Source organism: Hevea brasiliensis, chromosome 7, assembly GCF_030052815.1.
Source record: "Hevea brasiliensis isolate MT/VB/25A 57/8 chromosome 7, ASM3005281v1, whole genome shotgun sequence".
Taxonomy (NCBI): Eukaryota; Viridiplantae; Streptophyta; class Magnoliopsida; order Malpighiales; family Euphorbiaceae; genus Hevea; species Hevea brasiliensis.
Window position 1 is genome coordinate 75762928 of NC_079499.1, and position 72089 is coordinate 75835016.

Sequence of the window (72089 nt, forward strand, 5' to 3'; positions counted from 1 at the left end):
GTATAAAAGGAAGTCAACTTCCTCCCTCCCTCATTTAGTTGCCCTTCCACACACCTCCTCTCCCTCTCTTTTCTTTCTTCTCTCTTCATTCTTCCACTTACAACCTCTCTCAACTCTTGATTTTCTCCACTTTTTCTCCATGGATTTTCTATCTAATTGGTAGAAAACATCAAATTTATGTTTCATTGAGAGATTAGAAGCTAAGAGAATAAAAGAATTAGAAGAAATTGAAGATTAAAAGTGGCCACTTGAGGTAACTTTCTTTTCATGTTAGATTAGTTGTATAAGCCTTGAATGAAGTTAACTTATGATGAAATTTCATGAGAAATTGAAAGGAAACATGCATGGAACCTAAACTAGGGTTTTGACCAACTTAGGGAAAATTAGGGTTTTGATGTATTTTAGTTAAATTAATGATAAATATAAGTTAAATTGAGGTAGTATGCATGATTAGGAGTAGTAAGATTTCATGGGATTGCATAAATTAAATTATGCAAGATTAGGTTTCATGAGAAAATAGGGTTTTGGTGCTAGAGAGTGAAATTGGTGTGTGTAGTGTTAAATTATGGTCATTTGAGGTTTATTTAGTTTGAATTGACATTGAGTTGATGAATGGAGATAATGAAATGGTAGGATTCGGGAAATTGCAAACTTTGGTGTTTGAAAATTCTAGATTTTGTGCTAGGAAGTGCCATTGATGTGTTAATGCTAAATTATAGTCATTTTGTGTGAATTAAATGTGAATTGAGATTAGTTAGTGGAAGTAATTGAAGAAATGAAAATTTTAACTTAGGGCAGAATTTTGCACACTGAATTCAGTGTGTTTGGAAGCCCATAACTTAAGCTATACAACTCCAATTGGTGTGAAACTAATTGGAAACGAAACCTAAGACATATTAGAACATTTCATATGAAGAACTTGAGGCCAAATTATGGAGTTAACCCAATCAAATTGCTGAGCAAAGTTGAATCACTAGATCTGCAGAATTGCAGATTTACCATAGGAACAGTTTTGCATGGCCATAACTCTCTCTAGAAAACTCCAATTTAGGCGATTCTTGAACCGATGGAAACCTAAGACATAATAGAACATTTTGTATGCAGAACATTAGACCAAATTATGGACTTAATTTGATCAAATTGCTGAACGAAGTTGGATTGATAAATCTGCCAGAATTAAATCTGCAGCATGAATAGTGACGTGAACAGTAATCGTCTTTTGGGCATAACTTGAGCTACATAGCTCCAAATTAGGCGATTCAAAAAGGAAAATAAAGTTAAGACCTAGATGAACAATTTTCATGAAGAACACCTCACCAAATTATGATCGAAACTAGGTAAAAATTGGATTCAAAAATTGGGGCACCAAGTTGTCCAAAACCAAAATTTTCAAAAATTTGCAAAGCTAATTTGGGATGCATGAGACATTCATGTAATGAGTTCTTGGCAGCAATTGAGATGCATATTGAGACATTCTATTTGTGTATTTTTAGTAGAGAAAGAGGTTGGGACGGACAAGGAATAGTGAGCAAAGAGAAAGGAGAGCATTGAAGGTTTGTGCACAACTAACCTTTTTTCTTTGTTTTAGCTTCATAAATTGATTTGAATGAGTTTGATTTGAAATGAGTTTATTTTGAATGAAGTATGTTTTTCTCTTGTATTTGAGGAATTTGTGCGTTGCCACCCTATTTATGGGTTTTATGATGATTTGAATATATTATTGTTTTACAAATGTGATTATTGATTTAGAAACTCTTGAAAATTGTTTTGAAACCACAGTTAGCATGACAGTCCCTTCGGAACTCCCCAGTAGTAACGGCTACTTGGGATTTTATAATTGATATTGATTATGTCTCCCATTAATAACGGTTAGTGGGGTAAGACTACATGGGTACTCATTAGCTAGCTAGCCCTTCCCTCATTAATAACGGTTAGTGAGGTTGATATTACTTTGTCGTGGTGTACAACACGGCACTGATCGTGAAATTTTGTGTAATGGCCTGAACTGTGTGTTGATGTTGGCAACACTAATGCTTTGTGAATTGTGATTTATGAAGTGTGATTTCTCATTTGAAATGTTATTCCAATAAATGGCCTTTATGGACTTAGAACTATTGTGAAGTTTTCATGCTTAAGAAAAATGTGATTTGTTATGCTTTGACAAATTGTGTTTTACCTTAAGTTTTAAAGTTATTAATTGTGCACCACTTAGTGATATACTTAGCGATAGCTTCTTTGTGCTGTCGCAAGTAAGAGAAAGGAGAAGGCTGCCGAGTGAGAGACTTGAAAGCAGCATTTTGGTACTGTTTATGGGTATTTACGTTAGGTATACCCTTGTGATTCCTTTGGATGTATTTTGTACCAATATGTATGGATGTACAGACATTGAGCAGTTTGTATTTAAAAGCATTGCGTTGCTATCACATTTTGAGTTTGTAACTATTTTGTATTTTACTTTGAGACTTATGCAAATGTTACTTTTGCAATATTTAGTCTATCATTATTTCCAATGAATGTTTACAAGGAATTCTAACTATTCTCATGCAATTTTCCACAAAAGAATTGATAAGATAAAAAGCTATGGTTTGTATTAAAATCCTTTGTAGCATAACTAATGGGTTATCGATAGGTGGAGTTCGGTGATTCACTAGGTATGCTACGGGAACATGTCATGCCTTACAAGGGATAAGGTATAACATGTTTTAGTGGTATCAGAGCTTTGATTTTCAAACAAGTTTTGAAATTGCATAATTGAAAAATCTGCTCAATTATCATTATTGATACATATAGTGCATTACATCATAAATATGGACTAATGGAGGGAAATCTCCTTGTGTTGGTTGTTCAGGAAGTAGAATTCCCTGTGTGAAATTGGATTATGATGTGCTAGTGACTAGTCTTTTAGGACAAGAGGTTAGGGTAAACAAATTGTATGAAGATTGTCCTTTAGTGATCCAAGGACATACATTCCTGTTAGACTTAATTGAAATGCCCTTTCGAGATTATGATATCATCTTGGGCATGGATTGGTCAGCCAGGCATCACATCATGATCGACTGTAGACTGAAGATAGTCACTTTTGTTCTTCCCGAGTATGCAGACGTAGTGATACATGGGAAGAGGTAGTTATTGCCATCCAACATCATTTCAACTGCACTTGCTATAAAGATGATTAGAAATAGATGTGAAGCTTATATAGCTCATGTGATAGACACCCAGGTGGGGAGTCCAGATCTTAAAGATATTCCTACAGTATGGGATTTTTCGGATGTCTTTCCAGAAGAATTGCCGGGATTACCTCCAGAAAGAGACGTGCAGTTTGAAATGGAGATTATGCCTGGTGTGGAACCAATCTCCATCACTCTTTATAGGATGGCACCTGCTGAGTTTAAAGAGTTGAAGGTGTAATTGTAGGAATTGTTAGATATGGGTTTCGTCCACCCTAGCGTGTCACCTTGGGGAGCACCAGTATTATTTTTGAAGAAGAAGGATGGTACTCTCTGCCTATGCATAGACAACAGACAGTTGAATAAGGTGACCATAAAGAATAGATATCCTCTGCCACTGATCAATGATTTGTTTGATCACTTGAAGGATGCAACTGTATTCTCCAAAATTGACTTGAGATCAGGCTACTACTAGTTGAGGGTGCAGAAGCAAAGTATTCCTAAAACTACCTTTAGGACTAGGTATGGCAACTATGAGTTCTTAGTAATGCCATTTGGGTTGACTAATGCTCTAGCTGCTTTTATAAGCCTGATGAACACTATCTTCAGGCCATATTTGGACCAGCTTATTGTGATGTTCATTGATGATACTTTGTGTACTCAAAGAATACAGAGGAACACGATAAACACTTAAGGATAGTATTGCAGACTTTGAGGGAGAAGCAGTTGTATGCCAAACTATCGAAATGTGAGTTTTGGCTAAAGGAGATTACATTTTTGGGGCATATTGTATCTGCAGAAGGTATCCAGGTGGATCCTAGCAAAGTAGAAGCCATTCTTAATTGGTAGCCACCTAGAAATGTCACAAAAGTTCGTAGTTTCCTTTATTTAGCCGGGTATTACTGAAGGTTGTCGACACCATATTTTGGTCGATCCCTAGAATCAATAAAAAATCCTTCTTTGAACAGCTAATCACGTTTCCGATCCCTCTTTGATAAACAGTCACATTTCCGATCTCTCCTCACAAAGAATTGAATCAATGCCAGGTCCTCACATTCATTAAAGCCTCGCCGATCTCTACCGACCTTTCAAACCCGTAGTCGAATTTCCGGACCCGTCCAGTATATTCCTGATCTCTGTTGATGAATAAAATGAACTGGCACTAGATCTTTTCCTACCAGTTTTATTGTCGACCTCCTTTCCGAAAGTTTAAGAGCTAAAGTTTTGGTTCGATTCCGATCTTAAGTGTTCGAGTTAAATTTTCAGTCAAGTTACATTGAGCATTTCTTCCCTACCGATCTCATGTTCAAAGTGCTTTCCGATCTCTCATACTTAGATTAATAATCACATTTAGTTTTTGTTTTGCTGTGCTCATACAATCAAATACTCAGACAAATAATGGTTTAAAATTTTCCGATCACAATCATTCATTGAACAAAAGGCATTTCATTTCATGTCATAATTTGTACAAGTTATTGGTGGGGATCACCCCACCTGATCTACATTTGGATCACTCCTCTCTCCCTCTCACCCTCGGCTTCATCCTCACTGTCTTCATCATTGTCCTCGGGAGCCACATCGCCATCCAAGAAAAGTCTTCTTAGGTAACGCTCCGGAGTGCGGCCAAGAGATCCTTGTGAGCCTTCACATAGGCCTCGGCTATTCCGTCACCATCTCCTCATCCCTCTCCTTAAGCTCCTTGTCTTTCTCCTTAAGCTCCTTATCCTTCGCCTCAAGTTCCTCTATAAGTTGAGCGACCTGAGCGGCTTCGTTGGCGTGAAGCACCTGGACTTCCTTAAGAGCACGGTCCCTCTCATCCAAAGCACGATTCTGTTCGGCCAACCGGTCTTCATGGAGCTTTGCCCGTCCCTCGACTTGAGATATATAATCCCGAGCGGATGAGAGTTGGGATCGGAGGGAATCCACCTCCTGATTCTTCTTCCGATCTCCTTACCCAGCGCGAATCCTTTCGGATCATGGTGCGGTTCACTGACACTCCACGTTTAAGCTCATGGTCCGAGTCAATATGTCGTCGAGACCATTCAGGATAGCTGTCCGATCCTCCGGAAAGAAGATGGTAGACCCCAGGACTTTGGCGAAATCAGAGTTCTCCTTGACGGTCCGATTATTCCTCAAGCAGTCGATCAGTACTTGAGCGCCCCGAGAAGAGGTCCTCCCAGAAGCTTGAGTAGGCCCCCCTTCCCTGCTTGGAACAACTGCAAGAGTCGGAGGCTGCTCCTCCGATCTAGGAGGAGATCGGGTAGCTTCAGTGGTCGGCGGACCCGAAGGTTGGGGAGGATCACTTTGTATCTCCCCAGGTTCGTGACCGGGCGTTTGGAGTCGTTCCGAACGCTTTATCTCCTTTATCTTCCGGGAGATCTCTCTCTCCTTCTTCCGTTTCCTTGAACCCTCACCACCCGCCATACCTGCACAAAGAAAAGGTTAGTGAGATCACTAAGGTCGTGAGAATTGAGATATAGAAAATACCGATGCCGAGGTTAGAGAGCGGAAGTTCGCGGTCTTGGCCAGTGAGCAGCTGAACAGTCCAATGGTGCAGCTCGGCAGTCACCGCATCCAAACAAGAATACTTTTTAGTGGCAGCCTCACTCTTCAAATCCATCACTATTAGGCTTTCATCTTGGCTCAGGGTGATGTGATTCGGAAGCAAAGGTCCCTGGTACCACCAGCTGCGGGGGAAGTCCTCAAAATGGCTCGGATCTTTGCTCCTCACAATGAAGAAACGATTCTTCCAATTCTTAAGACTCGAGGCGGATCGGAAAAGAGCCATAACGAGGCTTCGCCTGAAAGAACCAGTGGTCATCGTCCTTTCGGCGAGATAGCCGGTGCAACTCGGCGAACACCTTAGCCGTAGGTCTGATTCCCTTAGCTCGGCATAGGCCTCGGAAGGCTACTAAAATCCGCCATGAGTTAGGGTGGATCTGAACGATGCTCGCCCGGTGAAGTTTTAGGACCTCCTTATAGAAGTCATCCAGGGGGAATCGAAGACCGGCCTTTAACTGTTCCTCATACACCATGACTATGTCGTTCTCTTCAAAGGAGTGATCGACACGAATATCGCCATGGCACTTGATCAGTTCATATGAATCAGGACAAATGTTGTATTCTTGAACAAACGATTGCGGTCGGATTCGAAGAAGCAAGCGGAGCTCGTCTATGGGAAGGTCTCTCTCTTGAAGAAGGGCGCGTACGCCTTAATGGTACGACCCGCCCCTGACCTGGAGCAGGGACCCTAAGGGGTCCAGGTTGCGCGCTTGGCCCGACTGCCTCTTCTTCATCAGACGATGACCAAGAGAACTCAATGGAAGGAGGGCTCGCCGCTCTCTGACCTTCGGCACCGCTCATTTTCAAAAGAAACAAAGAACTTAAACAAAATAATGTAGATCACAGTCCTTACCAGAGTCTAATCGGCGTCGGAGAAACTGGAGAAAATGAGAGAACTTCGAAGCTATGAGCGGGAGACTGAAAATGAAATGAGAGAACAACTGGCTAACCCTCCCGCCCCTATTTATACTAGTCCGAGCATTTAATGCTCGCGAGGTTCTAGGCGGCGCATCGATTGGTGAGACTCGACAGCTGTTCTGACACTTTTCTCAAACATCCGAATGTTCTGAGATCGGTTAATCAGAGATCGGCATAATAAGTTAAATATTTTGAATAAAGGATCAGTTAAGTGTCATTCAGGTAAAGAACCAGATCGGATAAACACAGTAGAGATCGGAAAATAATCAATGCAAAAATAAGATGATAACCGACAAAATAAAGTCTTTATTCTCAAAAGATCGGATTACATCATTTGGGCGATCTCTAGGGATCGGATTACAATAAAGGTCTAGCTACATCATGTGGCCGATCTCTAGAGATCTGATTACATTGAAAAATTACATCATTTCTGTGATCTCTAGAGACCGGTGAAAAATCCTATCTGAAGAGGCTGATCTAAGGATCAGTTTATAACTTATCCCAAGGATACTCCCAGGTGATCTAAGGATCAGTTTATAACTAATCCCAAGGATACTCCCAGGTGATCTAAGGATCAGTTTATAACTGATCCCAAGGATATTGCCGACCGGAAGCTTAATCCGCTGTCGGAACACCCAATGTGGATCAGAATCACTGTCGGAACACTCAATGTGATGAGAAGCTGAATGAACTCAGTTGAGCGACTCGAGATCGGTACAACCGAGGTCCGCAATACAGATTGATCAAATCCAGTTCTCTCACCATCGTCAATTAGGACCATCCAATCACCGGGATCGTAAATTTTCAGTCGAGGAATAGGGAATTCCATCGGAAGAGGATCAAAACCACAGTTGTAGCCGGAACTTTCCCCGGAACAGCTAGAACCAAGAAACAAGGAGAAAGAGAGAAATCGAATGAAGGAAATGCCACTATCAACGAGGTATATATAGGGAAAATGGGCATTTAATGTCGAGCGGAAAGCAGCGGGCGCTTGAAAATCGAGATGTAATTAATGCTTGGACCGAATCGGTGATCAAGGGATAAAAGAGATCGGAGATAGGAGATCGGCATGAGAGATCGGAATAGGAGCTAGGGAGGATCGGAAGACAAAAAGAATAAGACAAATTCCAATAACCGTCGTCGAGAATCGGAGCGAGGTAGTTAAAGCGTGGCGCAGAGATCTCCACCGCACGCCTAAGAATCGCCGCATAATCTTGACAGTGCGGGGTATGTCATGGCGATCCTGTACATCCCAATCTCCACCGTTGATCTCACTTGTAAGGATGAATCCGAACCCTTGGATCAAAAGAGAAGACGACAATACCAGCGTTTTCACTCGACCCTCGGATCATTCGGACAAGAGGATTCAAGACCGTCGGATTAAAAGAGGAAAAGGACAAATATTTTGAGAAGCGATCTCAGCCATTCGTTTTGATTCTCTTTAATTCCTAAACATCCGATCATGTACTTCAAAATCTTGACCCTCCATCTCCCTCAAAATGAATCCTGACCCTTCATGGGGAGCACCCGATTCCTATAAATACCTGCATGAAAAACTGTTCAAGGGAGAAAAAGGACGGACAAAAATATAGACAAGAGGCTGCTATTATCGTGGAGGAACTCTGAAACTTCATTCAGTTTGTTACTCTGCTGCTTTGTAGTGATTAAAAGACTTTTGAAACTAGTTTTCAGGAGTGTTTTCTTGGAAAAGGTTTTGAATACTGGAACTCCATATTTCCAGTTTGTTCATTATCTGACATCAACTCTCAGGCTGATCAATCCGCCATCTTCATCACTATTTACCATCTCATAGTTATTTCAATATATTTGGCTCCTCACAGGTAAGAGCTCATACTGTTGTTTACGTTTATTTTCCACACTTCCTTTGTTCTTTATACATCTGCAACTTCCTTCAAAGATTATTTTGCACTAGAGAACCTCAAAAGGTGTTATTGTAGGAGTTCATGCTACTGTTTTATTAAGTGTCCACGTTTATTTTCCGCATTTTCCTTGTTTTCTTACATCTGCGATTTTCTTCAAGTTTACTTTTTGCACGAACGATCCCCAAAGAATGACACTCCTAAATCATCTCTTTAGTGATCAGTTTATTTTTATTAATCTTCATCATTTCTGAAAGCAAGTTTTCTAACTCCCAGTAGTATGTAAATGTTTGGGTAAACGTAGGCAACTGCGACTTAGAGGTCTCTTTTGAGGGAAGACATGAATAACACGTCAGGAAAATAGCCAAACTATTAGGCTGACATAAATGGCAGATCAGCAAAGAGGCCACAAAGTGAGACAAAACCAAAGTAAACGAAATAGAATAGATCGGTCATTAACAGATATTGGTAAAAATGAATATCTGGAAGGTCGGTAAATCAAGTCTAGTTTTCCCCGTCTAGCCAAAAGGTATCGAGAAGCCTTATCCCTGACATCTTTGAACGCCAGGATCTTTAACTTTAGGTTCTTAGGACATCAAAATTCAGGAGATCAGAAAAGTCTTTTCGTGCTCTGTTAACTTAAAAGAGATCGGAGGAGAGTTCTTATCCGGTCTTAACTCAAAATTTTGCTAACTATTAAATAGGGATCGGAGGAGAGTTCTTATCCGGTCCCAACTCGAGACCTAAATAACTTAAAAGAGATCGGAGGAGAGTTCTTATCCGGTCTCAACTTAAAATTCTAATAACTATAAAAAGGAGATCGGAGGAGGGTTCTTATCCGGTCTCCCCTCAAAACTTCAAATAAATAACTTAAAAGAGACCGGAGGAGGGTTCTTATCCGGTCTCCCCTCAAAATTTTAATGAACAACTTAAAAAGATCGGAGGAGAGTTCTTATCCGATTCTCACACCCGTTCACTAAGGTTGTCTCATTTACTTATGTATCTGAGTGATCCAAATTTAGTGAAAAATCAAACATTCCTCCTACCAAAAGGATTAACATTGCCGCCTAAGCCCTTCTAACTAATTTGTAAAGGACGCAGAATTAAATCTACTTACCCTTATTAAGGGACGAGGTGGGGTGCCTAACACCTTCCCCACCCGTTTACGGACCCCGAACTTAGAATCTCTGTTTTGAAGTGGTTTCATTTTTAATTTAACTTCTCAAATGGTTTTCTTTAGTTTCCCTCAAAACTAAGGTGGCGACTCCTCACTTTTTCCCACTTCGGTGAGTGATCGTCCGGGCGACCGCAAAATCCCATTGCGACAGCTTGGCGACTCCACTGGGGATTATATATAGGGACCCAACCCCATTCTGGAGGTCCAAAAGTAGGCTTAATTTTTGTCCGATCAAATTATATTTAGAGGGGCTCACTCGGCGATGTCTCATATGCTAATTATTATTGCTACTAACTATTTTGTTTTGCCTGTTCTATCTCCTACAGTGCTCTTCATTTCAAAGAAAAAGAAAAAAAGAAAAATGGAAAAATAAAATCCCCCTGAATTGGGAAGAGGTAAAAGTGTCCCTTCACACACTGAACACTTACACAATGTCCTCACCCACTATGGTCCTAACCCGGGCTTTCTTACCCTTTTAGGAAAGTAGGAGGGGGTCATGTAGCGGTACCCGTGGGTTTTACCCCGTTAGTATCCGTGAAGGCTTCGCCAAATTGAAACTCGTTCTATTTACCGTGATACCCGTGGAATTTTCCGACAATATCATGGGGTAGAATGGGGCTCTCATTTCTGATGAGGGGCAATTTGGGAACCTGTGGCTATTAGAAAAATTAGATCCTGAGCTAAACCATCACGATAGTTGAAAGCCGTAGTAAACTACCTTATAAGATAGAACTAATCCAAATAGGTAGCGCTTACCCGGTATCAGGAGTCTCCCTATTATAGGACAAAAAGGGACATGTTTACTCTTACCTTGCTCTCTTTTGATTTCCTTTCGTTCATTTTGTGAGGGTAATCTTGAATTCTACTGAAACACCTACACATTTTCCTACTTTGATAAATGTGTACGTGTCACCCTGTCAACAGTATCATTCAAAATTACCCTAATTTGTCTTACTAACGAATCTTCCCGCAGGCATTACCAAACCGAGGGTCTGTAAAAGGATAGGCATCATTTTTTATCATGGCATCCTCGAGTCAGTCGGCAGAAAAGGCTCAGAATGCTAAACTTTGGTCCGGATCAGTTCATAGTCCGGTACCCTCGCAAAATGATGCTTTCGAGGCGCCTGCTAGCTCGCTACCTTCACTGGATTTGGATAAAATAGAGGTCAAAATGAACAACCTCGAGGGTCTGTCTAGTAGATGGAGGTCGCTTCCCGATCAGGTCAAGGTACAGTTTGAAGAGAAGTACGGAAGGATTGCAACCTTAATGCAAGTCAAGGTCCAAATCCCTGCATTAAAAGCCATGTTGACGGTTTGGAATCCTAAGTACGGAGTATTCTCTTTCAATGACATTGATACGGCCCCCGCTATGGAGGAATATCAGGCATTGCTGGGGATCCCATACTCATTGCAGAATCGGATCTACTTACACCTCGAGCATAGGCAGACCTGGAAACGGTTGGCACACATGTTGGGTTCTCCCCCAGAAGAAGTGAAGTCCAGAAACGATCAAAGGAACACGCATGGATGGTATTGGACGTACCTTGAGAAGCGGTTAGATCATTACCTCCAAGAGAAACAGTGGGATCAAGCTTCCATGGCACTCGCCTTGGGAATCTATGGTCTGATCCTGTTCCCGGGGCCATTGGGGATCATCACTAGCAGTGCAGTGGAGGTATTTTGGACAGTAGAAAGGCAGGGGATCAATCCGATACCGGCAATCCTTGCCGAAACCTTGTTAACCCTAACTTACTGCAGACAACAGGGGAAAGGGTCCATTAAGTGTTGCTCTCAGTTATTATACCTCTGGACTATCAGTCACATGTGTCCTGTGGAGACAAAAGGATTGACTTGGTACCTTGACCAGCCTCCCATTGAGAAGATGACCCGGTTAGTGATCAGCCCGAAGAATGAAAAACAGTGGCGGGAACGGATTCTGAGTTTCAATAGCCATGATTACTGTTGGAGGAAGCTGTGGACATCAAGCCAACCCGTCTTGATTGGTACAGGAGGTATTCAGTCGGTGTCCCTAATTCGAATAACCGGGTATACAAGTTACACTCCAGCACTGGTAATGAGGTAGTTTGGCTCAACACAGTCCATGTTCAACATTAAAGAATACCACCAAGGTCACTTCTACCATGAGCTCAAGGAAGAAGAAGGGTTGAAAATGGCTCGCAAGTCCTGGGAAAACATCACTCTAATGAAGAGATCACCCAAAGGCCCGAGTGCCTCGGATGATTACCTTAAATGGAGAGCTGATAGGGACCAAGAACGCTCTACCATAGAATTCAAGGACGACAACCCTCGCCAAGACGCCCTATTAGAGGAAGCTAATAATCGCCTGGTTGACTCGCTACAAAAGGCAAATACCGAAAACTCACAGCTGCAAGAACGAATGACACAATTGGAGGACCAACAGCAGAAACTTAAGAGAAGGGTAAGAAAGCTCAAGGAAGAGGCAAGGGCCGAAAGGATAGGGTTCGAAGAGCAAGAGGTACAGTGGGAAAAAGAAAGAAACTCTCTCCAAGCTGAGGTCAAAGAAATGAAAGGGCAGAATAGTAAGCTTCAGGAAAGGATGAAGTACCAAGAGGTACTCGTTGAAGAGTATAAACAGGAAAACAAGAAGAAGAAGCTTGAATTAAAAGAACAGGCACTCCTCATCAACGACATCTTGAAAGAGTGTGCTAAAGAAAGGAAAGAGAAAGAGAAACAAGCTGCCCTCTATCAAGGACTGAAAGAAAATGTGGACCAGTTGGAGAAGATGATAGCACGAGGAAAAAGGAACTATTACGAATCCGAGTATGCTCAAAGTGTTCGACCGCCAAGCAAGAAGAAAGGTTATATGAGTATCTCAGAAAATGTCATCTTATTATAAAGAATCTTCCAGAGCCTAGGCCAATGTAAAAGATACGATGTACAAATTACTCAGTTAATGAAGTGATTTTTGGACCATTGTTTAGCAAAATTTGTGAATGAATAGTATGACTCCCGTAGGAACTTCCTCGCTAGGGTTATGTGAAAAATTGAAATGCGCTATATGGACAGGTATCATAAATGCGCATTCAATCCCGTCATTCACGGTCAGACTATCGAACGATGTCATGATAAAGTTGAGGCGATTATCCTTTTGCAGACTCCAACCTGGCTCTCAAACGCCACTGTATCCTTCGTCCGGACCAGGACTTTTAGTTTTTTTGCAAAACTCAAATTCATTTAAATTTTTTTTTTATCCTCACAGGAAATCAATATTGATTCAAACAAGGCAAGTCTGACCAAGCACACGATCCAACCCAAGCGAGTGTACTTAACAAGATCTCGAACGAGGAAAATAATGGAAAATCAGGAGCAAGTACAGAACCTACAAGGACAGGTCTCCGAGTTGAAGGATCGACTTTACAAATTATGAGACTAATGAAGGAAATGTCTCAGAGCAAACCTGCTTCAGAACCTATCCAACCATTACCTCCTCCGCCTCCTACAAAAAATGATCCTCTTCAAGCTTCAACCTCTTTTACCTTTCAGTCTCCCATTCCGGACCCGACAATCACTGTCAATCCGGTTACCATAAATAATGACCCACCTTTTTCCTATTACCCGGCCGTCTCAAATGCCGAGCCCCACCATTCAATCCCGATCCTCCGATTTACTCCACCCTCACTCTGGTTGGAGGAATGTATCATGCGGTGGAAGGAGAACATAGGGCGAGAGAAAACGAGAAACTATACGCCTAGAAGAAAGATTGAGAGCAATAGAAGGGTTGAACATGTATGGCTCAGTCGATGTGTCGTCACTGAGATTGGTGCCAGATGTGGTGGTACCACCCAAATTCAAGATTCCTGATTTCGACAAATACAGCGGAAACTCAGATCCTCAGATCCACGGCAACCTACATTGCCAAAATGTTCGCTTTAACAGAAGACGATAGACTTCTCATTCACTTCTTTCACGAGAGCCTCTCCGAGCAGCCTACGAGATGGTGCATACAATTGACAGAGCAAGTTGCACTCTGGAAGGAGTTAGCTGATACCTTTCTTAAGCAGTACAAATTCAATTGTGATGCAGCACCCACAAGGAGGGACCTCCAGAACCTGGTACAGAAAGACCGGGAAGGTTTTAAGCAGTATGCCCAACGATGGAGGGAGAAGGCTGCAGAAGTATATCCTCCGGTGACTGACAATGAACTCTGCTCCCTATTCATTGAAACATTGAAGGCTCCCTACTTCAACCTGATGATTGGCAATACCTCCAATAGCTTCTCAGATATCATCCAAGCCGGTGAGAGAATTGAAGCTAATCTAAGAATAGGAAGACTACAGGAGTTGGCTGAAAACCCTGTGAAGAAGCCCGCCAATTTTGGCAAGAAGAAGGAAGGTGATGTACACTCTGTCACCCGTCCAAATAATTACCCCCAATTTCCCCAAAATAACTACCGGCCATATTCCCCCTCTCATGGCCAAACCATCGCCAACATTCCACCCCCTTTCCCTAATTATTCACAACCACGCCCACAATACGCCCCACCTACAAATTTTCAACCAAGACCACCCCCTCTTCCAGCTCAACCAAGACCACCACAAAATAATCCAAGACCTCCAAGGAATCCTGATCCACCCCTTCCCCTCCCTCTCAGTGAAATATACCGATACCTTGTCGGTATAAACCAAATCGCATCACCCCTTTAGACCCAATCCAGCCGCCATATCCCAGGTGGTATGATGCCACAGCCCGTTGTGAGTACCATGGAGGGGCACAAGGGCATTCAACCGACAACTGCGGGGCACTCAGAGGGAGAGTGCACGCTCTAATCCGGAACGGGTGGTTGAAAATCGAGGGAAATGGTTCCCTCCCCAATGTTACCTCAAACCCACTGCCTAACCACAATGCGGGCAGTGGTGTAAATATGATAGAGTCTAAAGGAGAGGGATCAACACCAGAAGTGGATGAGCTGGTTCCATACTTTGAGGAGATTTTTGCTATAGCAATGAGGGAAGGTTACCTTTCCTCCGTAGCGGGAGCCGAGGAGGATACGGGTGTCCTTATCACGGAGGCGGTGACCACGAGCTGCGAGATTGTGAGGGGTTCAGGCAAGAGGTCCGGAACTTATTGTCTTTTAAGGTTCTGAGATGTCAGAAGAGGTCAAAGACGGAAGGGGAAGTGAACACCACAAGATACAGCCAGAATACCTCTACCTCCAAACCCAGAATCACCTTCTCACCCCCGGTAGCCTCACCGCCGGTAACGGTTATCCGAACTCCACCTCAGCTCCCCATCACCAACACTCATGCTGTCCCTTGGAACTACAATTTCCAAGTTTTTACTCAGGGAGCGTCAAGCAGCACATCCGCTCCTAGCCTGGCCTCGCCTCCGGCACCACCAAAACCTTGTTTTGCTCCTCACGAGCATTTCAGGATGACTTATGATGGACCTACCAGCAACATCACTCCCCAAACCAGTTCTCGGCCCGTTATTGCAACAAGATCCTCTCCACCTGAACAAGAAGTCGAGTTTATAACTCGAAGTGGAAGGTGTTACGGGAACGAAGAAAGAGAGAAGAGGAAAGGGAAAGTAAAAATGGGAGAGTCGTCAAAAAACACGGAAGAGGAGGTTGAGAAAGCAGGGGAAGCAGAGCCTGTTGAGCATAGAGAAGAGGAGGAGCTACTGCTCCAAATAATGAAACAGAGCGAGTATGACGTAGTGGAGCAGTTGAGGAAAACCCACCGAATATCATCAAGTATCATTAATCCTAAGCTCTAAGTCCACCGACAAGCCTTACAAAGAATCTCGGATCAAGCCTTTGTGAACCCCGACATTACTCCGGCGCTTTGAGAAAATAGTAGGACAAATCTGCATCCAGCTCTAGCCTTTTCTGAAGAAGAGGTAGATCCCGCAGGCTTAGGGCACAATAAAGCTCTGCATATAACGGTGAAATGTAAAGGCTGTATAGTGGCCAAGGTCCTCATCGATAACGGATCAGCCCTCAATGTACTGCCTAGCGCTACCTTGGCTAGATTGCCAGTTGACCAATCAGACATACGTCAAAGTGCTATGGTGGTGAGAGCTTTTGACGGAACAAGGAGAGAGGTGCTGGGGGACATTGACTTGCCAATCCAGGTCGGTGCATGTACTTTCAATATCACGTTTCAAGTGATGAACATTGAGCCGGCTTACACTATGTTGTTGGGGAGGCCGTGGATCCATTCTGAACGTTGTTCCTTCGACTTTGCACCAGAAGATCAAATACATTAAGGACGGCAAAATCATCACGGTGAGGGGCGAAGAGGCCATACTGGTCACCAAGCCGCAATCACTCCCTTATGTGGAAGCAGCCGAGGAGTCATTGGAAAGTTCTTTCCAGGCCCTTGAATTGCAAGATACTGGGAAGGAGGGGGCCATGGCTATGGTGGCCAAAGTAATGTCAAGAAGCGGGTATGACGAGGGTACAGGCCTAGGCGCCACATTACAAGGGATTGTCGAGCCTATACCGCCATTCGTAAGATAGGCCATTGTGGTTTGGGATATGAGGAGGATGCCTCGTGGATGGGCGATTCGATGAGAAAATGCTTCGATCGTAGATTTGACCATATGATGGGAATGGTGAAAGTTGTCCCGAGAATCACGGAAATCTTCACTAAACCGATCATTCAACATCCGGCAAGTACAGAAGAATCACCTGATGATCCATCCATAGATGTCATCCAACTGGATTCCTTGTATGAGGCCCTAGTTTCGCCAATGGCTGAGGAGCAGGAGCTTGACAACTGGACAACGGAGGATATCCCTGTACTCAATCTCGAGTAAAGTACCTCTGGTTATCTACACTTGATCACTTTGTCCATGGTGACAAGTGTAATACTGTAAATGGACCTTTTCTTATGGCATTAATATTAATGAATTAATAGCGCATTTTTAATCCAATACTCTTTTTCTTTCCTTTTTAATTCCATCCTTATAACATGTTCTATTCTTTATTCCTTCAGGACAATTCATCAATTAACACCTAATAATCCAATAGACTCAGGAATCCCTCTGGTTAATTTTGAAATCCCCATAACTGCCATTACTTCAAGTGATTCTGAGGAAGACCTTACAGAGGAAAGCAATGAAAAAGATGAACCCTCCCTCGTGCCTTGTGAAAATGAAACGCGCACAATAAACTTAGGCACGGAAGAAGTAAAAAGGGAACTTAAGGTAGTGGAGAGTGAGGAATTGGGAGATATGATCGGTGCAGCAAGGAATTTCTCGACGTGTTCTCTTGGAGCTATGATGACATGGTCGGTTTGGACCCTCAGATAGTAACGCACAAAATTCCCTTGATCCCGGGGACAATCCCGGTAAAACGAAAGCTAAGGAGAATGAATCCCGACACACTGCTTAAGGTTCGGGACGAAGTCAAGAAACAGTATGACGCCGGGTTCTTAGAAGTGGTCAAATATCCCCAATGGGTGGCTAACGTCGTCCCGGTTATGAAGTAAGACGTGAGAGTCTGGGTGTGCGTTGACTACCGGGATCTTAATAAAGCTAGTTTGAAAGACGATTTCCCTCTCCCCCACATTGATGTGCTAGTTGACAATGCCGCGGGTTTGGGCAGATGTTCGTGTATTGATGGGGCATCAGGGTACAATCAGATCCCAATGGACGAGGAAGACAAGGATAAATCGCTTTATCACCCAATGGGGGTATTCGCTATCGGGTCATGCCTTTCGGTTGAAAATGCCGGGGCTACTTACCAGCGCGCAATGGTCACATTATTCCACGATATGATGCATAAAGAAGTGGAGGTATATGTGGATGATATGATCATCAAATCCCGGGGAGAAGAGAGCCACGTTCAGGTGATAAGGAGGGTGTTTGAAAGACTCAGGAAATACCAGTTGAAGCTGAACCCTGCTAAGTGCATATTCGGAGCTAGATCGGGAAAACTGTTGGGATTCATAGTAAGCGAGAAGGGAATAGAAGTGGACCTGCACAAAGTTCGAGCTATTCAATAAATGCCGTCCCCAAAACAGAAAGGGAGGTGCGATTTTTCGGGAAAGTGAACTACATTTCGAGGTTTATTTCTAATCTCACCGCCAAAGCCGAGCCTATTTTGATTACTCGGAAGAACAACCCTACCCAATGGGATTCGGATTGTCAAAAGGCTTTCAAACAATCAAGCAAGATTTGTCAAATCCACCAAGATTGGTCCCTTTGTGGCAGGCCTTTGATCCTGTACCTGGCAGTCCAACAGAATTCTATGGGGTGTGTTTTGGGACAGCATGATGATACCGGCCGAAAAGAGAGGGCCATTTATTACCTGAGCAAGAAGTTCAATGATTGTGAGTCGAGGTATTCTTTCTTAGAAAAGACTTGTCGCGTTAGCTTGGACAAAGAAATCGCCTCAAGCACTATATGTTGAATCACAAGACATGGCTTATCTCCGTGATGGATCCTATCGAATCGTATTTGAAAGCCCATTCGTGCGGAAGGATAGCCAAGTGGCAGGTTATACTCTCCCAATACGACATAGTCTACATGACCCAAAGCGGTGAAAGGTAGCGTGATTCTCGACCTCCTAGCGTAAAAACCCTATCCAGGATTATGAAGCTCAATTTGAGTTCACGATGAACATATTAATGAGGTAGATCGCAAAGAAGACGAGCTAACCGATGTATGGGAAATGTATTTTGATGGAGCAACAATTTATCGAAATGGAATCGAGTCAGATTAGTATCCTGACGGAAAACATTTCCCGATAGCTGCTAAATTGGGGTTTGACTGTACCAACAATGTCGCAGAGTATGAAGCTTGTGTAATGGGTCTACATGCCGCTATAGAGATGAAAATCAGAAAGTTGGAGGTGTACGGAGACTCGGCTCTGATAATCTATCAAGTCAAGGAGAATGGCAAACTAAGGATCCCAAGTTGATCCCATATCGTAAGTACTTACGGAGTTGATCAAGAAATTCAAGAAATCTCTTTCACTCACCCGAGTAGAGACAAGAATCAATTTCTTGATGCCTTAGCTACTCTAGTTATGGCTCAAATCGAAGAAGGCGTGACGTTTCGCACGTTGAAGATTAAGGTAAGGGACGAGCCACCTATTGCTTCATGATTGAAGAAGAGCCCACGGAAAGCCTTGGTATCATGACATCTGGTCTCATCAGAGAACTGCAGAATTCCCTTCAGGGGCAAGCAAAAATGAAAAGAAGATGATTCGGAGGTTAGCATTAGGGTACTTTCCCAGTGGAGAAACCCTATACAAAAGAAGCTCCAACGGCGAATTACTGAGATGCGTAGATGCAAAAGAAGCAAAGAGAATCCTCTTTGAAACTCATGAGGGAAATTGTGCCACTCACGCCAATGGTCACATGATGACGAAGCAAATCATGTGACGTGGGTATTTTTGGACCACAATGGAAAAGGATTGCATCGAGTATTTCCGGAAGTGCCACAAGTGTCAGATTTACGCAGATCCGATAAATGTGCCACCTCACAAGTCGCTTCAATCTCGTCTCACCGTGGCCTTTTGCAATGTGGGGCATAGATGTGATTGGTCCCATCAATCCCAAGGCATCCAATGGGCACAGATTCATCCTTGTAGCCATCGACTATTTCTCCAAGTGGGTCGAGGCGACATCCTATGCTCACATCACGCAGAACACGTTTCTCAAATTCTTCAAAAACAATATCATCTGCCGGCATGGTCTACCAATGAAATTGTCACCGATAATTCCAAGAACTTGAATGGTCAGAAGATTCAGGAATTATGTGACCAATACAAAATCAGACACCTAAATTCCTCCCCATACCGTCCCCAGATGATTGGAGCGTTGGAAGATTCAAACAAATACCTCAAGAGAATAATCCGTAAAAAGACGGTCACATATATTTATTGTCATGATAAGCTTACCTACGCTCTTCACGCATACCGACTTAGTAAGAACCTCGACCGGTAACTCCATACTCACCGTCTACGGATGGAAGTCAGATTGCCTATTGAGGTTGAAATCCGTCCCTAAGGATTACAAGGAATCGTGGATCGATGAGTCGAGAATGGATCCATCAAGGTTGGATCGATTGAATTTCCGGATGAGAAAAGGTTAACAAGACATGTCACGGACAATTATACCAGAGAAGAATGGCTGGGCATTTGATAAAAATGTACGCACACGTGAATTCCAACCCGGGACCTAAATCAAGAAAGTGTCTTTGAACCAAAACGACCCGGGCAAGTGGTCACCAACCTATGAGGGACCCTATGTGGTTAAAAAGACATTTTCCGGAGGAGCCTTGATCTTGACCCACATAGACGGTGAAGAATTCCCGAGACCAGTCAATGCCGACACTGTCAAGAGATACTATGCATAAAAAGGGGAAAGGGTGAAAACCCGAAAGGGCATCCAAAAAAAAAAAAAAAAAAAAAAAAAAAAAAAAAAAAACCATCGCGGGGTGAAAACCCCAAAGGGCGGCCCCACAACCCAAATGGAAAAGAGGGCCTGAAACCCCGGGTAGAAAAGAGATCGTTACGGCATGAGGCTTCAGAGGACTCGAAATAATGGCAGTTAAAAGACTTCAAAATCTAACCAGAAGGAATATGTGAGATCTAACCGTATGCCCTTTTCCTTTGAAAGTTTATCTTCGCTTTTCTAAGACCATAACAAAGTTATACTTCATTCCTTCTGCTCTTATTTTTCTGCCTACTCACTTTTTACTATCCTTTCTCTTTGTTTAAGTGTGCTATTAATTAGTTAAAATTTTTGCCATAAGATTTGAATTTGAAAATTGATAACCTCACGTACTTTATTATGAGATTTGCAGGAAGGGGCATTCAAAAAAAAAAAAAAAAAAAAAAAAACCTTCTCGGGGTGAAAACCCGAAAGGGCGTCCCAAGAACCGAAATGGAAAAGAGGGCATGAAACCACGGGTAGAGAAGAGATCGTTACGGCATGAGGCTTCAGAGGACTCGAAATAATGGCAGTTAAAAGACTTCAAAAACTAACCATAAGGAATATGTGAGATCTAACCTTATGCCCTTTTCCTTTGAAAGTTTATCTTCGCTTTTCTAAGACCATAACAAAGTTATACTTCATTCCTTCTGCTCTTATTTTTCTGCCTACTCACTTTTTACTATCCTTTCTCTTTGTTTAAGTGTGCTATTAATTAGTTAAAATTTTTGCCATAAGATTTGAATTTGAAAATTGATAACCTCACGTACTTTATTATGAGATTTGCAGGAAGGGGCATTCAAAAAAAAAAAAAAAAAAAAAAAAAAAAAAAAAAACCTTCTCGGGGTGAAAACCCGAAAGGGCGTCCCAAGAACCGAAATGGAAAAGAGGGCATGAAACCACGGGTAGAGAAGAGATCGTTACGGCATGAGGCTTCAGAGGACTCGAAATAATGGCAGTTAAAAGACTTCAAAAACTAACCATAAGGAATATGTGAGATCTAACCTTATGCCCTTTTCCTTTGAAAGTTTATCTTCGCTTTTCTAAGACCATAACAAAGTTATACTTCATTCCTTCTGCTCTTATTTTTCTGCCTACTCACTTTTTACTATCCTTTCTCTTTGTTTAAGTGTGCTATTAATTAGTTAAAATTTTTGCCATAAGATTTGAATTTGAAAATTGATAACCTCACGTACTTTATTATGAGATTTGCAGGAAGGGGCATTCAAAAAAAAAAAAAAAAAAAAAAAAAAAAAAAAAAAAACATTATCGGGGTGAAAACCCGAAAGGGCGTCCCAAGAACCGAAATGGAAAAGAGGGCATGAAACCACGGGTAGAGAAGAGATCGTTACGGCATGAGGCTTCAGAGGACTCGAAATAATGGCAGTTAAAAGACTTCAAAAACTAACCATAAGGAATATGTGAGATCTAACCTTATGCCCTTTTCCTTTGAAAGTTTATCTTCGCTTTTCTAAGACCATAACAAAGTTATACTTCATTCCTTCTGCTCTTATTTTTCTGCCTACTCACTTTTTACTATCCTTTCTCTTTGTTTAAGTGTGCTATTAATTAGTTAAAATTTTTGCCATAAGATTTGAATTTGAAAATTGATAACCTCACGTACTTTATTATGAGATTTGCAGGAAGGGGCATTCAAAAAAAAAAAAAAAAAAAAAAACCATATCGGGGTGAAAACCCGCAAGGGCGGCCCAATAACCGAAATGGAAAAGCGGGCATGAAACCCCGGGTATATAAGAGATCGTTACGGCATGTGGCGTCAGAGGACGCGAAAAAATGGCAGTTAAAAGACTTCAAAAACTAACCATAAGGAATATGTGAGATCTAACCTTATGCCCTTTTCCTTTGAAAGTTTATCTTCGCTTTTCTAAGACCATAATAAAGTTATACTTTATTCCTTCTGCTCTTATTTTTCTGCCTACTCACTTTTTACTATCCTTTCTCTTTGTTTAAGTGTGCTATTAATTAGTTAAAATTTTTGCCATAAGATTTGAATTTGAAAATTGATAACCTCACGTACTTTATTATGAGATTTGCAGGAAGGGGCATTCAAAAAAAAAAAAAAAAAAAAAAAAAAAAAAAAAAAAAATTCTAGAGGTGAAAACCCGAAAGGGCGCTTCTGGTCGAACGGACGAAGAGAAAGTGAAAACCTGCAAGGGCGCTCTCCGTAGAGTAAGAAGAAAGTCGGAAATGAAAAAGGGGCATCCGAAAGAATGAGATCATAGGTCAGGTCTTGCAACTCCTCCTCCATTAATCATCCGCCTTCGTTATCTTGTTAAGTACACTTCTTCAGGGAAAGAACTTCATGTGTCAGGGTTAGACTCGCCTTGTAAGTTGATTTTAATTTCCTGCAATTCCACCATCAACCTCTGGATCCTTGATCCAAGTTGATTTTAATTTCCTGCAATTTAAATTTCTGCTATCAACCTCTGGTTCCTTGATCCAAGTTGATTTTAATTGTCGCAATTTAAATTTACGCTATCAACCTCTGGATCCTTGATCCAAGTTGATTTTAATTTCTGCAATTCCACCATCAACCTCGGATCCTTGATCCAAGTTGATTTTAATTTCTGCAATTTAAATTTACGTGATCAACCTGCGGATCCTTGATCCAAGTTGATTTTAATTTCCTGCAAGTCCACCATCAACCTCTGGATCCTTGATCCAAGTTGATTTTAATTTCCTGCAATTTAAATTTCTGTGATCAACCTCTGGATCCTTGATCCAAGTTGATTTTAATTTCCTGCAATTCCACCATCAACCTCTGGATCCTTGATCCAAGTTGATTTTAATTTCCTGCAATTTAAATTTCTGCTATCAACCTCTGGTTCCTTGATCCAAGTTGATTTTAATTTCCTGCAATTTAAATTTCTGTGATCAACCTCTGGATCCTTGATCCAAGTTGATTTTAATTTCATGCAATTCCACCATCAACCTCTGGATCCTTGATCCAAGTTGATTTTAATTTCCTGCAATTCCACCATCAACCTCTGGATCCTTGATCCAAGTTGATTTTAATTGCCTGCAATTTAAATTTCTGCTATCAACCTCTGGTTCCTTGATCCAAGTTGATTTTAATTTCCTGCAATTTAAATTTCTGCTATCAACCTCTGGTTCCTTGATCTAAGTTGATTTTAATTTCATGCAATTTAAATTTCTTTTATCAACCTCTGGTTCCTTGATCTAAGTTGAATTAAATGTCATGCAATTTACATACCTGATATCAACCTCATGTTTATAGATCCAAGTTGATTTTAATTCTCTAGGTCATTAATTTAGGTGTGCTTTAGTTCCCTAATTTCAAATACCTAATCGTCCAAAATATGAGTCGGAATCTTTACATAATTCCTATACGGAAATTTTTCCTTTAATAGAAATTACGTAAAGAGGGGCAGCTGTCGACACCATATTTTGGTCGATCCCTAGAATCAATAAAAATCCTTCTTTGAACAGCTAATCACGTTTCCGATCCCTCTTTGATAAACGGTCACATTTCCGATCTCTCCTCACAAAGAATTGAATCAATGCCAGGTCCTCACATTCATTAAAGCCTCGCCGGTCTCTACCGACCTTTCAAACCCGTTGTCGAATTTCCGGACCCGTCCAGTATATTCCTGATCTCTGTTGATGAATAAAATGAACTGGCACTAGATCTTTTCCTACCAGTTTTATTGTCGACCTCCTTTCCGAAAGTTTAAGAGCTAAAGTTTTGGTTCGATTCCGATCTTAAGTGTTCGAGTTAAATTTTCAGTCAAGTTCTGTTCAGCATTTCTTCCCTACCGATCTCATGTTCAAAGTGCTTTCCGATCTCTCATACTTAGATTAATAATCACATTTAGTTTTTGTTTTGCTGTGCTCATACAATCAAATACTCAGACAAATAATGGTTTAAAATTTTCCGATCACAATCATTCATTGAACAAAAGGCATTTCATTTCATGTCATAATTTGTACAAGTTATTCGGCTGGGGGATCACCCCCAGCCTGATCTACATTTGGATCACTCCCTCTCTCCCTCTCACCCTCGGCTTCATCCTCACTGTCTTCATCATTGTCCTCAGGAGCCACATCGACCATCCAAGAAAAGTCTTCTTAGGGTAACGCCTCGGAGTGCGGACAAGAGATCCTTGTGAGCCTTCACATAGGACTAGGCTATTCACGTCACCATCTCCTCATCCCTCTCCTTAAGCTCCTTGTCTTTCTCCTTAAGCTCCTTATCCTTCGCCTCAAGTTCCTCTATAAGTTGAGCGACCTGAGCGGCTTCGTTGGCGTGAAGCACCTGGACTTCCTTAAGAGCACGGTCCCTCTCATCCAAAGCACGATTCTGTTCGGCCAACCGGTCTTCATGGAGCTTTGCCCGTCCCTCGACTTGAGATATATAATCCCGAGCGGATGAGAGTTGGGATCGGAGGGAATCCACCTCCTGATTCTTCTTCCCGATCTCCTTACCCAGGCGCTGAATCCTTTCCGGATCATGGTGCGGTTCACTGACACTCCACGCTTAAGCTCATGGTCCGAGTCAATATGTCGTCGAGACCATTCAGGATAGCTGTCCGATCCTCGGAAAGAAGATGGTAGACCCGGGACTTTGGCGAAATCGAGTTCTCCTTGACAGCCGATTATTCCTCAAGCAATGATCAAGATTTGAGCGCCCGAGAAGAGGTCCTCCTGAAGCTTGAGTAGGCCCCTTCCTCGCTTGGAACAAGCTGCAAGAGGCGGAGGCTGCTCCTCCGATCTAGGAGGAGATCGGGTAGCTTCAGTGGTCGTGGACCAAGGTTGGGGAGGATCACTTTGTATCTCCACAGTTTCGTGACCGGGCGTATGGAGTCGTTCCGAACGCTTTATCTCCATGATATACCGGGAGATCTCTCTCTCCAACTTCCGTAACCTGGAACCCTCACCACGCGCCATACCTGCACAAAGAAAAGGTTAGGGAGATCAGTAAGGTCGTGAGCATGGAGATCTAGAAATTACCGATGCCGAGGTTAGAGCGCGGACGGTCACGGTCGTGGCGGTGAGCACCGAACACCCAATGGTGCAAATTTCTAGCCACCGCATCCAAACAAGAATACTTTTTAGTGGCAGCCTCACTCTTCAAATCCATCACTATTAGGCTTTCATCTTAGCTCAGGGTGATGTGATTCGGAAGCAAAGGTCCCTGGTACCACCAGCTGCGGGGGAAGTCCTCAAAATGGCTCGGATCTTTGCTCCTCACAATGAAGAAACGATTCTTCCAATTCTTAAGAGACGAGGGCAGATCGGAAAAGAGCCCGCAACGAGGCTTCGCCTGAAAGAACCAGTGGTCATCGTCCTTTCGGCGAGATAGATAGCGTGCAACTCGGCGAACACCTTAGCCGTAGGTCTGATTCCCTTAGCTCGGCATAGGCCTCGGAAGGCTACTAAAATCCGCCATGAGTTAGGGTGGATCTGAACGATGCTCGCCCGGTGAAGTTTTAGGACCTCCTTATAGAAGTCATCCAGGGGGAATCGAAGACCGGCCTTTAACTGTTCCTCATACACCATGACTATGTCGTTCTCTTCAAAGGAGTGATCGACACGAATATCGCCATGGCACTTGATCAGTTCATATGAATCAGGACAAATGTTGTATTCTTGAACAAACGATTGCAGATCGGATTCCCGAAGAACCGACGGAAGCTCGTCTATGGGAAGGGTCTCTCTCCTTGAAGAAGGGCGCGTACGCCTTAATGGTACGACCCGCCGACTGAGCGAGGACCCTAAGGGGTCCAGGTTGCGCGCTTGGCCCGACTGCCTCTTCTTCATCAGACGATGACCAAGAGAACTCAATGGAAGGAGGGCTCGCCGCTCTCTGACCTTCGGCACCGCTCATTTTCAAAAGAAACAAAGATCTTAAACAAAAAAGAAGATCAAAGTCCTTACCAGAGTCTAATCGGCGTCGGAGAAACTGGAGAAAATGAGAGAACTTCGAAGCTATGAGCAGGAGACTGAAAATGAAATGAGAGAACAACTGGCTAACCCTCCCGCCCCTATTTATACTAGTCCGAGCATTTAATGCTCGCGAGGTTCTAGGCGGCGCATCGATTGGTGAGACTCGACAGCTGTTCTGACACTTCTCTCAAATATCCGAATGTTCAGAGATCGGTTAATTGGAGATCGGCATAATAAGTTAAATATTTTGAATAAAGGATCAGTTAAGTGTCATTCAGGTAAAGAACCAGATCGGATAAACACAGTAGAGATCGGAAAATAATCAATGCAAAAATAAGATGATAACCGACAAAATAAAGTCTTTATTCTCAAAAGATCGGATTACATCATTTGGGCGATCTCTAGGGATCGGATTACAATAAAGGTCTAGCTACATCATGTGGCCGATCTCTAGAGATCTGATTACATTGGAAAATTACATCATTTGGACGATCTCTAGAGACCGGTGAAAAATCCTATCTGAAGAGGCTGATCTAAGGATCAGTTTATAACTTATCCCAAGGATACTCCCAGGTGATCTAAGGATTAGTTTATAACTAATCCCAAGGATACTCCCAGGTGATCTAAGGATCAGTTTATAACTGATCCCAAGGATATTGCCGACCGGAAGCTTAATCCGCTGTCGGAACACCCAATGTGGATCAGAATCGCTGTCGGAACACTCAATGTGATGAGAAGCCGAATGAACTCAGTTGAGCGACTCGAGATCGGTACAACCGAGGTCCGCAATACAGATTGATCAAATCCAGTTCTCTCACCATCGTCAATTAGGACCATCCAATCACCGGGATCGTAAATTTTCAGTCGAGGAATAGGGAATTCCATCGGAAGAGGATCAAAACCACAGTTGTGGCGGAACTTTCCTAATGGCTAGAACCAAGAAACAAGGAGATAGAGTGAAATATCGAATGAAGGAAATTCCACTATCAACAGGTGTATATATAGGGGAAAATGGGCATTTAATGTCGAAGGAAAACGGCGCACGCTCAAAATGGAGTTGTAATTAATGCTTGGAACGAATCGGCATCGATCAAGGGATAAAAGAGATCGGGAGATAGGAGATCTTCATGAGAGATCGGAATATGAGCTAGGGAGGGATCGGAAGACAAAAAGAATAAGACAAATTCCAATAACCGTCGCCGAATCGTGAGCCGAGGTAGTTAAAGCGTGGCACGAGATCTCCACCGCACGCCTAAGAATCACCCGCACGCCGACAGTGCCGTGTGGTATGTCATGACATCCTGTACATCCCAATCTCCACCGTTGATCTCACTTGTAAGGATGAATCCGAACCCTTGGATCAAAAGAGAAGACGACAATACCAGCGTTTTCACTCACCCTCGATCATTCCGAACAAGAGGATTCAAGACCGTCGGATTAAAAGAGGAAAAGGACAAATATTTTGAGAAGCGATCTCACCATTCGCTTTGATTCTCTTTAATTCCTAAACATCCGATCATGTACTTCAAAATCTTGACCTCCATCTCCTCAAAATGAATCTCGACCCTTCATGGGGAGCACCCGATTCCTATAAATACTGCATGAAAAAGCTGTTCAAGGGAGAAAAAGGACAAAAATATAGACAAGAGGTCGCTATTATCGTGGAGGAACTCAAACTTCATTCATTTGTTACTCACTTGCTTTGTAGTGATTAAAAGACTTTTGAAACTAGTTTTCGTGGAGTGTTTTCTTGAAAAGGTTTTGAATCTTTGGAACTCCATATTTCCAGTTTGTTCATTATCGACATCAACTCTCAGTGATCAATCCGCCATCTTCATCACTATTTACCATCTCATAGTTATTTCAATATATTTGGCTCCTCACGGTGTAAGAGCTCATCGTTGTTTACGTTTATTTTCCACACTTCCTTTGTTCTTTATACATCCGCAACTTCCTTCAAAGATTATTTTGCACTAGAGAACCTCAAAAGGTGTTATTGTAGGAGTTCATGCTCTTTGTTTTATTAAGTGTCCACGTTTATTTTCCGCATTTTCCTTGTTTTCTTACATCCGCGATTTTCTTCAAGTTTACTTTTTGCTAACGATCCCCAAAGAATGACACTCCTAAATCATCTCTTTAGTGATCGCTTATTTTTATTAATCTTCATCATTTCGAAAGCAAGTTTTCTAACTCCCATGAGTATGTAAATGTTTGGGTAAACGTAGGCAATCGCGACTTAGAGGTCTCTTTTGAGGAAGACATGAATAACACGTCAGAAAATAGCCAAACTATTAGTGACATAAATGGCAGATCAAAGAAGAGGCCACAAAGTGAGACAAAACCAAAGTAAACGAAATAGAATAGATCGGTCATTAATGATATTGGTCAAAATGAATATCCGGAAGGTCGGTAAATCAAGTCTAGTTTTCCCGTCTAGCCAAAAGGTATCGAGAAGCCTTATCACGACATCTTTGAACGCCGGGATCTTTAACTTTAGGTTCTTAGGACATCAAAATTCGTGAGATCGAAAAGTCTTTTCGTGCTCCTGTTAACTTAAAAGAGATCGGAGGAGAGTTCTTATCCGGTCTTAACTCAAAATTTTGCTAACTATTAAATAGGGATCGGAGGAGAGTTCTTATCCGGTCCCAACTCGAGACCTAAATAACTTAAAAGAGATCGGAGGAGAGTTCTTATCCTCCTCAACTTAAAATTCTCAAAACTATAAAAAGGAGATCGGAGGAGGGTTCTTATCCGGTCTCCCCTCAAAACTTCAAATAAATAACTTAAAAGAGACCGGAGGAGGGTTCTTATCCGGTCTCCCCTCAAAATTTTAATGAACAACTTAAAAAAGATCGGAGGAGAGTTCTTATCCGATTCTCACACCCGTTCACTAAGGTTGTCTCATTTACTTATGTATCTGAGTGATCCAAATTTAGTGAAAAATCAAACATTCCTCCTACCAAAAGGATTAACATTGCCGCCTAAGCCCTTCTAACTAATTTGTAAAGGACGCAGAATTAAATCTACTTACCCTTATTAAGGGACGAGGTGGGGTGCCTAACACCTTCCCCACCCGTTTACGGACCCCGAACTTAGAATCTCTGTTTTGAAGTGGTTTCATTTTTAATTTAACTTCTCAAATGGTTTTCTTTAGTTTCCCTCAAAACTAAGGTGGCGACTCCTCACTTTTTCCCACTTCGGTGAGTGATCGTCCGGGCGACCGCAAAATCCCATTGCGACAAAGGTTTTTGAAGGGATTCTCCATGCTAGCATCTATACTGACTAAGCTACTTAGGAAGGATGTAAAGTTTCAGTGGACTGATCGATGCCAGGAAAGTTTTGATGAGTGAAAGAGGCGTTTAACTGAAGCTCTAGTCTTAACCTTGCCCACTTTGGGTAAGGAGTATACCATATACAGTGATGCTTCTCATAACAGATTAGGCTGTGTGTTGATGCAAGATGGAAACGTCATTGCCTATGCTTCACGCCAGCTTAAACCGCATGAGAGGAATTATCCTACACATGACTTGGAGCTAGCAGCCATTCTCTTTACCTTGAAGATCTGGAGACATTACTTGTATGGAAAGAGATGTTATATATACACAGATCATAAAAGTTTGAAGTATTTGGGCACACAAAAGGAGCTAAATTTGAGGTAGAGGAGATCGTTAGAGCTGATAAAAGATTATGATTGTTTGATAGACTATCAGCCTGGAAAAGATAATGTTGTAGTTGATGCTTTAAGTCGCAAGACTATGGCTAGTTTGAGAGTTTCTCCATTGTCCATGATGCATGAGTTAAGGTCATTGCATGCTAATGTGGAGATTAATGAAGATGGGCAGATGGTAGCTACTTGGCAAGTGAAGCCAATGCTAGCAGAACAAATTAAAGTAGTTGCACAGAAGGATGATAAGTATGTAAAGTTGATGGAAGATGCTCAGGATGGCAAGAAACCAGAATTATCAGTAAATGATGAGGGCTTGTTGTTATATAAGGGCAGAATGTACATTCCTGAGAAAGTTGAATTGAGGCAGACCATTTTAAAAGAAGCACATGATTCACCTTTTGCAATGCAACCCGGTGGAACCAAAATGTATAGAAGTGTGAAAGAGCACTATTGGTGGAGAGGAATGAAGAAAGACATTGCAAAATATGTTGCCAAATGCCTAACTTGTCAGCAAGTAAATGAAGGAACGGAAGCGTGAAAAACACAAGATTATACCATTGAATTCAAAAATTTTCACCTAGGGTCACATGCACCATGCAAGATTTATTTTTATCTATTTGATTTCAATGATAAACAACATATTAAAACTCTTTTAATATGTTTTTGGATCTGTATTTGCCATTTAAGATTTTAAAATTAATCAGATTAATTTTAGAACCCTAGATTAAATCAAGAACGATTACACTAACCTCTTGATGTGCTGCAGCGTGTCTGCGCCTTTGAGATTCGTCTTCAGGACACCAGATGTTGTCCCTCTAGCTTGTGCACACCAAGAACACCTATGGCAGCCCTTGAACAGCTTCTAAAGCCTTTTCTATTAATTAGAAATTCAAGTTCTGCCTTTTAAGAGATTAGAGATGCAAACAGGACACTAGAAACAATTTCTAGTGTTCTTAATTCAAGAGATTGATGGCTAATCTCTTTGAATTGATGAGAGATGAAGAGAAATAGCTGGAGAGGCTCAAAGTGGCGTGACATATGAGAGGAGAGGCTGCTGGTTGTGTTTTCTTTTCATAACCCCACTTAAATAGCTAGGTTAACACATTAAACCCTAGCCACATGTCACCTTTTGATTAGCTCTAGGTTTAAGTGACCCAATCACATTGTGCCAAGTGTCAAACCTATATTTAATCTTGATTTTAATCATCTTACATGATTAAAATTATTTGGCAAGCTTATGTGTTATGCCATGTGTCACCATCTCATGGTGCCACGTGTCACACTGTGAAATGACCAAAATGCCCCTGTGTCTTAATTTTGAGTTCTTAACCCAAAATAATTATTTTCTTCTTCTAATTAATTTATATCAAATATAAATTAATTAATTAATCTCTATTAATTAATTTTCATCAATTAAATTCATATTTAAACACTTTAAATATAAATTTAATTTATACTACATCCAATAATCTAGATTTGGTTTCAAGTCATGCTAGGACTTTGCAATTTAATTGCAAACCAAATCTATTTAATTAATCAATTAAACTCTTTAATTAATTAATTAAATCATATTTAAATAGGTGATAACTTGTGTATGTGTGTGACTTACTAGGCTCATCACTAATTGGCAATGAGAAATGATATCAACTCTTAATATCATCGAACTCTTTCTTACCATAAATGATTTCTATAAATCATTTTATGAACCTCATAGACCATGGTTAACACCTAGCATAGCATGCCATGGCCACCCAATTAGTAATAAGGTTTACCTTAAATGAACCTATAATCATATGTTACCATGCACTAGAATCTCTCTCATACAAAATCCCAACTCAAGCCGAGTCATGGTTTATGTCAAACTCCATTTGCTATGAATATTATGTTCTCTTTTAATTCCAGTTCTTGATTAAAAGATTTTTCTCATCGTAAACTCTTTTCTCAATAAATCTATCTGTCTCGGCCAGAACTTGAAACATCAAGAACAATTAAATGAACATAGGATTTTAACTCTATTTACTTAGAGGAACAGATTCCATCTTGATCAACACCTACCTCCATATAAAACTAGCAGGAGCCAACACATGCCCATATACCCATACATAGTACAAGTATGAAAGCAGTATCAAACTCAAACTACCTATATACAAGATAACAGTGCTATCTCAGGTCTAAAGATTATATGCACTGATATGATTTATGACAAAACATTGACAAGAGTAAACTCCATGTGCTTGTCATAAGCGTCACAGGTTCGGCCTACTTATCATTTATAAGTGCCTATCATATTTGTTATATGGCATGAGACTCACCATTCCATCTTATTTATATCTCATATAAATAACTTGGGAACAAACATAAATACAATCTTTCTGGATAAGTCATGTCCTTATTATGAAGTATCCTCGATTGTGAACCTATTTATGATACTTTGTGCTAGAAATATTGTCACTCATATTCTTAACAACTTAAGAATAATATTTCTAACAAAATATCAATGGACCTTTTCTATTACACATAAATATATTATGTAAACGGAAAAGTGGAAATGCCTTTTATTAATAAAATATCTACAAGATACATACTAAATGATATGCTCTAGGGCATACTACTAACAATCTCCCACTAGCACTAGAGCCATTCATTACAATACCTTAGACCCATCTTCTCAAGATGTCAGTCTAACTGAGCTTGTGACAAAGGCTTAGTGAATGGATCAACTGGTTTTTCACCGATGTTATTTTTTCTACATGGCTATATCGCCTTTGCCCAACTATATGTCCGATAATGTGGTAGTGCCTTTCTATGTGTTTGGATTTTGGGTGAGACCTTAGTTCCTTAGCCTGTATGACTGCTCCATTGTTGTCACAGTGTAGTGGAACTGCTAACTCAATGGAAGGAACTACTGTAAGTTCTATTATGAACTTCTTTATCCAAACAGCTTCCTTTGCAAAGATCTCGATGCAAAGAATATACTCACCTCTGCAGTGGAATCTGCAATGCTCGCTTGGAACTCTTCCAACCGATCGCACCTCCATTACAAATGAACACATATCCAGAGGTAGACTTTCTATCATCGATATCTGATTGGAAATCAGAATCAGTATAACCATCCAATTGCAAGTCTCCACCTCCATAAATCAAGAATAAATCCTTAGTTCTTCTCAAGTACTTAAGGATATTCTTGACAGCTATCCAGTGTTCCAAACCCGATTGGATTGATACCGCTAGTCAAACTAACAAAGATATGCGATATCTAGCCTAGTACACAACATTGCATACATTAAACTTCCAATAGCCGAAGCATATGGAATCCTGGCCATCTTATCTCTTTCTTCAGGTGTCTTTGGAGACATCTCTTTAGAAAGGTGGATACCATGTCTCACTGGTAACAATTCTCTCTTGGAATCAAGCATGTTAAACCTCTTTAACACCTTTTTCCAAGTATAGACTTTGGGATAAACCAATTATTCTTTTCGCTCTATCTCTATAGATGCGAATCCCAAGAATATAGGTTGCCTTCCCTAAGTCTTTCATGGAGAATGTATTTGACAACCATACCTTTATAGTCGTCAACATACCTGTATCATTACCCATCAACAGTATGTCATCCACATATAAGACAAGGAAAGTGATAGCACTGTCACTAACCTTCTTATATACACATGGCTCATCCTCATTTTTGATAAAACCAAAAAATTTAATGGCTTCATCAAAACGGATGTTCCAACTCCTCGAAGCTTGTTTCAACCCATAAATGGATCGCTTTAGCTTGCATACTTTGGAACCATCTTGGGATTCAAATCCCCTAGGTTGTTCCATGAAAATGTTTTCTTCAATGTATCCATTGAGAAAAGCTGTTTTGACATCCATCTGCCAAATCTCATAATCATAGTATGCAGCTATTGCTAGTAAAATCCTAATTGATTTAAGCATGGCAACAGGCGAGAAAGTCTCCTCATAGTCGATTCCTTGCCTTTGGTGAAACCCTTTCGCTACTAGCCTTGCCTTATAGGTCTCTACCTTTCCATCAGAACCAATTTTCTTCTTGAAAACCCATTTGTTCCCTATAGGTACAATACCTTCATTTGGGTCAACAAGATCCCAAACTTGATTCTTATACATGGAATCAATCTCGGATTTCATAGCATTAATCCATTTTGAAGAGTCTATATCTGATATAGCTTCTTCATAGGTAAGTGGATCATCTCCATGATCTACTTCTTCATGAGTAGACAACTCTTGTTCTTCTTCATGAAGGAAACCATATCTCACCGTGGGTGAGATACCTCGGTTGTTCTACGAGGAACATGTAGATGTTTCATCAATGGGTATAGGTTGACTAGATGGATCTATATCCATCCGATGCTGGTTGGTCGAATTCTCCAATTCTAACTCTATTTGCCTTCCTTTGCCTCCTTCTTGGACAAATTGTTGTTCAAGAAATGTGGCATCTCTACTTATCACAACTTTTGTGAAGTAGGCAAATAAAATAATATCCAAAACTATCTTTTGGATCCAACAAATCGACCTTTTCTCGATCCGGTCTCCAATTTATCGTTGTTCACTTTTTCATATAAGTCGGACAACCCCAAATCTTAACATGCTTAAGACTTGGTTTTCTTCCATGCCATATCTCATAAGGTGTGGAAGAAACCGATTTTGATGGAATCCTATTCAATATATATAAAGTCGATTCTAATGCAAATCCTCAAAAGGAGATTGGCATATCAAGATAGCTCATCATACTACGTACCATATCCACTAGGGTACGATTTTTCCTTTCAGATACACCATTCAGTTGTATGCCTCGGAGGAGTCACCGAGAAACAATGCCATGCTCTCTCAAGTATTCATCAAATTCAAGACTCAAATATTCACCTCCACGATCCGATCAAGAGCTTTAATATTTTTTCCTGTTTGATTTTCTACTTCAGATTTAAATTCTTTGAACTTTTCAAAGGATTCATGTTTGTATTTCATCAAATACAAATACCCAAACCTTGATTTATCATCAGTAAAGGTAATAAAATAATGAAAGCCCCCTCTAACCATTTCTTTAAACGGACCACATACATCACTATGTATTAGTTCCAAAATATTTTCATCTCTTAGCCCTTATCCAACAAAGGGTGATCTAGTCATTTTGCCTTGAAGGCAAGATTCACAAGTTGGAGTAGGCTCAGAGCCCAATGAGGATAGAATCCCCATTTTCTCCAATTTTGCAATCCTATCTTCTGCAACATGACATAATCTTAAGTGCCAAATACATTTTGAACTTGAGTTGGTTTTCACCATGGCATTGCATTCATTTAGATTGCTATACTTTGGCCAGTGGAAACACTTTCTTACTGGCAATGGAAACACTTTCCTATTGGCAGTGGAAATACTTTCCTTTGCCTTTGTCAGCGTTGGTCTTCCTTTTCTGTTTAGCTATTTTATTGGAAGGACCAGGAATCTGAGGTTTCTTTTTCTTATTGCCCTTCTTCTTGTTGGACTTTCCAGCAGAAGAAGATGCAACCAAAGCTACCTCTTTCCCTTTATTGCCTGGCATATTCTTTTGGGCAATAACCAGCATGTTGAGTAATTCAGCTAAGGTGCATTCCTGTTTAGTCATATGGAAATTTGTCACAAAATTCCCAAAAGACTCAGGAAGGGATCAAGGATCAAATCTTTGTAGTTGGAAATCCATGTTGAAGTCAAGATGTTCCAACCGCTCAATCACCAATCATCTTGTGGACATGATCCCCAACATTCTGTCCCTCAGACATCCTCATACGGAATAACTGTTTAGATATCTCATACCTAGCATTCCTGCTGTGCTCACCATACAACTCTTGTAGGTGAAGGAGGATCTCACTCGCACTCTGCATGTTCTCATGTTGCTTCTGTAACTCATTACTCATAGAAGCAAGCATGTAACACTTAGCTCTCATATCATGCTCCTTCCACTTGTCCAAAGTTTCATGTTCCTCTTGTGTGGCCTCTGGAGGTAAGGGACCAGGAACATTTGAATCTAGAACATATCCTATATGTTCAAGGTTCAGGACAAGTTACAAATTTCTTAGCCAATCGCATGATTAGGTCCTCACAACTGTTGTGATCAAGTATGCTTGCAAGGATATTGGATGGTGGTGGTTGTTTTGTGCTCATTTTTATCGTAAAATTAATTGCAAAAAATAACCAGATTAATTAGTAAATGTATCATGTAATTAACCAAAATGATTATGGTCTTTTAATCAAATTGGTTCTCCCACTAACTTAGCGAATCCTACACTTCCAAAGTAGAAAACGGAAATCCTAGTTGGATGGATTTCTAGTGGGTGATTGAATTCTTATAATTCTATTGATCATCCTCAGGTACATCCATTATTGGAATTACAATAAACTATAAGTGAGCAACTCCTTGCCCATCACATCTCATGTGAGGTTCAATCCTTTACTAGCCCCTAATGCTCAAAATCTCAGTACATCCAATATTGACTTATCTTGCATTAGTTAAGTTGATCCCATTGAGCCAGTAATTATGCAAATAATTTTAATGTCCTCAGGTACATCCAATATTGGCCACCAAACCATTTACATATTTACAACATCTCATGCTTAACAATTATTCTTAAGAAAATCTCTTAAATTAATTGCATCTCATGCAACTATTTAAAATTTCTTAAAATAATTGCCCCAATGGAGGGCTTATGTTATAATTACTTTAATTATAGCATTTCCAACTTAATCATTTGTTTGGAAGATTTTATAGCCATCCTAATTACTATTAAGGTCTCACTTTGCACATTATCCATTTAGCATGCATATATCATATAATTGCATACATTCCCATACATCTCATGCATTCATGGATAAGCAAGAAATATGGTATGATCATGGACTATCTAAGGGATTCAATTCACAGCCACCAAGAATTGAATCAGGGCATTCCTAGGTGCATTTCATTCATTCATTTTACAAGAGTTGCTGAAGGAGTACATAATCAACACTTGATATTGAATTCCTCCCACTGGTCCCACCAATGCTCTTGACCTCCTTGAACTTCTTGCAATCCAATATTACATAGTAATCCTTGGCATACCAAGGCGAATTTACAAGAACTTAAATAAATGAAATTACAACCCAAAAATATTACAAACTTAATAATACATGCCCAAAATAAATTAAAATAAATTAATTAATTTACAATCCCAAAGAAACATAAAAGAAATAAATCCAATCACATTGGTCTTTTATAGTCCATGATCATCCATCATGCATATCAATATTTAACAATTAAATAAAACATACATTCTTAAATTAAATTGAATATCTCATATTCAACTTAAAATTCCAGATTTGAATATGATTCAAATAAATTTAAAAATTCAGATTTGAATCTCATTCAAACAAATTTAAAAATTCAGATTTGAATCACATTCAAACAACTTCAAAATTCAGATTTGAATAACAATAAAACATATTTTTAAAAATAAGATTTGAATCACATTCAAATATTTTTTAAAAAATCAGATCTGAATTTTATTGAATCAATTTTAAAAAATCAGATTTAAATATGATTCAAACAACTTTAAAAATTCAGATTTGAATCTCATTCAAACAACTTTTAAAAATTCAGATTTGAATCACATTCAAACATTTTTTAAAATTCTGATTTGAATCATAATTTAATTGTGTGATTAAAACAACTAATTAAACACTTTAATTAGTCAAAGAATAGGCCTTAGATCATACAACAATTGCAGAATTAAAAGCCAAACCTTGAATCACCCATGGAACCATTGTTGCCGCCACCAATGGTGGCTTCTCCATGTGTGACGCCACATCTCATGATCCAACCAGCAATGAATCTCTTGATCTCATGATCAAACACACAATTAAATTATATAATCAACAATCTAAATGGCAAATATAGTGGCTCTGATACCAATTGAAGGAACGGAAGCGTGAAAAACACAAGATTATACCATTGAATTCAAAAATTTTCACCTAGGGTCACATGCACCATGCAAGATTTATTTTTATCTATTTGATTTCAATGATAAACAACATATTAAAACTCTTTTAATATGTTTTTGGATCTGTATTTGCTATTTAAGATTTTAAAATTAATCAGATTAATTTTAGAACCCTAGATTAAATCAAGAACGATTACACTAACCTCTTGATGTGCTGCAGTGTCTCGCGCTTTGAGATTCGTCTTCAGGACACAAGATGTTGTCCCTCTAGCTTGTCCACACCAAGAACACCTATGGCAGCCCTTGAACAGCTTCTAAAGCCTTTTCTATTAATTAGAAATTCAAGTTCTGCCTTTTAAGAGATTAGAGATGCAAACAGGACACTAGAAACAATTTCTAGTGTTCTTAATTCAAGAGATTGATGGCTAATCTCTTTGAATTGATGAGAGATGAAGAGAAATAGCTGGAGAGGCTCAAAGTGGCGTGACATATGAGAGGAGAGGCTGCTGGTTGTGTTTTCTTTTCATAACCCCACTTAAATAGCTAGGTTAACACATTAAACCCTAGCCACATGTCACCTTTGATTAGCTCTAGGTTTAAGTGACCCAATCACATTGTGCCAAGTGTCAAACCTATATTTAATCTTGATTTTAATCATCTTACATGATTAAAATTATTTGGCAAGCTTATGTGTTATTCCATGTGTCACCATCTCATGGTGCCACGTGTCACAATCGTGAAATGACCAAAATGCCCTCGTGTCTTAATTTTGAGTTCTTAACCCAAAATAATTATTTTCTTCTTCTAATTAATTTATATCAAATATAAATTAATTAATTAATCTCTATTAATTAATTTTCATCAATTAAATTCATATTTAAACACTTTAAATATAAATTTAATTTATACTACACATCCAATAATCTAGATTTGGTTTCAAGTCATGCTAGGACTTTGCAATTTAATTGCAAACCAAATCTATTTAATTAATCAATTAAACTCTTTAATTAATTAATTAAATCATATTTAAATAGGTGATAACTTGTGTATGTGTGTGACTTACTAGGCTCATCACTAATTGGCAATGAGAAATGATATCAACTCTTAATATCATCGTAACTCTTTCTTACCATAACTGATTTCTCTAAATCATTTTATGAACCTCATAGACCATGGTTAACACCTAGCATAGCATGCCATGGCCACCCAATTAGTAATAAGGTTTACCTTAAATGAACCTATAATCATATGTTACCATGCACTAGAATCTCTCTCACATAAAATCCCAACTCAAGCCGAGTCATGGTTTATGTCAAACTCCATTTGCTATGAATATTATGTTCTTTTAATTCCAGTTCTTGATTAAAAGATTTTTCTCATCGTAAACTCTTTTACGAATAAATCTATCTGTCTCCGCCAGAACTTGAAACATCAAGAACAATTAAATGAACATAGGATTTTAACTCTATTTACTTAGAGGAACAGATTCCATCTTGATCAACACCTACCTCCATATATAACTAGTGGAGCCAACACATGCCCATATACCCATACATAGTACAAGTATGAAAGCAGATCAAACTCAAACTACCTATATACAAGATAACTGTGCTATCTCAGTCTAAAGATTATATGCACTCGATATGATTTATGACAAAACATTGACAAGAGTAAACTCCATGTGCTTGTCATAAGCGTCACTGTTCGGCCTACTTATCATTTATAAGTGCCTATCATGTTTGTTATATGGCATGAGACTCACCATTCCATCTTATTTATATCTCATATAAATAACTTGGGAACAAACATAAATACAATCTTTCCGGATAAGTCATGTCCTTATTATGAAGTATCCTCGATTGTGAACCTATTTATGATACTTTGTGCTAGAAATATTGTCACTCATATTCTTAACAACTTAAGAATAATATTTCTAACAAAATATCAATGGACCTTTTCTATTACACATAAATATATTATGTAAACGGAAAAGTGGAAATGCCTAAGTAATAAAATATCTACAAGATACATACTAAATGATATGCTCTAGGCATACTACTAACAATCTCCCACTAGCACTAGAGCCATTCATTACAATACCTTAGACCCATCTTCTCAAGATGTCACTAATCGAGCTTGTGACAAAGGCTTAGTGAATGGATCAACCGGTTTTTCACTGATGTTATTTTTTCTCGCATGGCTATATCGCCTTGCCCAACTATATCTCTCGATAATGTGGTAGTGCCTTTCTATGTGTTTGGATTTTGGGTGAGACCTTAGTTCCTTAGCTCAGTATGATCGCTCTCCATTGTTGTCACAGCAGTGGAACCGCTAACTCAATGGAAGGAACTACGTAAGTTCTATTATGAACTTCTTTATCCAAACAGCCTTCCTTTGCAAAGATCTCGATGCAAAGAATATACTCACCCTGCAGTGGAATCTGCAATGTGCTCGCTTGGAACTCTTCCAACCGATCGCACCTCCATTACAAATGAACACATATCCAGAGGTAGACTTTCTATCATCGATATCCGATTGGAAATCGTAATCAGATAACCATCCAATTGCAAGTCTCCACCTCCATAAATCAAGAATAAATCCTTAGTTCTTCTCAAGTACTTAAGGATATTCTTGATACTATCCATGTTCCAAACTGGATTGGATTGATACCGCTAGTCAAACTAATAAAGATATGCGATATCCGCCTAGTACACAACATTGCATACATTAAACTTCCAATAGCCAAGCATATGGAATCCTGCCATCTTATCTCTTTCTTGGTGTCTTTGGAGACATCTCTTTAGAAAGGTGGATACCATGTCTCACTGTAACAATTCTCTCTTGGAATCAAGCATGTTAAACCTCTTTAACACCTTTTTCCAAGTATAGACTTTGGGATAAACCAATTATTCTTTCGCTCTATCTCTATAGATGCGAATCCCAATAATATAGGTTGCCTTCCCTAAGTCTTTCAAGGAGAATGAATTTGACAATCATACCTTTACAGTTGTCAACATACTCGTGTCATTACCCATCAACAAAATGTCATCCACATATAAGATAAGGAAAGTGACAGCACTATCACTAATCTTCTTATATATACATGATTCATCCTCATTTTTGATAAAACCAAATGACTTAATGGCTTTATCAAAACGGATGTTCCAACTCCTCAAGCTTGTTTCAACCCATAAATGGATCGCTTTAGCTTGCATACTTTGGAACCATCTTGGGATTCAAATCCTAGGTTGTTCCATGAAAATGTTTTCTTCAATGTATCCATTGAGAAAAGCTTTGACATCCATCCGCCAAATCTCATAATCATAGTATGCAGCTATTGCTAGTAAAATCCTAATTGATTTAAGCATGGCAACAAAGTAGAAAGTCTCCTCATAGTCGATTCCTTGCCTTTGGTGAAACCCTTTCGCTACTAGCCTTGCCTTATAGGTCTCTACCTTTCCATCGTAACCAATTTTCTTCTTGAAAACCCATTTGTTCCCTATAGGTACAATACCTTCAGTGGGTCAACAAGATCCCAAACTTGATTCTTATACATGGAATCAATCTGATTTCATAGCATCAATCCATTTTGAAGAGTCTATATCCGATATAGCTTCTTCATAGGTAAGTGGATCATCTCCATGATCTACTTCTTCATGAGTAGACAACTCTTGTTCTTCTTCATGAAGAAAACCATATCTCACCGTGGGTGAGATACCTCGTTGTTCTACGAGGAACACCAGTAGATGTTTCATCAATGGGTATAGGTTGACTAGATGGATCTATATCCATCCGACCGTTGGTTGGTCAGAATTCTCCAATTCTAACTCTATTTGCCTTCCTTTGCCTCCTTCTTGACAAATTGTTGTTCAAGAAATGTGGCATCTCTACTTATCACAACTTTTGTGAAGTAGGCAAAAAAAATAATATCCAAAACTATCTTTTGGATATCCAACAAATCGACCTTTTCTCGATCCGTCTCCAATTTATCGTTGTTCACTTTTTCATATAAGTCGACAACCCCAAATCTTAACATGCTTAAGACTTGGTTTTCTTCCATGCCATATCTCATAAGGTGTGGAAGAAACCGATTTTGATGGAATCCTATTCGAATATATAAAGTCGATTCTAATGCAAATCCTCAAAAGGAGATTGGCATATCAAGATAGCTCATCATACTACGCACCATATCCAATAGGGTACGATTTTTCCTTTCAGATACACCATTCGGTTGTATGCGTTCGGAGGAGTCACCGAGAAACAATGCCATGCTCTCTCAAGTATTCATCAAATTCAAGACTCAAATATTCACCTCCACGATCCGATCAAGAGCTTTAATATTTTTTCTGTTTGATTTTCTACTTCAGATTTAAATTCTTTGAACTTTTCAAAGGATTCATGTTTGTATTTCATCAAATACAAATACCCAAACCTTGATTTATCATCAGTAAAGGTAATAAAATAATGAAAGCCCCCTCTAACCATTTCTTTAAACGGACCACATACATCACTATGTATTAGTTCCAAAATATTTTCAGCTCTTAGCCCTTATCCAACAAAGGGTGATCTAGTCATTTTGCCTTGAAGGCAAGATTCACAAGTTGGAGTAGGCTCAGAGCCCAATGAGGATAGAATCCCCATTTTCTCCAATTTTGCAATCCTATCTTCTGCAACATGACATAATCTTAAGTGCCAAATACATTTTGAACTTGAGTTGGTTTTCACCATGGCATTGCATTCATTTAGATTGCTATACTTTGGCCAGTGGAAACACTTTCTTACTGGCAATGGAAACACTTTCCTATTGGCAGTGGAAATACTTTCCTTTGCCTTGGTCAGCGTTGGTCTTCCTTTTCTGTTTAGCTATTTTATTGGAAGGACCAGGAATCTGAGGTTTCTTTTTCTTATTGCCCTTCTTCTTGTTGGACTTTCCAGCAGAAGAAGATGCAACCAAAGCTACCTCTTTCCCTTTATTGCCTGGCATATTCTTTTGGGCAATAACCAGCATGTTGAGTAATTCAGCTAAGGTGCATTCTTGTTTAGTCATATGGAAATTTGTCACAAAATTCCTAAAAGACTCAGGAAGGGACTGAAGGATCAAATCTGTTTGTAGTTGGAAATCCATGTTGAAGTCAAGATGTTCCAACTGCTCAATCAGCCGAATCATCTTGTGGACATGATCCCCAACATTCTGTCCCTCAGACATCCTCATACGGAATAACTGTTTAGATATCTCATACCTAGCATTCCTGCTGTGCTCACCATACAACTCTTGTAGGTGAAGGAGGATCTCACTCGCACTCTGCATGTTCTCATGTTGCTTCTGTAACTCATTACTCATAGAAGCAAGCATGTAACACTTAGCTCTCATATCATGCTCCTTCCACTTGTCCAAAGTTTCATGTTCCTCTTGTGTGGCCTCTGGAGGTAAGGGACCAGGAACATTTGAATCTAGAACATATCCTATATGTTCAAGGTTCAGACAAGTTACAAATTTCTTAGCCAATCGCATGATTAGGTCCTGTCAACTGTTGTGATCAAGTATGCTTGCAAGGATATTGGATGGTGGTGGTTGTTTTGTGCTCATTTTTATCAGAAAATTAATCGCAGAAAATAACGATTAATTAGTAAATGTATCATGTAATTAACCAAAATGATTATGGTCTTTTAATCAAATTGGTTCTCCCACTAACTTAGCGAATCCTACACTTCCAAAGTAGAAAACGGAAATCCTAGTTGGATGGATTTCTAGTGGGTGATTGAATTCTTATAATTCTATTGATCATCCTCAGGTACATCCATTATTGGAATTACAATAAACTATAAGTGAGCAACTCCTTGCCCATCACATCTCATGTGAGGTTCAATCCTTTTAATAGACACTAATGCTCAAAATCTCAGGTACATCCAATATTTACTTATCTTGAATTATTTAAGTTGATCCCATTGATGCAATAATTATGCAAATAATTTTAATGTCCTCAGGTACATCCAATATTGGCCACCAAACCATTTACATATTTACAACATCTCATGCTTAACAATTATTCTTAAGAAAATCTCTTAAATTAATTGCATCTCATGCAACTATTTAAAATTTCTTAAAATAATTGCCCCAATGGAGGGCTTATGTTATAATTACTTTAATTATAGCATTTCCAACTTAATCATTTGTTTGGAAGATTTTATAGCCATCCTAATTACTATTAAGGTCTCACTTTGCACATTATCCATTTAGCATGCATATATCATATAATTGCATACATTCCCATACATCTCATGCATTCATGGATAAGCAGTAAATATGGTATGATCATGGACTTTCTAAGGGATTCAATTCTGAGCCACCAAGAATTGAATCAGGGCATTCCTAGGTGCATTTCATTCATTCATTTTACAAGAGTTGCTGAAGGAGTACATAATCAACACTTGATATTGAATTCCTCCCCCTGGTCCCACCAATGCTCTTGACCTCCTTGAACTTCTTGCAATCCAATATTACATAGTAATCCTTGGCATACCAAGGCGAATTTACAAGAACTTAAATAAATGAAATTACAACCCAAAAATATTACAAACTTAATAATACATGCCCAAAATAAATTAAAATAAATTAATTAATTTACAATCCCAAAGAAACATAAAAGAAATAAATCCAATCACATTGGTCTTTTATAGTCCATGATCATCCATCATGCATATCAATATTTAACAATTAAATAAAACATACATTCTTAAATTAAATTGAATATCTCATATTCAACTTAAAATTCCAGATTTGAATATGATTCAAATAAATTTAAAAATTCAGATTTGAATCTCATTCAAACAAATTTAAAAATTCAGATTTGAATCACATTCAAACAACTTCAAAAATTCAGATTTGAATCACATTCAAACATTTTTAAAAATCAGATTTGAATCACATTCAAATATTTTTAAAAATCAGATCTGAATTTTATTGAATCAATTTTAAAAAATCAGATTTAAATATGATTCAAACAACTTTAAAAATTCAGATTTGAATCTCATTCAAACAACTTTTAAAAATTCAGATTTGAATCACATTCAAACATTTTTTAAAATTCTGATTTGAATCATAATTTAATTGTGTGATTAAAACAACTAATTAAACACTTTAATTAGTCAAAGAATAGGCCTTAGATCATACAACAATTGCAGAATTAAAAGCCAAACCTTGAATCACCCATGGAACCATTGTTGCCGCCACCAATGGTGGCTTCTCCATGTGTGACGCCACATCTCATGATCCAACCAGCAATGAATCTCTTGATCTCATGATCAAACACACAATTAAATTATATAATCAACAATCTAAATGGCAAATATAGTGGCTCTGATACCAATTGAAGGAACGGAAGCGTGAAAAACACAAGATTATACCATTGAATTCAAAAATTTTCACCTAGGGTCACATGCACCATGCAAGATTTATTTTTATCTATTTGATTTCAATGATAAACAACATATTAAAACTCTTTTAATATGTTTTGGATCTGTATTTGCCATTTAAGATTTTAAAATTAATCAGATTAATTTTAGAACCCTAGATTAAATCAAGAACGATTACACTAACCTCTTGATGTGCCGCAGATATGCGCCTTTGAGATTCGTCTTCAGGACACCAGATGTTGTCCCTCTAGCTTGTCCACACCAAGAACACCTATGGCAGCCCTTGAACAGCTTCTAAAGCCTTTTCTATTAATTAGAAATTCAAGTTCTGCCTTTTAAGAGATTAGAGATGCAAACAGGACACTAGAAACAATTTCTAGTGTTCTTAATTCAAGAGATTGATGGCTAATCTCTTTGAATTGATGAGAGATGAAGAGAAATAGCTGGAGAGGCTCAAAGTGGCGTGACATATGAGAGGAGAGGCTGCTGGTTGTGTTTTCTTTTCATAACCCCACTTAAATAGCTAGGTTAACACATTAAACCCTAGCCACATGTCACCTTTTGATTAGCTCTAGGTTTAAGTGACCCAATCACATTGTGCCAAGTGTCAAACCTATATTTAATCTTGATTTTAATCATCTTACATGATTAAAATTATTTGGCAAGCTTATGTGTTATGCCATGTGTCACCATCTCATGGTGCCACGTGTCACACTGTGAAATGACCAAAATGCCTCTGTGTCTTAATTTTGAGTTCTTAACCCAAAATAATTATTTTCTTCTTCTAATTAATTTATATCAAATATAAATTAATTAATTAATCTCTATTAATTAATTTCTCATCAATTAAATTCATATTTAAACACTTTAAATATAAATTTAATTTATACTACACATCCAATAATCTAGATTTGGTTTCAAGTCATGCTAGGGACTTTGCAATTTAATTGCAAACCAAATCTATTTAATTAATCAATTAAACTCTTTAATTAATTAATTAAATCATATTTAAATAGGTGATAACTTGTGTATGTGTGTGACTTACTAGGCTCATCACTAATTGGCAATGAGAAATGATATCAACTCTTAATATCATCAGAACTCTTTCTTACCATAAATGATTTCTCTAAATCATTTTATGAACCTCATAGACCATGGTTAACACCTAGCATAGCATGCCATGGCCACCCAATTAGTAATAAGGTTTACCTTAAATGAACCTATAATCATATGTTACCATGCACTAGAATCTCTCTGTTACAAAATCCCAACTCAAGCTGGAGTCATGGTTTATGTCAAACTCCATTTGCTATGAATATTATGTTCTCTTTTAATTCCAGTTCTTGATTAAAAGATTTTTCTCATCAGAAACTCTTTTCTGAATAAATCTATCTGTCTGGCCAGGAACTAGAAACATCAATAACAATTAAATGAAAATAGCATTTTAAATCTATTTAAATAGATGAACATATAAAAACATTATCAACAAATACATCAATATATAACTAGAATGATCCAACACATGCAAATATACCCATACATAGTACAAGTATGAAAGCAGTATCAAACTCAAACTACCTATATACAAGATAACTGTGCTATCTCAGGTCTAACGATTATATGCACTGATATGATTTATGACAAAACATTGACAAGACTAAACTCCATGTGCTTGTCATAAGCGTCACTGGTTCGGCCTACTTATCATTTATAAGTGCCTATCATGTTTGTTATATGGCATGAGACTCACCATTCCATCTTATTTATATCTCATATAAATAACTTGGGAACAAACATAAATACAATCTTTCTGGATAAGTCATGTCCTTATTATGAAGTATCCTCGATTGTGAACCTATTTATGATACTTTGTGCTAGAAATATTGTCACTCATATTCTTAACAACTTAAGAATAATATTTCTAACAAAATATCAATGGACCTTTTCTATTACACATAAATATATTATGTAAACGGAAAAGTGGAAATGCCTTTTATTAATAAAATATCTACAAGATACATACTAAATGATATGCTCTAGGGCATACTACTAACAGTAAAGGCAGAACACTAAGTGCCTGCAGGATTGCTACAGCAATTACCAATTCCCGAGGGGAAATGGGAAAGAATCACTATGGATTTCATGACAAGACTTCCATGTACACAAAAGAATCATGATGCAGTTTGGGTTATTGTTGATAGATTGACCAAGTCTGCACACTTTTTTCTAGTGAGAATGGATTACAGCCTGGAAAGATTGGCCAAACTATACATTGATGATATTGTGAGGTTACATGGAGTGCCAGTGTCTATTGTGTTGGAAAGAGACCCAAGGTTCACTTCTAGATTCTGAGGTAGTCTCCAAAAAGCCCTAGGAACTAGATTGAACTTCAGTACAGCATTCCATCCACAGACAGACAGCCAATCTGAAAGGATCATTCAGATTTTGGAGGATATGCTTCGGGCTTGTGTGATTGAGTTTGAAGGGAGTTGGGACACACACTTGCCTTTAATTGAATTTGCCAACAACAACAGTTATCAGTCAAGCATCGGAATGCCATCATACGAAACACTTTATGGCCGAAAGTGTAGAACTCCCTTGTGTTGGGATGAAGTGGGCGAGAGGAAGTTGATTGGCCCAGAATTAGTGCAGCAGATGGAAGAAAAGGTTAAGCTTATTAGAGACAGACTCAAAGTTGCAACGAATAGACGGAAGTCCTACATTGACCTAAAGAGAAGAGATATTCAATACAATGTGGGTGACAAGGTGTTCTTGGCAGTTTCCCCATGGAAGAGGATCATGAGGTTTGGTAGAAAGGGGAAACTAAGTCCTTGCTTCATTGGGCCGTATGAGGTTCTGGAAAGAGTGGGTCCATTGACATATAGACTTGCATTGCCTCCAGAGTTGGAAAAGATTCACAATGTCTTCCATGTCTCCATAGTGAGGAGGTACAGATCAGACCCCTCTCACATTTTGCCAGTAGAGGAGATTGAGGTGAATCCAGACCTGACATATGATGAAGAGCCCATAAAGATCTTGGCACACGAGGTGAAGCAGCTGAGGAACAAGCAAATACCTCTAGTGAAAGTGCTGTGGAACCATCATTCAAGCCAGGAGGCTACATGGGAGCGTGAGGAGGACATGAGGAGACAGCACCCACAGCTATTCAGAGAATGAAACCAGGTAAATTTCAAGGATGAAATTTATTTTTTAAGTAGGGGAGAATTGCAATACCCCGAACCTCCGAGTTATAAATAGCACTATTTTTGATCCGTGACTAGTACTACTTAAAGACACCTTGAGGACTAAAAATAAATAAAAAATTAATTGAGATAGACACAATAAAAATTCAAGTGACCCAAAAATATAAGGATTCACCAGGTGTATTGAAAAAGAGGGATTATGAACCGATGAGGGGCATTTTGGTCAATTCACCTCAAGAGTTGACTTTTGACCAAAATGTTAATTAATTTAAGTGAAATTAATGAATTGAATTATGGAAGAATTTTTTAAGGAAAAGAATTCAAGTATAAAGTGAAAAGAAAATAAAAGAAACAAAAATCTAGAATTTTAAGTACATTTTGATCCAATTAAAATTTTAGGACCAATGGGCTTTGGACAACTCAATTAAAATTAATTAAATAAATCAAAAATTGGGATAAGTATAAAAGGAAGTCATCTTCCTCCCTCCCTCATTTAGTTGCCCTCCCACACACCTCCTCTCCCTCTCTTTTCTTTCTTCTCTCTTCATTCTTCCACTTACAACCTCTCTCAACCCTTGATTTTCTCCACTTTTTCTCCATGGGTTTTGCTATCTAATTGATAGAAAACATCAAATTTATGTTTCATTGAGAGATTAGAAGCTAAGAGAACAAAAGAATTAGAAGAAATTAAAGATTAGAAGTGGTCACTTGAGGTAAGTTTCTTTTCATATTAGATTAGTTGTATAAGCCTTGAATGAAGTTAACTTATGATGAAATTTCATGAGAAATTGAAAGGAAACATGCATGAACCTAAACTAAGGTTTTGGCCAACTTAGGGAAAATTAGGGTTTTCATGTATTTTAGTTAAATTAATGATAAATATAAGTTAAATTGAGTTAGTATGCATGATTGGGAGTAGTAAGATTTAATGGGATTGCATAAATTAAATTATGGAAGATTAAGGTTCATGGGAAGTTTGGGTTTTGGTGCTAGAGAGTGAAATTGGTGTGTGTAGTGTTAAATTATGGTCATTTGAGGTTTATTTAGTTGGAATTGACATTGGGTTGATGAATGGAGATAATGAAATGGTAGGATTAGGGAAATTGCAAACTTTGGTGTTTGAAAATTGTAAGTTTTGTGCTAGGAAGTGCCATTGATGTGTTAATGCTAAATTATAGCCATTTTGGGTGAATTAAATGTGAATTGAGATTAGTTAGTGGAAGTAATTGAAGAAATGAAAATTTTAACTTAGGGCAGAATTTTGCACACTGAATTCAGTGTGTTTGGAAGCCCATAACATAAGCTACACAACTCCAATTGGTGTGAAACCAATTGGAAACAAAACCTAAGACATATTAGAACATTTCATATGAAGAACTTGAGGCCAAATTATGGACTTAACCCAATCAAATTGCTGAGCAAAGTTGAATCACTGAATCCGCAGAATTGCAGATTTAACATATGAACAGTTTTGCATGGCCATAACTCTCTCTAAAAAACTCCAATTTAGGCGATTCTTGAACTGATGGAAACCTAAGACATAGTAGAACATTTCGTATGCAGAACATTAGACCAAATTATGGACTTAACTTGATCAAATTGTTGAACGAAGTTGGATCGATAAATCTGCTAGAACTAAATCTGCAGCATGAACAGTGACGTGAACAGTAATCATCTTTTAGGCATAACTTGAGCTACACAGCTCTGAATTTGGCAATTCAAGAAGGAAAATAAAGTTAAGACCTAGATGAACAATTTCCATGATGAACACCTCACCAAATTATGATCGAAACTAGGTAAAAATTAGATTCAAAAATTGGGGCACCAAGTTGTCCAAAACCAAAATTTTCAAAAATTTGCAAAGCTAATTTGGGATGTATTAGACATTCATGTAATGAGTTCTTGGCAGCAATTGAGATGCCTCTTGAAACATTCTATTTGTGTATTTTCAGCAGAGAAAGAGGTTGGGACAGACAAGGAATACTGAGTAAAGAGAAAGGAGAGCATTGAAGGTTTGTGCACAACTAACCTTTTTTCTTTGTTTTAGCTTCGTAAATTGATTTGAATGAGTTTGATTTCAAATGAGTTTATTTTGAACGAAGTATGTTTTTCTCTTGTATTTGAGGAATTTGTGTGTTTTCCGCATTTATGTGTTTTATGATGATTTGAATATATTATTGTTTTACAAATGTGATTATTGATTTAGAAACTCTTAAAAGTTGTTTTGAAACCACAGTTAGCATGACAGTCCCTTCGGAACTCTCTAGTAGTAACAGCTACTTGGGGTTTTGTAATTGATATTGATTATGTCTCCCATTAATAACGATTAGTGGGGTAAGACTACATGAGTACTCATTAGCTAGCTAGCCCTTCCCTCATTAATAATGGTTAGTGAGGTTGAGATTGCTTTATCATGGAGTACAACACGGCACTGATCGTGAAATTTTGTGTCATGGCCTGAACTGTGTGTTAATGTTGGCAAGACTAATGCTTTATGAATTGTGATTTATGAAGTGTGATTTCTCATTTGAAATGTTATTCCAATAAATGGCATTTATGGACTTAGAACTATTGTGAAGTTTTCATGCTTAAGAAAAATGTGATTTATTATGCTTTGACAAATTGTGTTTTACCTTAAGTTTTAAAGTTATTAGTTGTGCACCACTAAGTGATATACTCAGCGATATCTTCTTTATGCTGTCGCAGGTAAGGGAAAGGAGAAGGCTGCCGAGTGAGAGACTTGAAAGCAGCATTTTGGTATTGTTTGTGGGTATTTACGTTAGGTATACCATTGTAATTCCTTTGGATGTATTTTGTACCAATATGTATGGATGTACAGACATTGAGCAGTTTGTAATGAAAAGCATTGTATTGCTATCACATTTTGAGTTTGTAACTACTTTGTATTTTACTTTGAGACTTAAGAAAATGTAACTTTTGCAATATTTAGTCTTTCATTATTTCCAATGAATGTTTACATGGAATTTTAACTATTCTCATGTAGTTTTCCGTAAAAGAATTGATAAGATAAAAAGCTATGGTTTGTATTAAAATCCTTTGTAGCATAACTAATGGGTTATCGGTAGGTGGAGTTCGGTGATTCATTAGGTATGCTACGGGAACATGTCGTGCCTTACAAGGGATAAGGTGTGACACTGGACCTTAGTGGTCTCTACCCTGATGATCCGCCTCTATCATATTCTTGAGCTAGAGGCTCCTCAAATTCTTTTCTCTTCCCCAAATTACTACTCGAGCTCTGACCCATAGGTTTCTCCCTTTTCTCTATTTCACACTGCCCTTATGGGGTTGGGTTTTTACTTGGGCTTGGGCTGACAGATTATCAGCCATTTATTGAAAGAAAATGGCCATTTGTTGGGCCATTTGTGCAGTAATTTGTATAGGTGGGACTGGTAAAGTCGAGCTTCCGACTCTTTGAGGGGCTGGGGCATCCCCTTGTACATCAGCCTCTATTAATTGATCGAATGAATGGCCCTCTTCTCCCATAGTCAATTAGAGGATATTACAGCTCCTGAATAAATAACACAGGGAGATTTTCTCATGTTAGTGCATATTTATAATGTAATGTACTGTACGTATCAAACAATGACATTGAGCAGTTGTACTATGAAGAAAGAATATTCAAATTACAGGTCAAAATAAAATTTAAAAACTTGCTCTGATACCACTAAAACATGTCACACCCTACCCCTCCGTAAGGCATAACATGATCCCGTAGTATACCTAATGAATTATCAACTTCGTCTATTGATAACTCATTAAATACACTACAAGGGATTTTAAAACTTTTCTTACTTCTTTTTATAGTGGTGTGCACTATTGGCAGGTGTTAAAAAATTTTTTTAACTGAAGTGAAACCAACTAACACATTTGAAGTATTAACAATTTCTGTAAAAATTTTGGCAGGGTGCCATATGTATTTTGAATAAAACAATTCTTCAAAAACCTCTAAAAAGCACTTCAAATATATAATTCCTCAATCCCAAACTCCAACAATTTGTTTAACACAATAAATCTCCCTACATTATTAACTCAGTTCAACAATCAATTTTCCAGTGTTCACAAAAGATGAGATAAAAGAAATATGTCACAATATTTTTACAAGCCAAAATAAATTACAATTTTAGTTTACAACTGCTAAAGACCAAGTACAATATATACATACGGTGCACATACATTACAACAAAAACTACACAATATGGTATACTCGATATACCCGGCGAAATCTCAAAATGTGGTATGTAACACCCCTATTTGCATAGTCTGGTATATCTTACTGTTTTGGTGACTGGTGCTGGTCTAGACAACTGAGGGGATTAGAACCACACTTAAGACAACTAGATAAGTTCTGAACACAAATAATTAGTAATTGTCAATTAGTTAAGTATAAATAAGAAAAACAGAACATAAGAAGTTAAACGAGCTGAGAGTCACAGCGATGGGTGACCTACTTGGGAAGGACTGCGAAGTCGATTTAAACTCAAATTTTGAACAGTAAAATCTGATGTCGCGGTCCTCAGGACTATTGTGAACACAGTGGAAAAGAGAAAATCACGAAAAAGAATTGTTAAGCTGGTCAAATAATTAGGTCAGGGATCCAGAAGAAATATTGAATTATTTGCAAACCAGGTCGAAATGGCAAGGGGCAATTTGGTCAATTGACCCCTAGAGCTGACTCCTGACCTAACTGTCAAATAAAATTTGGGAAAATAAAATTTTTAGGATTAAGAATTTAATTAAAAAACTAATAGAAAAAGAAAAGAAAAGAAAAGAAAATGAACTTATGACATCATGCGTGTGACATTATGCATGACATTAATTAATTTTTAATTTATTTAATTTTTTTTCTTTTTTGACCAAGTCAATTATGTGGAATAAAAACAAAAAATTAAAAAGATTTTTTTTCACTTCTTCTTCTTCTCCTTGCCGTGGCACTCCTTCCCTCTCCCTTTCTCTCACAAACCTCCATGGGAGCTTAATTTTAAGCTTCTTAAACCCCAAAATTTCCCATAAATTCCCCAAGATTCTTGAGTAAAACTTGCTATTACCACTTGACAAGAAGATTAAAGAAGAAAGAAGAGGAAAAATTTAGAAAAGTAAGAGGTTAGGAAGCTTCATTCAAGGTTAGTAGTTAAACTTGGAATTTATAGTTTAATTATTGTATTTATAGCTTAATGAACTTAGAAATATGTTTAAAATGAAATGAAAATAAGTATTGGAGGCCTAGGTAGGGATTTTTGCCAGCTAGGGTTTGCCATGGTGATGCATGAATTTGATGGAATTAAAAGTGTATAGAAGCTTAATTGTGTTGAGGAATGATGTTGGTAGGCTTTGATTTAGTGAAATGTAACAACTAGGTAGTTAGGGTTTTGGCACCTAGGGTTTGGAAGCCATAAAATTTGAGAAATGGTCAAATGGTATGTTTGACCTTGTTTGAGATGGAAAATGGTCATTTGTGACCAATTGATGTATGTTGGAAGTGTTAGAATTAGGTTTAGATTCGGATTAGATGTGGGCAGTATGCAGGCAACATGACCAAGGTCCCTTTCAGGGACCAAAACTGAAAATTTACAAGCCCAATTAGTGTGAGGCCAATTGGGAATGAAACTAGATACAAAATGACACATTTTTCATTCAGGAATCATGCCTAAAAAGTGACTAAAACCTAGTGAACAAATTGACCAAATCCGAATTAGGCAATCTGACCTATACAAAAATGACCAAATGAACAGTGTGTCCGTTCATTTAGCCATAACTTTGGCTAGGCAGGTCTAAATTACCTGAAATTTTACCAGTGGAAAGCTGAGATATATACCTAAAACTTTCATGAAGAACACAAACCCAAATTATGCCCTTAACCAAGTCATTTGGCCACCCAAATTTGGTGATCTAAAACTACCAGAACCAGTTTTATGCCTAGAAATCTGGGTTAAGTCCAATCCGGCAGCCATGATTTAAATGACTATAACTTGAGCTACAAAACTCCAAATAGAGTGATTCAAAAAGGAGAATAAATTTAAGACAATAAGGAACAATTTCTATGAAGAAAACTTAGCCAAATTCTAACAGCAACATGACCAATGGAACAGTGCAACCTAAGACAGCAAAACTAAAAATTTGCAATTTTGCTTAAAAGACCTAAGTTTTGAGAAAACAACCAAAACCAACAAAAGTGGCGACCAAAATGTGGTATGTGAGTATAGTTGGAGTTCCCATACCTTTTAAGCATAAGAAAGTCAATATTTTGACTTGAATAGTATCATGAATACTAACCTCAACATGAAAATTTTTAAGAATATAAGTTTAAGCATATTGGAGCTAGAATTGAACATATTAGAATTAGTTATGGGAATTATTATGAAGTAAAGACAATGAGACACTATAAATTTTGTGTTTCAGCTGAAAAAGACTCGGAAGGTCTGAGAGACTGAGTCAAGACCTAGAGGCAACTCACGTTATGTTTGTGTATAATACACCTTACTTAAGCCTTTTGTCATTGAAAAATTGATTTAGTATGATTTATGAAAATTTGATGTTAATCATGAATTGTGTTGCCACTTTGTGAATGAAACTATGACTTTGGAAATTTATCGGATTTCGTATAAATTATTTGAATAAAATGTTTAAAATAGATTTTTTATTCACACTTAGCATGACAGTGCCTTATTAATCCTCCTCCATTAATAGGGTGAGATCGATTATTTTTCCTCCCTCTCTGGTTTACCAGTTGAGGTTGTAGATCGGATGAGTACTCATTAGCTAGCTAGCCACCTCCCTCATTAATTTCGATTAGTGCGGTTGTAGATTGCTTCGTCGTGGTATACAACACGGCATTGAACAGAAATTTTGTGTCACGGTTTAAGTTATGTATGAATTGGCAACACTATGTTTATTAAATTATTTGACTAAAATTATGCTATAATGAGTTTTGATGATTTGTGTAATATTTAAATTGTGATTTATCAATGAATGTTTTATGTATAGTATTTCAAATTTTTATTGTGCACCACTGAGTATTTTTATACGCTATGATAGCTTATTTTGCTGTTGCAGATAGGAGCAAGGAAAAAGCAGCAGAGTGAGCTGAAGAACTGGAAAAGCCTTCGCTGATTTTGTACGGGTATTATTTTATACCCAGATTAATTTAGTTTGATGTAAATAAATATTATTCATATATATTGTGACACCCCATACCCGACTACAGTGTAGCCGAGCAAGTTATGCCACTCAGTGTGCCGGAGTACTCTATTTTATCTTAATTCATTTTTATCATGGTTTTGAATACAATTTGTGAAATATAATTCATTTAAGCCATTTATCGAAATTATTATTTATTTGAGGTTCCGAAAATTTTAAAGAAAATCCGGCAGAGTACCGGCTAAAAATGGAGAAAACAGTTCTTCGGAACCTGTGAAAAACACTTCCAATATTCACATTCAATCATTTCTAAACTCCAATATCAAAATCTCATCAATATTTCTCAATTTCAGTTCTCAACATTTGTCAACCATTCATTTCTCAATCATTCATCCATCTCATATGATACCATGCATATATGATAGATAAACATTCACTTTTCCATTTACAACCACACTTTTCATTATTTACATGAATATCAAAATATATTACATAAGTTCAAATACATATGAGAAAATAAAATCAATTACAAAATACCAAAATGACATCTAGCGTCCTACCAATGCACTGCTGACAGTGAGGTGACACAGACACTATGCGAGCGTGAAGCGCCTTACCGAATCGTGGTCTCTGGCGCTCTGTCAATCTTGATACCTCTGCGTTGCAAAAGCGACGCCCTAAGCATAAAGCTTAGTGGTGCAAATAATAAAATAGAAAGAAATAATATGCAATATAAAAATCATAATTTCTTAGCCATTGTGTTCATAAGAACTGAATAATTACCAACTTAGTGTTTAGTCGAGGGCTAATTACGTTTTATGATATTAACTTCTTCATGAATTTTTAAGTTTCTTTGTATTCTATCGTAATCATTCCTGATATTTAGTTTTCGTATTTTCTTTAACAATCAGTTCAATTACAGTTATACTTTTCCATGCCCAAGTAACCTATACAAATTGACCGGACTGGATAAACGGGTAAACTAGCACTGGGTACCAGGTACCTCGGGCCGTCACACCATCGGTCACAATGTGTCTCCCGGTATGCAAACAGAATGGCTAATAAGCCATATAAGCAATAAGGCATAAAGCCTAGTAAAACATCATAATCTGTATAGCCATAGGCTATCACATCATAGAATGGCAATGAAGCCATACATCATACGCAGTACTGCTATCAGAACCCTATTGGCATGCCAACCTATCCAAACCAATCACATTAGGCCTACTAGGGCATTTGAAACTTTTAAATTCTTCAATTTGTGAATTCCAAATTTTTGGTGTCACTATTCATCATTGGTCAACAAAAATGTTGACTTTTAGAATAAAAATATGCACATTGACTTTGGCACTCCCAACATACCACATTTTGTGTTTAAAACTTGTTAGTTTTGGTCACTTTCTCAAAGCTTAGGTCATTTTGGCAAAATTGCCAATTTTTGGTTTTGGTGTCACTATTCACCTCATTGGTCAACAAAAATGTTGACTTTTGAATAGAAAATATGTACATTGACTTTGGCACTCCCAATTTACCACATTTGGCATTCAAAACTTGTTGGCATTAAGTGTTAATACCATTTCTAAGTATTAAACCAAAGGAGCAGATTTTTCAGTTTTTGTGAGTCAACTTCACTGTTCCATTGGACACTGTTGCTGTGGGAATTTGAAGAAATACAAAACATGAAAGTTGTTCCTTATTTTGTCTAGTTGAATTTCATTTTTTGAATCACTCCATTTGGAGTTTTGTAGCTCTAGATATGGTCCAAAGACCCAAGCTGTCCGGATGTGCATTCTGCAGAAAATTACCATATCTACAGTGCATGAACAGTAACTGGAACAACTTGTTTGGATGGGTTCTGGCCATAATTTGGGGTAGGTGCCTTCATGAAAGTTGTTTGTCTATGTCTTAACTTGTTGCTGTAAAAATTTCAGGCTAATTGACCAAATCTACAGTGAGTTATGGCCAAATGAACAGTTACTATTCATTTGGTCAATTCTGCAGAATTCAGTGCAGGGTATCCGGATTGGGGCCAAGTTTTGGTCCTCTTGCTTTGGTCTTTTGGGCATGGTTTCTTCAGCAAAAATGTGCCATTATAAGCCTAGTTTCATGTCCAATTGGCCAAACTTCAATTGGACTAACACATCCCAAGTTATGGCAGTGCAAAGGGACTGAATTTTCAGTCCCTATGCTGCTGTCCATAGGCAGTTTTCACCTTCACTTTACCATCCAATTTTTCAGTTCTAATTAGGGTCAACCAACCTAAAATGGTCACTAATTGACCCGTAAAAAGTTCTCTAATCATTTCCTAAGCTAAGTCACAATTTCACCTTTCCAAACCCTAATGTCCAAACCAATTACTCATAAACCTTGATTAACATGCTTAGTTCAATCTCCATGCATATTTATACCTTAACCATGATTTCCAACCACTCTAAGTTTATTAAACAATCAAACTCAATCTCCCATAGGGCTGATGAAAATTGAAGGTACCCTTAACACATGTGATTTACTTAAATTTCTTAAAATCTCTTAGCTCAAAATGATGTTTTAACTAAAATTAAAAGAGTGAGAACAAAAGTGTAGCACTAACCTCAACTTGAAGAATCTCCAAGCTTGCCAACTTTAATTTCTCTTCTCCCTTTTGCTCCCAAACACCTTAGCAAGCTTCTAGAATAAATTTTTGTGTTGAGAACTTGAGGAAATATGGTGGGAGTTTAGGGCTTCATGAGCTTGCCAAGCTCATCAATGGAGGGAGGAAAGGAGAGGGTTACGTTTTCATGAAGGAGAAGAAGGGCTGCCCACGTTTTTTCTTTTCCTTTGGTCTTTATTTATCCCTTTTATTACTTAATTAATTGGTTGTTTTATTATGATTGGAGAAGGCTTTTTAATTAGGTCATCCTATGTCATAAATCCAATTAATTTCTATTTTCTTTTCTTCTTTTCCTTTCTTCTTTCTTTAACTCATTTCTAATTAAATTTTTACCAATATTTATTTATATTTTATGTCATATGATTTATTTACTTAACTGGACAAGTCGGCCAAAAATCGTCTCTGAAGGCGAAATGACCAAAATGCCCTCCGTTTGGCTTAACGGGTCAAAATTGGCTGTACCGATTGAAAATTTTTTCTAGGTATTTTCTTGGCATTCTAATGCCATGGGAACCTTAGTAACCCTTCTCTGGAGTCCCAAAAATTATTTTACAATTTTTCCCCAGGGTCTAGGGCTCCTCGTTGCCAGAACTGCAACTTCCCTCCGGTTACCCATCGCTTGGGCACCGGCTCGTTTCACTTGGTTGTATTTTATTTCTAAAATTTTTACTAAGTGTTTCTTATTAATATTTGAGTTAATTATGGTTCCTGACTTTAGTTTAAATATTTTTCCGGACGTTCTAGCTGTCCGGACCGACACCGGTCACCGGAACAGTAGAATGTACGGAGTTGCTACGGGGAGGGTGTTACATATATTAATGTAAAGTTGAACAGTTGTATTTATAAATTGTAATAATATTATTTTTGGATTTTATATTTATAAATTAAACTTGTGAATGTAAATTAGCCATATTGAATGGAATGTTGATGGAATTATTTTGAAGTGGTTTGATTTAAAGCGAAAAAATTTATTGGAAGTGTTTTTCTTAGGTATTTGAAGAACTGTTTTCTCAAAATACAAATGGCACTCTGCCGAAATTTTTATAAAATTTACAGAAAAATAAAATGGGACAAAAATTTTAAGTAGTTTTAAAATTTCGAATAAATGATTTTAATTCCTATCAAAATGTTTACCACTTCAAAAATATAAGAAAATGGTTTTAAAATCCCTTGTAGGATACTTAATTAGTTATCGGTAGGTGAAGTTCGATAGTTTATTAGGTATTCTACGGGATCATGTCATGCCTTACAGAGGGGTGAGGTGTGACATGGCACAAGCAGCCTACCCTGCTGCTCTGTCCGTCTGTCTACCTACGACAACAATGAAAAAGCTATTGCTGAGTAAAATTTACTCAGTGGTGCACTATAACAATTTAAATTGTGGTATGCAAAATTTTTTTTTGACAATTTACAATCCAAACAATTCACAATTTTTCAAAGCTCATATAACATAAATTTGATCAAAAAATTGAATAACACAGTGTTGCCAATCAACAACACAATTTAGGTCATGGCACAAACTTTTCTGAACATGCCATGTGTACATCACAATAAGGCACACTCACCCCACTAATCGAAATCATGAGGGAGGAAGCTAGCTAGATAATGAGAACTCATCCACACTCACCTCAGACTGGCAAGTCAAAGAGAGAGGAATATAATCACACTCACCCCATAAATGTAGGAGGAACATAGTAACATTGTCATGCCAAGTGTGAATCAAAACAATTCTAAATCACAATATTTCATATAAATCACAAATCACATTTTATCTCAAAATTTCCATTTGCAAAGTAGGCAACACAATAATTTCCAAATAATATTCCTATAGCTAAAACAATAAAAAATTATTCATAACTCATTTCTCCAAATAAATTTTCTGGTAAAAGCAGTGAATATAAAAAGTATTGTACACAGACTTCTGATATATGCCTCTTGGCTCTGACTTAGTGTTCCTTATGCTTCTCAATATCCTTTTCAACTGAAACACACAATTTAAAGTGTTTCAGTACTCAATGAATTTTTTTCTAACAATAAAATCCAACATTTAAATTTTCTTGGTACTATTCCCTTCAATTCATTTCATTAGTAAACCTATAATATTGACTCTTGATGCACTCTAAGTGAGTGAATTCTAATGTTACTGATATGTCACATTTTATAGCCCTTTAGTGTTGGTATATGTAATCAATTTCATTTCTAAGTGTATTGCATTTTATTACAATTTACCGGATTTCGGTGTACTATTTTGACCTAGCTGGACGACCTAGTTCCCTCAGTTTTCAAGTTTCGGTCCAAACTACAAACTTGTAGTCTATGTCTTATTGAACGTGGGGCGAAATTTCAGGTCATTCTGAGTTGTGTAGACCAAGATGTGGTCAATTTACCAATGCTGGACAGAATGCACTAAAATGGTAGGCTTAGGTCATTTTTAGGTCACTTTTAGTTCGGCCAGCTTTGGTACCTAAACTTGTGCAAGCTATTTGGCTTAGTTCTGGCAATTTTTGGGCTTTGGTGTCTTCATAAGAATTGTAGATCTACGTCTACACTATTCATGGTAAACATTTCAGGTCATTTGAACCTATTTTGAGTAAGTTATGGTCAAAACACTAACTACTGCCCAAATGGTAAAATTTAGAGCAAGTTATGCCACGAGCACTCTATTTTATCTTAAATACATTTTTATCGTAGTTTTGAATATAACTTGTTAAATATAATTCATTTTAAGCCATTTATCGAATTACTATTTATTTGAGGTTAGAAAATTTTAAAGAAAATCTAAAAATGGAGAAAGCAGTTCTGAAAAACACTTCCTATATTCATTTTCCATCATCTCAACTCCATTTATCAAATTCTCAACAATGTTCAATCTCAGTTCTCATTCATCCATCTCATATGAAACCATGCATAAATCATAGATAACATTCACTTTTCCATTTACAACCACACTTTTCATTATTTACATGAATATCAAAATACATTACATAAGTTTCAAATACATATGAGAAAATAAAATCAATTACAAAATACCAAAATGACATCTGGCGTCCTACCAATGTGAGGTGAGGATGGACTTACTCAATTTGTGGTCACGCATTGCAAAGCGACGCTAAGCATAAAGCTTAGTGGTGCAAATAATAAAATAGAAAGAAATAATATGCAATATAAAAATCATAATTTCTTAGCCATTGTGTTCATAAGAACTGAATAATTACCAACTTAATGTTTAGTAGAGGGCTAATTACGTTTTATGATATTAACTTCTTCATGCATTCTGTTTATTTATTTTCTTACTGATATTGAGTTTCTTTGTATAATATCGTAATCATTACTGAGATTTAATTTTCGTATTTTCTTTAACAATTATACTTTTCCATGCCCAAGTAACCTACATACCATGGCAACCACGATGGCTAAAAAGCCATGATATCACATAATCGGGCATAAAAGCCATGAATGGCATAAAAGCCATGAATACGGGCATAAAGCCATGAATACATAAAGCCTTTCCTGATCGCTAAAACAATACCCTATTGGCATGCCAAACTATCCAAACCAATCACATTAGGCCTACTAGGGCATTTTGCATTTTAAGTTTCACAATTTTTGAATTTCAAGTTTTCATGTCACTATTCATTTCATTAGTCAACTAAAATGTTGACTTTTGCATAAACAATAGGTACATTGGTTTTAGTACTCCCAACATACCACATTTTGTATTCAAAACTTGTTGGTTTTGGTCACTTTCTCAAAACTTAGGTCATTTTGGCAAAATTGCCAATTTTTGGTTTTGGTGTCACTATTCACCTCATTGGTCAACAAAAATGTTGACTTTTGGATAGAAAATAGGTGTATTGGTTTTAACACCTCAAACATACCACATTTTGTATTTCAAACTTGTTGGTATTGGTTGCCAATACCATTTTTAAGCTTAATGCTAATTGAGCAAAATTTTCAGATTTGGTGCTTCATCTTTATTGTTCCATTTGATATTTCTACAGTGGGAATTTGAGGAAATGGTAAACATGAAAGTTGTTCCTTATTCTGTCTAGTTGAATTTCTTTTTTTGAATCACTCCATTTGGAGTTTTGTAGCTCAAGTTATGGCCAAAATAAGTTTACTGTTCACGTGCACTATTCATGCTGCTATATTGGGTGCAGATTTTTGGTCCAACTTTTAATTTGACCAAGTTAAGTTCATAATTTGGTCTAACTTTCTTCATATGAAATGTTCTACTATGTCTTAGGTTTCCATCGGTTCAAGAATCGCCTAAATCCGAGTTTTCTAGAGAGAGTTATAGCCATCCAAACATGGCTGCTCAAATCAAAATCTGCAGAGTTGCAGGTTTGAACAGTGGCTGCCACTGTCATTTGGGTTAGGTTCTGGCCATAATTTGAGGTAGGGTCCTTCATGAAAGTTGTTTTTCTATGTCTTAACTTGTTGCTGTAAAAATTTCAGGTCAATTGACCAAATCTACAGTGATTTATGGCCAAATGAACAGTTACTGTTCATTTGGTCAATGGTGTCCGGATTGGGGCCAAGTTTTGGTCCTCTTGCTTTGGTCTTTTGGGCATGGTTTCTTCAGCAAAAATGTGCCATTATAAGCCTAGTTTCATGTCCAATTAGCCAAACACCAATTGGACTAACACAGCCCAAGTTATGGCAGTGCAAAGGGACTGAATTTGATTTCACCTTCACTTTGCCATTCTATTTTTAAGTTCTAATTATGGTCAACATACCTAAAATGGTCACTAATTGACCATTAAAATGTGCTCTAACAATTTCCTAAGCCAATTCAATTTTTCACTTCTCAAAACCCTAGTTTTCCCTTATGATTCACACATACACCTAATTAAGCACTTCCATTCACTATATATGTGTATATACACCTTAAGCATAATCTTTAATTCATTCTAAGTCTATTAAAACCATCAAAAACACTCCACCTTTGTTCCTTCCTTAGGGCAGCCAAAATCCATAGCATACATACCCTTAACTTTCATTCATTTGGTTCACAAATTCATACTTATTTTAAGTAATTAACATGGAATAATAGAGATATAAGTGGAATTAGGCACTAACCTTATTTGATAAAATTCCCAACTTGTTAAACCTTCACTTCTCCTCTTTTTTTGCTACTAAACACTTGATCAAGGTCTAAAATCAACTTTTAATGTTGGGAGCTAGGGTTTTTATGGTGAGAATTGTGGGAAATTTAAGCTTGGGAGAATAAGAAAAATGAAGAAGAGAGAGCGGTTCACGTCTTGGAGGAAGAAGATGCAGAATTTTGGTTTAATTGAGGGTCTTTTGACTTTTATTCTTATGCTTGATTAAATATGATTGGTTGATAGGGTTTTAATTGCATCATCCTATGTCATAAATTTGATTTTTATTTCATTTTGTTTTCTTTTCTTTTCTTCTTTCATTACTCATTTTCAATTTAATTTGTAGTTATGTTTATTGATATTTTATGTCTTATTAATTATTTACTCAACTGGACAAGTCGGCCAAAAATCACCTCGAAGGCGAAATGACCAAAATGCCCTCCGTTTGGCTTAACGTCAAAATTGTGATTGAAAAATTTTTCTAAATATTTTCTTGGCATTCTAATGCCATAGGAACCTCAATGACCCTTCTCTGGAGTCCCAAAAATTATTTTATAATTTTTCCCAGGTCTAGGGCTCCTGCGAAGAACTTAAACCCCCCCCTTACCCCATCGGGGGGCAGGGCTCGTTTGAATTAACTGTATTTTATTTCTAAAATTTTTGCTAAATTTTTCTCATTAATATTTGTGTTAATTATTGTTCCTCACTTAATTTTAATTATTTTTACGGACGTGGAGGGTGTTACTGTGCTTTCAAGTCACTAATCCGGATTTGGTCATTTTTAAGTTCAGTTTCTAGTAAGAATTTTGGCAACATTTCTACATGAAAGTTGGCCTATTTGGTGTCTAGTTTCACCCCCCATTGGCCTCATAGCAATTGGGTTCACAGTTTTGCGCTTATGACCTAATTTATGTGCTACCAATATACACAACCTGCACAAGACAATTACACTTCCAATTTTACATTCCTCCTCCCCCTCATGACTTCATTATTTATTCATAGGACTTCTATAAATACTAAACACAATTCCAGCAAGCATGTTGGGTAGAATACTCAACTGCTCAATGCACACAATTTACTATTAAAGTCCAACATTCACGTCCACCCAATTCAATGTACATCAGCACTTATTTTACACATACACTTCCATGGCAATTATACAAACTGCCCACAATTCAACACCATCATATTTCATTAATAAACGTCATATCCACACACACAAATTCATGATATTATAGGCTGCCAAACATGGCATTTTGCCAAAGCATCAAGGTCCCATTTCAAACCCTTAATTCAAGCACTAACATGCACATACTTGGACATTAACCTACTACCACTTCTATTTGAGTTAATCAACCTCAATTCCCATTGAATACATATAAGAATAAGTCACTAACCATGCATTTTCATGGATGCCAAAACTAAAGTTCACCAATACTCATCATTTCCTCAATTTTTCTTAGCAATTCAACTTACCCAAAGTTCAACATAAGGATTAGTGAAGGTAAATGGAAAGATTAAGTACTAACCTCAACTTGAGCTTCATAAATCCATGGAATTTCCTCTCTTTTTTGCTACCCACATACTGCCCATGGGTGTGAATACCATTTTTAACGAAGGGAGTTTGAAGAAATATAGCTTGAATCATGGTAGATTTGAGCTTAGGCATGAATGGCCATAGAGGAAGCTTAGAAGAACATTCGACCATGGAAGAACTTGAGAAAGCAATTCGGCAAAGTGAAAAAAATGAGGAAGAAAGTGAATTTGCATGTTGTCCACTTGGTTTTATATGTCCACTAATCCTACTTAGTGGAGCACTAACCATAAATTAATGATTTAATTAGTTAAAGTTCCATAATTTGCACATTTACCTCATTTCTTTCACTATTTAAATAATGTACCATAATTTCAATTTTCATGACATTTTCAAAATTCAATATCATTTATTTTTAATGGAAATTTAGGTCAAAAGGCAACTCAGTTGGTCAATTGACCAAAATGCCCCTATTCGGGTTGTATTTCCGATTTTTCGGTAACACCGATTTTTGTCGGTTTCTCGATTTTTCGTTTTTCTTTGTACTAATTAATTAATTAATTTTTCTTTGATATTTATAATGTCATTTATACTTCAATAGATGTTTATTTAATTCTCAAAAATATTTTTCAGGGTTTCTCGCGGTCCAAGGCTAGTCAACGGTCTGCGCCGTAACTTCCCGGTGCGGTCACCCATCGCTACGGTTTTTGGCTCGTTTAACTTGGTTACATTTCATTGCTATTATTTTTCTTTATTTTTCTTGTATTTTTCTTTCTTGTATTTCATTATTTTATGTCTCCTCACTAACATTTAAATATAATTCCAAGCATCCTAGCTGTCCGAACAGACACTGTCACTAGAATAGTAAAACGCACTACCGAACATAGGGTGTTACAGAAATTTTGGCACTGATTTCATGTTATTTGGAGTTCTATGACCAAGTTATGGCATCTTTGCCAAAATTGGTCAAGTTGCCTAGACAAAGGCAATTCTGGGTTGTTTTGGTTCTTGAAAGTTTTGGTATCCCAACTTGTGCAAGCAATTTGACTTGGTTAATGGCATTTCTGAGCTTTGTGTTCTGCATAAAGGTTGTAGCCCTATGTCTAAAATTTCTAATGGTATAAATTTCAAGTCATTTGATCTATCTAGAGTGGGTTATGGCTAAATGAATGAACACTCTTCATTTGGTCAAAATTCTAGGTTCACAGTTTCGTAATCCGGATTAGGGCAGAATTTAGGTTACTTTTTAGGTAGAATTTGGACATAGTTTCTCCATGAAAACTGGATCATTTTAGGTATAGTTTTACCTCCAATTGGCTTCATACCAATTGGGGTCACACAATTTTACTTATGGCTCAAAACATTGACTGCCTTCAATAAATACTCAACCTGCAAGAAAATTGTACACTTCCAATTTCATTCCTCCAACTCCCAAACTACAAATTTTCATTCATGGCACTTCTAATATCATCAATTCATCTCAATTCAATCAAATTTTCAACAACGTCATTCAAGTCTCAATTGAGTAATTCAGAACCCTAATTCAAACTGTCAAAGTCAACAATTCACATTCAGTTAAATTTCTATCACATGTAACTTCAATTACCTATCCATCAACATCACTAATCTCAATTTACGTGTATGAATTAAGCACACTCCCATGCTTTTCAAGGCTGCCAAAGTGAAGTAATTACACAAGTCACATCAAATAAATTCAAATTACTAATTTCAACAATTACACAAAATCTCCATAATTGTCATTAAACCCTAATTCAAGTTTCCTCCAATTTATGCATATCACATACATATCACTTCCATTGCATTTAGATGCATCAACTAACATCAACAACCATCATTCTAGTTAAGAATTCATCAAACTCTCAAGGAAATTAAGGCAGCAGAATTGGACTTCTTTATGTATTTCAAAACCCTAATTCAAATTATCAATCTCCACATACACATGAAATCAATTTGCTAGAACATCTAATTACCTTAATCAACATCACTAGCCATCATTTACATGTAAAAGTAAGTCAAACTCCTTTAATTTCCATGGCTGCCGAATTCAAGGCTCCAAAATACTCATCAACTTTCATCAATTTTCTTAACATATCAACTCATCCTAAGCTCAAAACAAGAATTAAGGAAGAAAAGTGGGAAGATTGAGCACTAACCTTGATTCAAGAAATTTCCAACATTATAAAACTTCCAAATTTTTCCTCCCTTTTGCTGCTTATAGTCTTCCCAAGGTGTGAGGATCAACTTTAGTGAAGTGAATGTGTGATTTCATGTTGAAAATGAAGAGAAGTGAAAGCTTGCATGAAGAGCTCTCATGGAGGAAATTGGGAATGCAATTCGGCCATGAATGGGAACTTAGGAAGAAGATGGAAATCGGTGGAGAGATTTGTCATCTTCTTGCCTTTTATACCCCCACTAAATATATTTAATTATTATTATATTTCAACTTTTCATATTTTAATTTACACCCCCCATATTTTCTTTAATTACATTACACATATAACTTCAAATTTTCATGGGGTTTTCAAAATATAATATCACTCTTTTTAATGGACATTTAGGTCAATAGTCGACTTTAGGTGTCAAATGACCAAAATGCCCGTCTTTGGATTGTAGTTCAACTTTTTCGGTAATATCGATTAAATCCCTGATCTGACGGTTTCTTTAATTTTCATGTTCATCGATACCGATTAACTAAAACTTTTTTGATATTTTTAATATCATTTGTACCTTCGTAAGCATTTAATTAAGTCCTGAAAATTATTTCTCGGGTTCCTCATGGGTCTGGGGTCGTCAACTATCTACGCAGTGACTTTCCGGTGCGATCACCTGTTGCTACAGTTCTAGCTCATTTAACCTAATTCCATTTCATGTCTTTTATTTTTCATTAATTCTTTTTGTATGCCACTCAATGTGCCGGAGCACCAATTCATGTTTTAATTACAATTTATCCCTTTTAATTCATTTATTTACAATTTTAGATAATATGAATTTTTACGTAATTTTTATGGAAAATCCGGCATAGTGCTGGCTTTAAATTGGAAAACAGTTCTTCTAAACCGGTTTAAAAACACTTCTAATATAATTTCCAAATCCAAACTCCATTATACACATTTCAAATCAATCTCAAATCACAACATTATTTTCAGAAAATTTTCTTTTCAGTTCACATCATCACTGGAAGCTCATTCAAAAATATTTCTTAACATTTCATTTATCAACATACATTATGTAGAAAATTTCAATAATATGAATTTTCATATATCTATATTAATACATAATTACAAGAGTTTATAGTTACAATCCAAACTAATACAAAACGCAAAATACAAAAGGGCCACCCATAGTCCTAATGTCCTACCATATGCAGTGCAGATGGTAGGTGACTCTGGACCCCGGATGCAGCTCTGAAGGCTCACCTCGTCTGATGTCTACTGGGCTCCCAGCTAGGTCTCTAGTACCTACGTGTGGCAAAAGCGACGCGCTAAGCAATTCTGCTTAGTGGTGAAAATATAAAATAAAATAACTAAAATAAAATAATATGCAAAATGTGTGTTTATGTTTTTGGATAGACTTAATTTCTGATATTATTTACAGTATTGTTCAATTAAAATTTGATAAAGTTTATTATCATTGCCCGAGTAACCCATACTAGTTGATTGGACTGGATAAATGGGTCAACTGGCACTGGGTACTAAGTACCTCGGATCATCACACCATCGGTCACATTGTGTCTCCCAGTGTGCAACAGAACAGCTAATAAGCTATAATAATTATCAGGGATAAAACCCAAGTGTACAACTCAAATAACATAGCCAAAGGCTATTATGTCACAGAATGGCATGGAAAGCCATGAAACACAGAATGGCATGAAGCCAGATGCAGTACTGCTAACAAAACCCTATTGGCATGCCAAGCTATCCAAACCAATCTTACTAGGTATACTAGGGCATTTTACACTTTTAAGTTTCACAATTTTTGAAATTCAAGTTTTAGTTTTACTATTCAATTCATTGGTCAACCAAAAGGTTTAATTTTACATGGACAATAGGTACATTGGTTTTAATACTCCCAACATACGACATTTTGCATTCAAAAATTGTTGGTATTGGTTGCCAATACCATTTCTAAGCTTAATGTTAATTGGACAGAATTTTCAGTTTTCATGCTCTATGTTTACTGTTCCATTAGTCATTTTTGTAGTGGGAATTTGGCAAAATAATCAACATGAAAGTTGTTCCTTATTTTTTCTAGTTGCATTTCCTTTCTTGAATCACTCCATTTGGAGTCTTGTAGCTCTAGTTATTGTCCAAAAACCACAACTGGCCGGATTAAAATTTTGTTCAGAATTTCTGGACTGACCAAATCTGCATTACTTGGAATAGTGATTGCAACTCACTTTTTGAATATTTTATGATCATAATTTTGGTCAGGTTTCTTCATGAAAGTTGTTGGTCTATATCTCAGCTTGTCTTTGGTAAAATTTCAGGTCAATTAGACCTTTCTACACTGAGTTATAGCAAAATGACCAAATATTGTTCATTTGGTAATTTTGCCAAGGCAGAATGCAGGTCACCAGGATTAGGGCAAACTTTTGGTCAACTTGGTTACGTTTTCTGGGCATGGTTTCTTCACCAAAGTTGTGCCATTATGTGTCTAATTTCATGTCCAATTGGCCTTGCACAAATTTAACATCTGCAATTCAAGTTATTGCTGCCCAAACCTGCTGGACTCATGCCTAGTCTTGCAGGTCACCAAGGGCAGCCACACCAAGCTCCAATCCCACTACACAATGCACTTCATTTTTTATTCAAACATTACCAAATTGTCACTAATTGACCATTAAAACCTACTTTCATTATCACATGTCTAAAGTCTCATTTTTCCACCCTAAACCCTAACTCAAATATCACAAACCATGTATTATCATGGCATTTCCTCAATCCATTCAATTCATGCATATTGAGGCCAGCCAAACTATCATTTTAACTCCATAAACTCATCATAACCATACCCTAACCAAGGCTGCTGAAATTTATGGGATGGCATACACATAGTATTTAACAAATTTTCTTTGTAATTTGCACTCATACATAGTCCTTAACATGAATTCAAGGTGAAAATTAAGGTTAGGTCACTAACCTCTATGGAGTGAAGTTTCCCCACTTGCTAGGGTTCTTGTTTTCCTCTCCATTTTGCTCCCAAAAGAATCTCTAAGGTGTAAGAACACTTTTTTTGTGTTGGGAGTATATGGTTTAGTGGGGTAGAAGCTAGTGAAATCAAGCTTTCAAAAGCTTGAAAATGGGTTGTTATGGAGGAGGGTCACGGCAAAGAAGAAAGAAGAAGAAAGAGTTCTGATTTTTTTTATTTTTCCAGCTCATTTTGTCTCTTTTAACTAAGTTTATGCCATGTGTCCAAATTGGGTTAGTTGGGAGAATCTTAATGACATCATTATGATGTCATAAGTCCATTTTCTTTCATTTTCTCATATTTTTTTGTCTATTTAATTGCAATTAAATTTTTAACAACATTTATTCATATTTTATGCTATATAAATTATTTATTTAACAGGAAAAGTTGGCAAAAAATCATCTCTGAAGACAAAATGACCAAAATGCCCTCCGTTTGGCTTAACGAGCCAAATTGTCTGTACCGATTGAAAATTTTTTCTAAGCATTTCCTTGGCACTCTAATGTCATAAGAACCTCAAGGACCCTTCTCTAGAGTCCTAATAATTATTTTATAATTTTTCCCTCAGGTCTATGTTTGCTAACGGCCTGCACCGTCACTTCCCCTTCGGGTTACTCACCCTGGGGTTTCGGCTCGTTTAACCTTAGTGTATTTGGTTTCTAAAATTTTTTCATGATTTTTATGAGCATTATTTATTTTCATTATAACTCACTATAGCCTATTTATAACTTCAAACATTCTAGCTGCTAGAACCGACATTGGTCACCGGAACAGTAGACTGTACGGACTAGCTAAAGTGAGGATGTTACAACTCTTTCCTTCTAATAAAAATTTCATCCTCGAAATTTACCTGATGCAAACAGTTGAGGAAACTATTACCGCATCGTCTCTTCACTTTCCCAAGTTGCCTCTTCAGTGTTGTGGTGTCTCCAAAGCACTTTCACCAGTAGAATTTGTTTATTTCTTAGTTCCTTCACTTCTCGAGCTAGGATCTGTATACGTTCTTCTGTATATGTTAAGTCCGATTGGATTCCAATCTCTTCCATGGAAATGACATGTGAAGGGTCTGAGCGATATCTCCTTAGTATAGAAATATGGAATACATTATGAATTTTATCCAATTCTGGTGGTAAAGCTAGCCGATAGGTCACTAGTCCCACACATTCAATGGCTTCATATGGGCCAATAAACCTAGGGCTTAACTTACCCTTTCTCCCAAACCTCAGTACTTTCTTCCACGGTAAGACTTTGAGAAACACTTTATCGCCAACTGCATACTCTATCTCTTTTCTCTTCAGGTCAGCATAAGATTTCTGTCTATCTGAGGCAACCTTCAAGTTAGCTTTAATTATCTTTACTTTCTCCTCAGTCTGTTTCACCAGGTCTGGTCCTACCAGCTTATCTTCGCCCAATTCATTCTAACACAGTGGGGTTCTACATTTCCTTCTATACAGTGGTTCATACGGAGCCATTTGAATGCTAGCTTGGTAGCTATTGTTATATGTGAATTCTGTGTAACACCCCCGCTTACATAGCCTGGTATATTTTACTATTCTGGTGACCGGAGTCGGTCCGGACAATTAAGGGGATTAGAACCATACTTAAGACAACTAGATAAGCCTTAAACACAAATAATTAGTAATTGCCAATTAGTTAAGTATAAATAAGAAAAACAGAACATAAGAAGTTAAACGAGCCGAGAGTCACAGCGATGGGTGACCTTCTCAGGAAGGACTGTGAAGTCATTTTAAACTCAATTTTTGAATCGTAAAATGCGACACTGCAGTCCTTCGGACCATTACAAACACAGTGGTAAAGAGAAAATCACGAAAAAGAACTATTAAGCCAGTAAAATAATTAGGTCAGGAAGCCGGAAGAAATATGGAATTAATTGCAAACCGGGATAAACCGGCGATGGCCAATTTGGTCAATTGACCCCGAGAGCTGACTCCTGACCTAACTATCAAATAAAATCGGAGAAAAGAAAACTTCGGGATCGAGAATTAAATTAAAGAACTAATAGAAAAAAAAAAAGAGAAAATGAAAAAGCTAAAAAGGTGTAGGGATATGACATCATGCATGATGCCATAAATCCTATAATTTATAAATTAATTAAAATGAATTGTGGTCT